Raw genomic sequence first — 54,172 nt, 5'->3', positions numbered from 1 at the left:
CCAGATACGAATGGAAGACGGTGGTGAGGATTGAGATTGTGCGTAGAAGATGGTGATGATAAGAGAGTAAAATGAAATTGGGGATGAAATGCATGTAAGTGAGAAAAGAGACACGAGTGAGGGCGAAATGAAATTGTGACACATAAGGGCAGTTAAAACTCTCATTTTATAAATTAAAAATATTACTTTTACGGCAGGTCAAGTCACCGTAATGTACATCTTTTTGTATTGGTAGATTGCAGCGTTTCCAACCGACATTATTGTATAGAAATTTGCCCTAATATTTTTATATTATGGAGGCTGGAAAGACCGCCCTGATGTACTGGTTTTAAAGAACAGTCGCAATAAAATCATCATGGGTAATCTACTATTTACTAAAATGTACATTTATTATCGTAAATACTTATTTAAGTTATATATTCAAATTGACCTCAAATATGTTATCGAATGATAGTTCAAGTGATAAGAACTATATGACATGTGAGGGAGGTCCAAGGATCAACATTTGGAAGGTGCAATTTATCTTTCTGATGTAAAAAAAAATTAACCTAAAAAATATATTTAATTAGTCATATTATTCTCGAGTAGTGTGTTTGGCCATTGGGTCTCGTGTAAATCAAAAAAAAAATTAATCACCATTAGAAAAAGAAAAGTAGGTCATGTGATTTTTTTAAAACATGCAATATGGTTCATGACATGTGTAGTGCGTTAAACCAGCCTCTTTGAGTATTTTAATAAAACTTGATGGACATAGTAATTTAATAAAAGGAAATTAGATTTTTGTTGGTTTCAACTTATCTTAAAACATTCTCAAAATATGAGTTTTAGGTTTGGTGTGTAAGTTTTTAAAATTTATTCTCGGCGATGGATTTTCACACATATAAATTGAAGTTTAATAGATATGCACTATCAGTGTAAAATAGTTTTACACTGACATCCAATCAATGTTAGTCACGTAGGAGAGATAGTTACATTCATTTTTAATTTTAATTAAAATAAAAATATATTTGCTTATTTGGTGGAATTCAATTAGATGTCTGTGTAAAACTATACTACACTAACAGTGTATATCCATTAAATTTTATGAATTAATCTCATATTCTTATTGAGAATGAAAGTTATTTCCCACTAACAATTCATTTTATCATATATTTTATAATTTTTTATATTTTAAAAATATTCCTGGAAATAATATATACAAACGAAACGTATTTTTATTTTACCCAGAAACAAAATGTCATTCCTAATAATGAGATTCTTGAAAATACTTTGTACAACTTGAAACAAATTCTCTTTATGGTAGTTAATTGCCGCTAAAATGTATATTGTATATCGCTGAAAAGTGTATGACTTTTAGCTGCATCATTTAATTTTTGGTTTTTAATTAAATGAACCCACTTTAAATTTTGTATCCTTGCAACTTTTGATCTAAACCAATGGAAGGAACAACTCAATGTTTGTGCTTTCTTTCTATTCCCTCATTTTTCATCCCATTACGAACCAACCAACCAAAAGATTGTCAAAAACAAAAGAAAGAAGATGGGATGCATGGGGATGGAAAGCTGTTGGAGGTGACCTAATTGCTTGTGCAGAAGGCATTATTGTCAAATAAATAATATTGGACGGTCAATATAATGTGGCAATCAAGCTATTGCATGTTGTCATTAAATGTGTCCTCTTTTCCCCAATAATAAAAAGCAGTCAAAAGAAAAACACAATCCATAAAAAAGCATGGATATGAAGACAAAAAAATCAAAGTTTTTTTCTATTGGGCAAACTATGGAGTGTAGACCAAGTATTGGAATTTCAACATCTTTGGCTCAGCCCCTCCTTTTTTAAATTCATTGAGCGCCCGTTTATGAGTTCTAAAGCACAAGAAGAACCTTCTCTGCTAGTACTTTGCATAGTTTGTACATGTTTAGAGAGACTTCTTTTCATAATTATTTTTTAATTAATGTAATTAATCAATTCAAAAATTATCCAAAGGAATTAATAATCAAGAACATGAACACCAAAACTCAAAGAAATTAATGTGCACTCTGAGCCAAAGAATTTGCCACTATATATATATAAACTGGAACTTGATCTCCCCATGTAACAAGATGAGACTACAGATGATATCTTAAGGACTCCACTAATGCTACCTCTGAGAAAAGCATATCAATAGCAGATGCCGAGTCACTCTTTAATCTTATAACAACCTTAGGGTAATTAGAAACCAACTCTACACCTATATGAATAGCCCTGAGTTCTGTCAAGAGGGTTGAAGGTTTGCAAGCGGTGATAAAACCTCATAACCCATTGCCCATCACTTCCACAAAAGATATACCACTTTTAGATGACCATACCCATCAGTCCAAGCTAAATTTAACCCAGCCAAACAACCGACAACCACACTAAGAAGTTCAATTGTATTTCATTATATTTCGACATAATAATTGAATTAAAAAATAACATGATCAAATCTGATGAAACATCTAATTCGTTAACACATTCAATGTATAATCATTAATTAATTTTTTTTTTTGGTCAAAGGAGGATAGTTTCCAGATTCATTGATAACGGCAAAATGCCCAGACAAATTACAAGTCGAACATAACCACGAGGCGCTCAAGTGAGCCCAGCCTGATGCCTTTACGGCTCTAAAGGGGAACTCAAGATAATTCACTTGCAACATCAAGGAGTGATACAACAATGCAAATCATATAATACAATAAAAATAGAGCATGCTCACTCAAGCCAGAACCAGAAGTTAATTAATTTCAAATAATAGGACTCATGAGTCATGAACTTCTCTTATTTTTGGTCCAATAAGTCATAATCTGTTTTTTTTTTGTCACTGAATACTAATAAGTCATAATCTTGAGTTGCATTTTCAAGTGTTCCTTTTTATTTTGGGGTGACAATACCTTTTCAAGTGGGTGAATGGATCAAAAGGCCTGTGTACATAGGACTTAACCAAACCCAAAAGAGCCCATAAATATAAACCAAAATATCAAATATTTCAAGGTTGGGTTTTGGATAAGGGATAAGGTTTTGGTATGCATTTCAGCCAATGAGATTTGAGGAGCTTCAACAGCCACAACCTTGAACTTTGATTGAACCATGATGAAAGTACTTAGCCACCACGGTCCCTCAATTGAGACACTGTGTGTAGTAGTAGCAACAACTCTTTGTGCTGTGTTGGAATTCACAAAATTAAGGCCATGGCTGCTGCTTCTCCAATGGCTAGTCAGCTCAAGTCCACCTTCACTAGGCCTTCTCTGGTCACACCCAAGGGCCTCTCAGGCTCTTCTCCACTCCACCTATTGCCTTCTAGAAGACAATTCACCTTCACTGTCAAGGCCATTCAATCTGAGAAGGTAGGCCACTTCATCCATATGTGATATCTTCGCGGATCAGCTTATTTTTCCTCATAATCAATTCTGACACTCAGAACCTACGCATATAAGTTTCTCTCCAAAATTTATTTTGGTTCTATAATAATTATATATATGCTATTAGTTATAACTAGGAAATCATTTCTGCCATATCCCATTTGCTCATAGTATGTTTAAATGAACTTATTTTTGCTCGGAATCAATTTTGTACACAGAAGATATTCGCATAAGCTTCTCCATAATTGAGTTTAGTTCTAGAATATATAATTGTAGAAGGATTTTCAGATGTGCTATTAGTTATTACTAGCAAAGTTTTCATTATCTTCTAAACAATGTACTATGTATGAACAAAGTATGAATGACTGTTTTTTTTTTGTTGCCTCATGTTTTCCAACATGCTATGAATCATGGACCATTTTAATTATATGAAGAATGTCAACATAAATTCAGATTTACAACTTCTGTTTGTTGTATTTTTTAATGATTTAAGCTCTCACATATATGACTCATATGAGTCTTAATTAACATTTTTAACATCTATAATCTAGAAATGGTTTGAAAACACACACCTTATACCATTATGTAGAAATCTATTGCTTGGTTTTATTACAATGTTCAATAAGAAGCCTTTTTTTTTTGTCTTAGCGTCATTAGATTAAAGCCACTAGGACAGCCGAACAGCACTTACGTCATGCAGGATAAAGAGAAACCTATATAAGAAACTTAGTTTATATGTCAAGTCTGATTGAAGGATTTTATAGGATTTCTGTGGCTGTTTCTGTCTTAATATTTTGTTAGGTTGTGATTTTGTGAGCAAACATGCTATGTTTTGTAGAGTTTTATTCTGTAGCATTATGATATTGCTTAGAATCCCTTACTGACTGGTGTTTTCTTGTTTTTGGCAGCCAACTTACCAAGTGATTCAGCCAATTAATGGTGACCCATTCATTGGAAGCCTTGAAACTCCAGTTACATCAAGCCCCTTGGTTGCATGGTACCTCTCTAACCTTCCAGCATACAGAACTGCTGTGAACCCACTCCTAAGAGGGGTTGAAGTGGGCTTGGCCCACGGGTTCCTGCTTGTGGGCCCATTCGTGAAGGCCGGGCCTCTGAGGAACACCGAATATGCAGGAAGTGCAGGCTCTCTTGCAGCTGCTGGACTTGTGGTGATCCTTAGCCTCTGCCTCACAATCTATGGAATTTCATCCTTCAATGAAGGGGATCCATCCACTGCACCTTCATTGACCTTGACCGGCCGCAAGAAGGTGCCTGATCAGCTCCAAACAGCAGATGGCTGGGCCAAATTCACTGGGGGGTTCTTCTTTGGAGGCATTTCTGGGGTTACTTGGGCTTACTTCCTCCTCTATGTCCTAGATCTTCCATACTACTTCAAGTGAACAGCTTAACTTTCTGTTTGTATTACTTATTCTCAATGAATGAACAAAGCATGGATTGTGCAATTGAGATGTATGTAAATGCTGTATTTTGTAACTCTCACTTTGTAACAATGTTCAGTCTCCTCTCTGGTTTTGGGCTATCTATCTTTGAATAGAACTTTGGTTTGTTTTGGTAAGCAACTTAAGTAAGTGCTCATAACAATAAGTGTTCGTCGTAGAAGCTGTTATTCGTAAGCTAATTTGATAAGCTTATTGAAATAAGTTCAAAATATGTTTTAGGTATGTATAAGCACTTATTCATAAACTATTTTGAGAACATTATGAAAATAAGTGATAAGATTAAACCTCCTTTGATCCAAGTTTATCGCCGGAAAAAAAAGAATTTCAGGTCTGGAACCACCATGGGGGGTGGCGCAGCCACTACTGTGGCCATGGAGACTGCTGAGCAGCCAAAACAGCAAGGAGAGAGGGGAAATACGAATTTGGCAGATGGATAGGGGCAGTTACCAGTCTGTAGTTATTAGGAGTTAGCAGTTATTATGTGTGTATGTCAGTTTGAATTCAAAATAGAAACTGCACTATGCAGTTGTATAAATAATAGATGTAGCCTATTAGATGATCATCCAGGAAATTATAAGTTTGGTAGTATGGAGAGAACAAGCTCTCGAACTCCTGCTGTATTGTACTATTCCCAGTAGAGATTCTTCATCTCTGCAGTATCAATAATAATTATCCATTATTCTATTCCCCTATCTTATCATTTTGGTATCAGAGCACCATCCAGGTGCTGTGGTACTTAAGTGGTTCACTTTATAAATGGGAAAAACTCGTTCTGAAGCCAGTCAAGATCCAATGGAGCGGATGCAAGAAATTATGGAAATGTTGCAGATTGATCGTCAACAAGCACAGGCTGATCGTCAACAAGCACAGATTGACCGTCAACAAACTGATCAACGAATTCAACGTTTGGAAAATATGATGAAGACGTTCATGCATCGGGACGACCTTGGCTCTCAAAGAGACAATCATGAACAGAGCATTAAGCGCCCAGGACAGGAAAAAGAGTCTAACTGTGATAACACTTCTGCACGTTGGCGGAAGTTGGAGGTTCCAGTTTTTGATGGTGTTGCTGATGCCTATGGTTGGGTTCATAAGTTGGAAAGGTTCTTCCAAATTCGTGGAGTTCCAGAGGAGGGGAGATTGCAGGCGGTTCTGGTGGCACTGGATGGAAAAGCTCTATCATGGTTTCAATGGTGGGAAGGTTGTCATCCTCACGCAGACTGGGACACTTTTAAGTTGGCAATTCTGAAGAGGTTCCAAGTTTCAAGTACTCTCAATCCCTTTGCTGCTTTACTAGCCCTTAAGCAAGAAGATTCGGTGGCGGAATTTGTGGAACAATTTGAGAAATTTGCCGGCATGTTGAAAGACATTGATGAAACACACTTAATGGATATCTTTGTGAATGGTTTGAAGGAGGACATAGGTGCAGAAATTAAACTTTATGAACCAACAACCTTATCCATCATGGTCCAAAAGGTTTTAATGATTGAGCAGAAAAATCTTGCAGTTAGTAAGGTTCATCCAAATTCCACTTCTGGTTCAAGGTTCAGTAATTCTTATAAGTCTCCATCCATTTCTCGAACTGTCACAGTTGATACTACACAGAAGAGTGGAGGCAAAAGTTACACACCATCTTCATCTTATTCTGGTAGTGTCTCAGTGGATAAACCATTTCAAAGAAATCGACCGGGTAATTACCGTAGACTTTCTGATGCTGATTACCAGGAGAAGATCCGGAAAGGAGAATGTTTTCGCTGTGATGAAAAATTTGGGCCTAACCATGTGTGCAAGAACAAACAATTTCGAGTTATGCTGATGGAAGAGACTGGCGATTCTGAACCAGAAGATGATCCAGATTGTCACCCCGAAACGGAACCTGTCCCACATTTATCCCTGAATAGTATTGTTGGATTCACTTCCAGAAGGTCTTTCAAGGTTTGGGGAACTATTGAAGATCACAAAGTTGTGGTGTTAGTTGATTGTGGAGCAACTCATAATTTCATTTCCAAGGCGTTAGTACAGGAATTGCACTTGAAGGTTGAGGATACTCCATCTTATGTAGTTGAAGTAGGGGATGGTCATAAGATACCATGCAAGGGTGTTTGTAAGGACGTGTCTTTGCTGTTACACAATGTGCCGGTCAATCAGCAATTTTATTTGTTTGGCCTTGGCGGAGTGGACATTGTATTGGGCCTAGAATGGTTAGCAAGTCTTGGTGACATTAGAGCTAACTTTGAACAGTTGACTTTGCGGTTTACTATGAATGGCCAGAAGTTATCACTCCAAGGGGATCCTGAATTATGCAAGAAGGATGCTTCTTTAAATTCCCTACTCAAGGCTTTGCAACATGGTGAGGGATTTCTCATTGATTTTCAACAAATTCGAGCGGAAACAGATTGGAGGGCTAATGTTCCAGCAGATTTAGTTTCCATTCTCCACCAATTTCCTTCCATCTTTGAACCACCGGAAGGATTACCACCTCACCGTCGGCAAGATCATGCGATTCATCTCAAGGAAGGGGCGCAAATTCCTAACTTAAGACCTTATAGATATCCTCATTACCAGAAAAACGAAATTGAGAAATTGGTTGCTGAAATGTTAGATGCCGGCATTATTCGTCCATCTACAAGTCCCTTCTCCAGCCCCATAATTCTGGTTCGAAAGAAAGATGGTAGTTGGCGGTTTTGTGTTGATTACCGGGCCTTAAACAAGATCATCGTGCCAGACAAATTTCCAATTCCAGTCATTGATGAATTGTTGGATGAAATAGGAGGGGCACAGATCTTTTCAAAGCTGGATTTGCGTTCCGGTTATCACCAAATCAGAATGAAGGAAGGTGACATTGAAAAAACTGCATTCAGAACTCATGAAGGTCATTACGAATTTCTGGTACTTCCTTTTGGTCTCACTAATGCACCCTCTTCTTTCCAATCTTTAATGAATGAAGTTTTGAGGCCCCTTCTCCGCAAGTTTGTATTAGTTTTCTTCGATGATATTTTGATATATAGCCTCTCCATGGAAGATCATATCCAACATTTGCACACTGTTTTATCTCTACTACAACAACATGATTTGAAAGTCAATGGGAAGAAATGCACTTTTGGCCAAGAGACTTTGGAGTATTTGGGTCACATCATTTCTGCAGGTGGAGTTTCTGCTGATCCAAAGAAATTAGAGGCTATGTGGTTGTGGCCTACTCCCAAGGACATCAAAAGTTTAAGGGGTTTTCTTGGGCTAACAGGTTATTACCACCGTTTTGTACAGAATTATGGGAAGATTGCGAAACCTTTGACTAATTTATTGAAGAAAGATGCCTTTCAATGGAGTTCTGATGCTCATGCTGCTTTTGAACAATTAAAGAATGCCATGACTACTCTTCCTATGCTGGCTGTTCCTGATTTTACCAAGCCTTTTGTTTTAGAGACTGACGCTTCAGGTACAGGTTTGGGTGCTGTTTTATTGCAGGAAGGTCGCCCTTTGGATTTTTGGAGTACAACTTTATCTGATCGGAATCAAAGGAAATCAGTCTATGATCGCGAACTGATGGCGGTTGTCAAAGCTGTCCAGAAATGGCGCCATTACTTGTTGGGTCATCATTTTATAATCCGAACTGATCAGAAAAGTTTGAAGTTTTTGGCAGATCAACGCATGTTGGGTGAAGAACAATTCAAGTGGGTTTCTAAGTTGGCTGGGTTTGACTTTGATATTCAGTACAAACCGGGTAAAGACAATTCTGCTGCTGATGCCTTATCCCGGCGGAGTTCTTATTGCGCCATTTCTATCTTACAAATTCATGATTTTGAAGAATGGGTGGAAGAAGTCAATAAAGATGACAAGTTGCAGAAAATTATACAAGACTTGATTCTGGACCCTACTTCTCATTCCGGATATGTCTTGCGTGATCAGAAACTATTCTTTAAAGGTAGATTGGTTTTATCAAAGACTTCCTCCCGTATACCAGTCATCTTGAAAGAGTTTCATTCTTCATTGATGGGAGGGCATTCCGGAATCTTCAGAACATACAAAAGGGTGGCCAACTTGGTTTATTGGGACGGCATGAAATCTGACATCAAGAACTATGTGGCTGCTTGCGATGTTTGCCAAAGGAACAAAAGTGATACTTTAACTCCGGCTGGCTTATTGCAACCTTTACCCGTTCCTACTCAAGTTTGGACAGATATTTCCATGGATTTTGTCACTGGTTTACCTAAATCCATGGGGAAAGACACCATTCTGGTAGTAGTTGATCGTCTTACAAAATATGCACATTTCTTGGCCTTGGGTCATCCCTATACAGCTACTGAGGTTGCTGCAGTATTCCTTCAAGAAATTGTCAGGCTCCATGGTTTTCCTTCCTCCATTGTATCTGATCGAGATCCCCTTTTCTTGAGCAATTTTTGGAAGGCACTTTTCCGAGCAGCAGGTACTCAATTGAAATTTAGTTCTGCTTATCATCCCCAAACTGATGGCCAAACCGAAGTTGTCAACCGGTGCTTGGAGGTGTACTTGCGCTGTCTTACAGGTTCCAAACCCAAAAAATGGGTTTCTTGTCTTCCATGGGCTGAATTCTGGTTTAATACTAATTATAATGCTTCCAGCAAAATGTCACCTTTTCAAGCCTTGTATGGGCAGGATCCTCCTCTTCTTTTCAAAGGTTCGACCATTCCTTCCAAGTTAGATGAGGTTAATAAACTTTCTAAGGACCGGGACGAATTGTTGGCAGATTTGCGAGACAACTTGCTTAAGTCTCAGGATATCATGCGTACATATGCCAACAAACACAGAAGACAAGTGGAATTTGAAGCTGGCGATTGGGTCTTCTTGAAGTTGCAGCCTTATAGAAGGCGATCTTTGGCTCAACGAGTTAATCAGAAACTCAGTCCACGATTCTATGGGCCATTCCAAGTGCTAGCCAAAGTTGGAGCTGTAGCTTATAAATTGGACCTTCCTTCCCATAGCAGAATTCATCCGGTGTTCCATGTCTCTCTTCTTAAGAAAGCCATTGGCGATTCGTTTCAATCTCAGCCCTTGCCTCCCATGCTATCTGAAGATCACGAGTTGCAAGTTTATCCCGAATCGGTTCTCAATGTTCGTGAAGATTCTCCTGGTAATGTTGAGGTTCTGATTTCCTGGCAGAATCTTCCTTCTTGTGAGAATAGTTGGGAATCGGTGGCCCGCATTCATGAAGCCTTTCCAGACTTTCACCTTGAGGACAAGGTGAATCTTCAAGGGGGGGGGGGGGTATTGATAAGATTAAACCTCCTTTGATCCAAGTTTATCGCCGGAAAAAAAAGAATTTCAGGTCTGGAACCACCATGGGGGGTGGCGCAGCCACTACTGTGGCCATGGAGACTGCTGAGCAGCCAAAACAGCAAGGAGAGAGGGGAAATACGAATTTGGCATATGGATAGGGGCAGTTACCAGTCTGTAGTTATTAGGAGTTAGCAGTTATTATGTGTGTATGTCAGTTTGAATTCAAAATAGAAACTGCACTATGCAGTTGTATAAATAATAGATGTAGCCTATTAGATGATCATCCAGGAAATTATAAGTTTGGTAGTATGGAGAGAACAGGCTCTCGAACTCCTGCTGTATTGTACTATTCCCTGTAGAGATTCTTCATCTCTACAGTATCAATAATAATTATCCATTATTCTATTCCCCTATCTTATCAATAAGCCCAAATAGCTTATAGGTAGGCCTTATTGAATTGCAAATTGATGAGTACATGCATATGGTATTAAAACTATGTCTTATATTCAAGTTGAGTTCGACTTCAAGTAGCAATCATGTTGAAATAGTACAAATAGCATATCACTTTGAGGGGTTGTTTAGGAGATTTTAGGGTAGGGGAGGAGGAAGGGCCCTCCCCCTAGTTTCAATTTTACAACCCCCCTACATTTAGGGAAACTCAACAAAATAATTGAAGGAGGATTTTTGGAGGTTTTCATGAATTCTTCAAACCCTTCTTCCTCTTTAAAAGGTCTCAAACAATGTGAGGACTTCTCATGAGCCTTCTATTTTCCTTCTCTCTTCCAAAATTCAACCTACAAACATGGCCTTATTCTCTCTGCAACGTGTGTATCAATAAAATAGTCCAATCTTAGCTTAAAAAGTACCTTAGAGAGATTAAAAGAGTAGCTAGATAAATTACAAATTGAGAGACGCTCATCATCATGGAGTAATTATACATTTACATAGAAACTTAATCATGAAGAGCATGATTACAAATGCAACTCACCATAATATATTTATATATGTATGTATATATATATCCTCAACAACCAAATCATGCTTGCATCAAATATTAAAATGAAAACTTCAATTAATTAGGATGCTTCTGGAGTGATGATGCTTCATCTTTTGAGTCCAAATTAGAGACCTCTTGCTGCCCTAAAGATTGAGATGATAGAGAGAGCAGCTCAGGAGGAAGGAAAGAGTTCCATCCCCTGTTGCTGATGGGGTCAGCAGTAGCTGTGATACCATCCCAACCAATGTGTGCCACATGTTGCACATCTGTTGGGCACCCTATTTCTATGTCCATTTCAAGTTCTTCCAACTCCTCTTCTTTCTCCACTGCAATCATATCATGTTAACAAACAAAAGTAAATCCATATACAAATTAAAAGAGCATAAAATCAAGGGTATATGTCCATTTTTATGTTGCACATGCATGACAATGAAGATTATAGAGTATATTTAGATCCCCATTCAATATTGTTAGAATCATTTATCCTCGTACAAAAGCTAGTAGCAACCCTTACTAGCTTCTCCTGAAATCACTTTTCTAAACGTGAAAAGCCAAATTTATCCTCCCACTTTTTTACATTTTTTTCAGTGTGTACCAAGGTTTCTTTAGCATATACAAGGCCAAAGTTTGAACCCTTCACAACATGCTTAAAAGATTTCAAGTATCTAACAATTGTGCTAGAATGTTGTGGTCAATTTTTTAGATTGGAACATGTTATTGTGTAGAAGAATAATTACTACATAAGTTTAATATTATAGGTATAGTTAATCAACTTTTGGTCTTTGTAGTTTAGTATGTAGTAATTTTAGTCCATTTACTTTATTTTTCACATTTGCAGTCACCATGTTTTACTGATTCAGCAATTTTGCTCCCTTCACTTTATTTTTAATGATTCTATCTCTCTAGTTTAGCGATTTCTTAATTTTGGTTCCTTTTCTTCTTTTTGTATTGGATGGAGAGTTAGTGATGAGACTACATCTACACACTTAATAAAATAGAGGGGCCACATCGAGGAATCGCCAAGCTTGAGGGACTAAAATTGCAAAAAGAAAAATAGGAGTTCAAAGTTACAAAATCATTAAAATTCATAAAATATGAGAAACATAAATGTGAAAAATGATGTATGAGGACTAAAATTGTGAACAAAAAAGTGTTTCGGGATGTATTTATTTTCCCATTTTCATACTTTCTAAGTAGTATCCAGACGGGCTCTAAGCGTAAACAATTTAATCATTGAGTTATAAAGCTTTATAAAATTTTAATGTTTCTTAAGCTTTTATCAAGTTGTATTTATACCTGTAGATACTATATTCATGTAAGAATGGCTCCATGTAAAATACCAGCAAAATACTCACCAAACAATTGAGAAAAGTTCTTGAAACCCTTGAACAGCCTATTGAAACCGGTGGAAAGGTTAGGCTTTGGAACAACGTCAAGGAACCTCAACGAGTTTTTCATGCTTTCACCGGACAAAGTCTCTGAATCCTCAACGCCTTTAGATCCTTCTATACTTATCATAACAAATAATTAGTAAGAGACCATATATTAAACAAAGCAATTTGAATATATCATAATGTAGCATGCATATAAAACAAAATATATTAGAAAGAAAATGATATCAAATGCAGAAAATGAAAAACAAAGGAAGAAATAAGGTATAATGCAAAGTGTCTGCACTGTTAATGTAAATTTATTTATACATGGGCAACCAATAATTTGTCATCATATTAGAATATAAACATTTAATTTAATTAAAACTTAAAAAAGAATAATTGCTCATGAAATATACACTCTTATGTGGCACAAAATGATTGAATATAAAGAAGTTTTACGCTATGAAAATTATACTCTTCTCTTATACTAGACATTAGTTTAAGAACTATACAATAGCATGTAATTGTTTGATAGCAAATAAAGAGAGGGAGAGACTTATTGAATCTTGTTGTGTGTTGGTGTCTGATTTTGATCTTCTTGGCTGGGGAACACCTACAGCAACACTGGCCTCAGAGATGCAACCAGCAGAGAAAGGAAGAATGACAAGCCTTTCCATTCTTTGTCTCATTCTTGCTAAGGGGTGAATATCAATTTGGAATTGGAACTTGAACTAGCAAAAATAATGGAACCTTGAGCTAAGTTTTCACAACTAGAATATATAGCTAGCGTTGTTCTTGTTGTTATAATATAATATAAGACACTCACATGGGTACTTCCTTTCCCTTAACTTCATTTTCTTTGAAGCATATATGTTATCATTACGTATACAAAGTCAAGCTACATATGATTAATAAACTCATTTGGTAAGTGAGAGGGACATACCCATACGCAACATTAGAGTATGATGCATGTTTGGATTTGTATGATAATAACACTATCAAATTGATCGATCAATTCACTTGATGTGTCTTAACGAACATCACCTTGAAAAAGTTGTTGGTTGAGTAGTGAGTGACTAAAGTGAAACTAAAACCTACGAACGTAAGATTAGATCAAATCATTATTTTCTCCTTCATAGTGCTATCCATTTCCTTCACTTACCTCTCTTCTACAATAAGCCTTCCCCTTTTGTTTATTGTTTTTTTATACCATGGTATCCATTGTCGATAGTAGTGACTAATCTTCTCGTCACGGGTGCTCGCACTAAGCGGTAAACCACTGACTATGAAATGTGCATTATTCCCAAGAGTAGGAGTAACGATCGAACTCCCGACATCATTGTTAAAAGACGAAGTAAGTAACCACCACACAACACATCGTGATTCGCTTTATTGTATTGGATTCAATATGTTTAGCATTCACTTTTCTTGTAAAATAAAAGTCCATATATCCATGTTTGTTCCTTTTTGTTTACTTGTTTTTTACTCGAACTAGAAGTAGTACATCCCAAGCAAACTTCCAAATGTTGCGATGGAGACCAAATCTGATATTTCTTGAATACGTACAAAGAAGCAAAGGCATCATTGATTGTAAGAATAGAAAATGGGTTTGTTGAGGCTGGTTGAGTTGTCCTTCTTCCAGTTCATTACTCACTAAATCTGATGTGTGTTGATTATCAGAAGCCTTATCAAGTTAATCAAGCTTAAACCAGTTCTAACTCTTTTTTATTTTTGTTAAAAGAATCATGTGTAACAAATCCACGTATATAATACTATCATATACTTGTAATTTTCAAATACTAATACACTCTTTTTGTTGTTGAGAAGTCGCGAATGACTACAAATATGACCATAATAGTCCTTGTAAAGAGAATGGAATCCCCACCTTCATCAAAGTCAATGATAGGGGTAGAGTTAGACCTAACCTGAATTCTAAGATGTTATTAGAGTCTAATCAGGATTTGTTTATTGAGCCACCCACATATGTCTAATCTTGCAAACTCCATGCTCTATATGTCTAACTCTAGGCGTGGTAGGTGTGATGTGAGGTCTCACATTAACTAAAGATATGACCAAAGTAGTCCTGTGAATAGAAGGGGATCCTCACCATTACCAGAGTCAATGATTGGGTAGAGTTATACCTAACCTGCAATCTAAGTTATTATCAAAGTCTATTCTAGATCCATTTATTGAGCCACAAACAAATGTCTAGTCCTACAAATTTCGCGTTCCATATGTCCAACCCTGGGTGTGGTTGTGTTGAAAGGTCTCACATTAATTAGAAAAATATGATTAAAATAGTCCTTATAAATGAGGTAGAGTTCGGCATAGCCCGAATTCTAACTTTAAGACTTCTGTTAATGTAAATTAAGCACTCAAAATAATGGAAATCTTGTCTCTATCTTAACCAACAAAGTTGTTTGAGTATCTAGTCCATGATTGTGTGAAGCTGTAAAAAGTACTAATGATGCATCCCTATAACTATCATATTTAACTCTGCCTATAGAAGGCTAGACGTATCAAGTAATTCTTAAGCTGTGTCTTACCTATAACGACCATAACAACTTATATAATACAAGATCAAGTTGTCCTTTTCGATATAATCTTCATGCTTTCAGATTAGCAGATAAGAATATTTCAATCAGTTATGTCTGATATTACACATTCTTTTGGACAAAGACTCTTGTAAGATTTTCTCTTGATAAAACTAGATGGTGTACATTATTAATACATCAGACATTGTTAACTGTTAAGACAAACAGCACTGGAGCAAATCCAGTCTAAATTACCATCATTTTTGGAAAAATAAAAAACTCATTGTGCTATGCCTGATTAATTACAGTGAATATGAGAGCAGTGCAAGGGAAGATTGAAGTGCTATATTGGCTTTCAACAGGCTAATAGAAGCTGCAAAGCCAGAACATAGATGATAGATGACAAAACTTGAGCCAGAGCTCCCTTGGTGTACAAACCCTTGAGCATCAAGATTCAATAAGGTTAGGTGGGTTCTGGGTCAAAGTTTACAAACATAAGACAGGATAGGCAAATCTAATGGTTTTAACTTTCAACAAAGTAGGGATAGGCAAACAACTTTTAGCTGAAGCCAAGAAACAACTATTAATTAAAAAACTTGCTTTATTTACCAAACAAAACTTTTAATAAATTCATTGGGTTGGCATATGCATTTGAAATATATATCAATAATACCTTTGGTAATTGATGTCACTCCAATGCTATCATTCTTGCTCCATTAAGTTTAGGCGATACTTGATGAAGTAACCTGGAACCACAGATTTAGAATAAACTTGGTGGATTTTTTTCTTATAATAAAAATTGAAAATATAAAAAATCAGAACCATAGATTTAAAGCAACCTGGAACCAACAATTTAGAAGATTACCGCTATCATTCTTGCTCCATTGCTAACATAAGGTTTAGATGGCTGATGTTGAGATTTACATGCCACACCATCAAGTTATGATGAGTGGTTTCAGAACATCAAGGCTATATTCTAGACTAGGTAATCATATGCTTTACCTTTTGTCACCAATAATCTCCACAAGAGCAACTACCATACTTAAAATGATGGAACCTATGAGAATCTCTCACAATTATATCACGTTCCAGAAGCTGAGAAGCGTACTTGATGAAGTTATGGCAATCGGTACAAATGCGGAGGTTTTTCATGATTCGGATTGGTGTCCTATTGGCAGTGTTAATGATACCAAAGACAAGCGCAAGTTTTTCACTGTGATGACTAATAAGTACTTCCCCTTGTTCATCTTCTACATCCTGCGTGACCGGATTCACATCACTGGAATATCCAATCTCCTTCAACCTTCCTACTAAAGTGTCCAGATATGAATATATCTCCTTGTCTTGTTGGTGAGACCTATCTCCCATGACAAACGTGTGGGTTTGATCCTTTAACTGAATCCAAGATTGGCCAGGCTGCTTCTTCACACCTCTTTGATGCATCAAACTCCTTACCATGGCAGCCTCGTCCCATCTATGATTAGAAGTGCACATATTTGATAGCAAAATATAGGCTTCTGGATCAGATGGTGCAACTTGAAGCAACATTTCAGAAACCCACTTTCCCATCTCAATGTTTTTATGCAGTCGACAAGATGATAAAAATGATTTCCATACAGAGGTCAAGTGAGAGATGCCATTCTCAAAGATAAAGTTTTTTGTCTCAATTAAGCAACCTGCTCGACCATAAAGATCAACCATAGAAGTGCAGTGTTCAACTCCGGGATTGATGCAATAAACATCTTTCATCATCCTAAAATATGTGGAGCCTTCTTCAAGCAGCCCTACATGGCTGCATGCATTTATAACCCCTAAAAAAGTAACCTCATTCGGTACAATACCCTGATTCAACATTCCTTCAAAAAGACTACTTGCCTGCTTTCCTTTACCATGTAGCGCGCAGCCAGATATCATTGAAGTCCACAAGAAAACATTTGGTTCATTGATTTGTCTGAAAATCACCCAGGCATCATCCAAGCTACCGGATTTAGAATACATATGAATTAAGGAGGAACCAACATAAGCATCTATTCTATGTCCAATTTTCTGAATGTAGGCATGCATCTGCCTGCCGAATTCCAAAAGTCCAGCATTAGCACAAGCAGATATAACGGTTGTAACAGTTCGAATATCCACTATAGCCAGTTCATGAACCATTGACCTGAAAGTTTTCAAACAGTCTTCATACTTTCCATTCCAAACATAACCAGAAACCATGGAATTCCATGGAACTATTCCTCCAGAATTCCCTGTTCTCAACAAATTCAGAGGTACATCTTTCAGAATTACAGATGCCTTATCCGTTCTCCCACACTTGCAATACATTTCTACAAGTGAGCTATTTATAAAGTTGTCACCATTCAAGGCCAATGTTATGACCCGCCCATGAAGTTGTTTCCCAAGCTCCACCAGTGATAAAGAAGAAGCCAAAATGAGAGCTATGGAGAACGTGACTTCAGAGAACTCAGTCCCATTTTCCACCATACAGAACAGTAGTTCTAGCGCACGTCTTTCATAACCGCATCGTATCAGCCCGTCGATGATTGTATTCCAACTCACAACATCCTTGCTAGGCAAGTTCCTGAACATGTCAAGAGACTTCTCCACATCTCCTGCACCGAGATATGCACGAATCATTATATTCCACGTCACGACATCTCCCTCACCGGTCAACTCAAACAACCTTTCTGCGTATTCAAAAGCCTTGCATTTCAAGTAAAGATCAAGGATAGAGTTCACCAGCACAACATCTGCATCAACCCCATTTCTGAGCATCCAGGCATGGACTCCCTTACCCAATTGAAGATTCTTTTCAGCTGAGCAGCACTTGAAGACACTAGACAATGTATACTGATTTGGACAAGCACCCTTTGCCTGCATTTCTCTGAAAAGACTAAAGACCATCTCTGAAGAGCCAGCTCTAGCAAAACCTGATATGAGGACGGTCCATGTCTGAGTGTCTCTGTGGGGAATTTCATCAAACAGCTTGTGGGCATGGTCTAAGTTGCTGGATTTAACGTAGAGATTCAAGATATAGTTAGCTGAGTTCAAAGTTTGAAGAGAACCATTCTTCAAATACTGGGCATGAAGAGCACCTAGTGGTGGTGGTGATGACACATAGGATAAGGTGGAATGATGTGAGGAACATGGATGGCGCAAACGGAAGTGAAATGAAGAGTTAGCAATGTGACAATTGGTCGCAGAAATAAGCTTGGCGTATTTCCGACAAGAAGATCCAAGACCACGATAATCCATAAAAATGAGTGTTATCACCCAACCTTAGCTTATATAAAGTTTCAGCATAATATTTGCGGAACCACCTTAAAGTGACAGCTAAATATTTTGTTTTAATGAAGTGAAACCTGTTTGATATTTTAAAACTTATACACCTGAAAATTTTGTTAGAAATTTCCTCATCATGGAGAATGTATATTCATCAAGTTTTTTTTTTCCCTCTTTTCACATATATGTCGCCTGAGGAATAGTTGCATGTTCCTCCCAAAAAAATGTGAATAATAACTTGCAACCATAATCTTGTTGCAATTCATTGACACTCAACACTCCTATTTCTTTCTTTCTTTCTTTTTTTTTCTCGTTGGTTTCATTTTGTTGGTAGATAGAGAGCTCTTCCTAGACGAACTTCACCTTGTTGTCATCCACAAGTTTAAGAAAAAAAATACAAAAAAATAATTATTTAACGTTTGAAATATGAGGTAATTTTCTTCCTTATTTTAGGTGAATAAGTGCTTCCTTTTTTTTAGTGAATAAGTGGTTATAGAGAATAACAAAGCATTTTTATCCTTTAAGACACATGTTAATAAAATAAGTTTTACTTATATCATTTTATTTTATTATGAGTGAAGTTACTACTTATTAGTTTCATACGTTATTCGAGATTGTAATATATTTATGAGATTGTGCTACACACTGGAAAAATGATAAGATATTAAAAGACTTATAAACTCCCAAAAAATAAGTCATTACAAATCTCCCTTCGATCACTATTTCAATAATGAAATGTATATAATTCACACTACTATTTAAAATAGACTATTTCAAGGTACATAGCATAATTACATATCTACTACTTCTTATTCTTCCACTACTGTAGCTAAAAGACCTCCAATCACGGCTCACCACGTGTCCACTGCTTTAACGCAATTTTTTTTTTCTCAGCTTCAGCCTTGCAAATGACGTCGTTCTGAACTCTTCACTGTTCCTCCCCTACCATGACGAACCCTAGATTGCTTTGGTATGTCCTCTCCCCCTTTCTACCAACTCTGAAGTACAAGTCACGCTCTTCTGATTTATTCATCTCTCTTCCAAAGTTTTCTTCATCTTCACTTCAATCTGAAACCCTAACTGTGATGTCGTGTTTTCGTTCAACTTTCCATCCCCTTTTCACCAACCCATCAATTGCGTCCTATCAGATTGATGTGATGATGGTTTGCTTTTGGCCGCTGGTTGATGTTTGCCTCACGATTTCTTTGCCGTCGTTTATGGTCTTACCATTCACATCTCTACATCTCAAACCATCCCATGTTCATGCGTCATCCCTTCTCCTGCAAAACCGAAATTGTAGGTTTGAATGCATCAGCAAAGGTTGACTCTCTAATCAAATGGTCAATGTTAATCCAAAGCTCCATTAATTATCTCCATTGTGTTGTATATATTTTGTACTACTCAATCCTCTTATCTGTATTGTAGATTTTGTTTTTTTGAAAAACAAATTTTTTTAAAATTTATGTACTATGATTACCTACATCTGCTAGATGTGTGGTTGTGTCACTGTAGTTTCAAATTTTGGCTATAAATACCCCATGTTGTGAACTCCTACTGATTTGTTTGATTTCTCTTTCAACCACACTTCACCTCCCCTTCCAATTAGCTGGTCACTGACTCATGAAATTAATTCCAAATAGTTCATACTTGATAGTTCCAGATGATAATCTTCTATCTATTTTTTGTTTTCTCCGTTTATGTTTTCTGAATTACATTCCCTGTGTTTTATGTAGGTGGTACTTAGAGGTGGTCAGGTTGCATCAGCCGTTAGCACTACTGATCATCATGCTGGAAATTTTGAAGCCAAATTTTATGATATGGTAAATTATCCCCCTCTAAATTTTGAGTTCTGTAATGACTTGATTGTGTGCATATCTAGCTACTTTAATTCATATTTGTTATTTTCATTTGTTTAGATTCTTCAAGAAGAATTTAGGGATGTGAAAGGGCATTCTGGACTGATTAATGCTATGGCCTTTATTCAGTTGTTGTTCAATTTTCTTCTTTATGAGTGTTTGATGGTGAGTTTAATTAGCACTGAGATACTAAAACTTGGCCTAAATATTGTGTTTATTCCTTTGTCACTGAATGTTGTAGTTGTACCTACTCATGGTTTGTTCCTATTACAGCAATAATAGCTCATGGATCTCTCACAAAACAAGGAGTAGAAGCAAGCATTGAGAAAAAGCATTGTAAGGGAACTTGCTGATGATTTGAGAGCTCAGGCTTCCTACATGAGAGTAAGAAGAAAACATATTTTCATTATTTTTCAATTTTCTTTTTGTTTATGGTTGTTATAAGATTGTGGAATAACTTTTCATGAGGAAACTAAATGTTAAGCTTTGTAATTTGAAGATATATGCTTAAATTGATTTGTGTTTTTTCACTAAGTGATTGTGTATCATCTCTACACTACATATCAAAAGGGGATTAAAGTGCAGCCAATTATCCATACAAATTGTTTAGTGCGTAATACTCAGGCATTTGGATATTGTATGGCATCCTTTCTTTCAAATTGGAGAACCTGCATTTGAAATTTAAAATGACTTGATATAAACAATAGAATGTTATACCTTATGATCTTTTAATTTTTCCTTTTTTATTGTTTTTTTGGATAAGCAAACTTTATATAAAAGGAAGTACAAGAGATAGAAAATAACAAACCAATATAGAAAACAGAATTGAGTTAAGGAAGAAAACCAGCTTGAGAGTAACGAAATCTACTCCTAGACCAAGCTAATCAGATACCCACAACCCATTTAAATCCAAATGCCCCTTTTCCCAGCCTTGGATCAGCAGTTACAGAAGCGCAAGAAACAGGGAAGCATGAATGTAACAGAATGCAAATTAAAAACTTGCTGGTTTTTCTGTGTCCTTTTTATTTTTCAAATTTCATAACCCCGTCATTTATATTAATTATAAACATAACTTTTCCAGATCATGAAAGAAAGACCTGCATTATTTGACCCTGTCAGTGATGGACATGTTTTAGTGCAGTTTTATGGAAATAATGGTATTCTCTATCTTTCTACATAGGAGTTTCTTGGAATTTCCTAACCCTGTACTGAATCACACTTTGTTGCTTTACACTTTACGGTTCTTGGATTGATCAAGTCACAGATATTTCAACCTTTGAGGATATGAGTTCAATCCTGGTCTTGCAGTCCGCTTTTGCAGCTATAAGTTCAGGGTGTCAAGAAGTCTGTAGTTTATATATACATTTTGATAACATTTAATATCTGAGTAAAGTCGTGCTAGAAGAGGGAGTAGATAGAATACCTCATCCTCAACCTAAAATGAAGAAAGAAGAGGGCAAAAAGATCTTATTTTGACTAATTTTAATTTTTCTAAGATGTTGCTCAGCAGTTTGTCTCCCAACTTCTTTATTGGACCATCAAAAAAGTGTTATCGCATGCAATTTAACCACAATTTTTAGATACATCATATATGCTGCATATCACCATATGCTGGAGTTGGAAAAGATGAGAAACATTACTTACAAGTGTTTCTTAATTAATGTTCAAGACCCTTTGTTTATTGTCTTAATAATTTTTGTATCCATGAGATTGTGTTAAGGGATTTTAAGATTTTTCCAGATTTTTCCTGAAGAATCTACAAATTAGAATAGGATAATCCAAGGTCCAATCACTCTCAAGGCATAAACAATCTGTATTAAAGCCATATTTTGAAAGGATCATCTATGGTCTGTTTGTTTTTTTTAGCATTTGCCTGACCTGCAATCTGTTTGTGGAGCCAAGTTGTTGGGAGCAACTAAGATAATTTGGATTGGCAATAATGAGATGAAGAGAGAACGTATAGTTCTTATTTAAATTTTTATGTTTCTTATTTTTTATATGACAGGGATTGTTTACCAGGAATGGACATTATATGTCTTTCACTCTAAGGAGTTGCAATGTCAAAATAAAATTTTGATTTGTTAAGGGAAGATATGGTGGCAAAGAATGAAGCAGATTGTAGAAAACTAAAGGCGTCGTCAAAGTCCTCCAAGTTTTGGGAACTGCATAGAAGGTGCTCTTTTCTTTAGGCATCTTTAATTATTAGAGCTTTTGAAATATGTGTATTTTTCTGTTGGACGTGGAGAATTTGTGGTCAGTTTTGTCCTGCTTGATTGATTCAAAAACAGGATAACTATCTCAATTTGGTCCCAATGCTTTTTCATTGTTCCATTATAATCTATCTAGGGGATCATTGGAAATCATGCTTTAGAGTGTGGTTGTTATATCAGTCTTGGTAGTGTTACTGAGTGCATATGAAAATATGTACTTTTGTTATATGTGGTGATGTTGTGTTGATCTTATATTCAGGGAACATTAATTTTATTTGTGTGGAGTACTATGACATTACCTATCCAATAAGAAGTTTGTTCTCACAAAAATAATTGAGAGTCTCTGGTTTAAGTGCTACTAGAATGGTGCTCAATTGCAAAAGTGTACCCATTCATCTTCTCTACTCTGGTCTTTTGTTTTATGCTATCATGAAATGTTTTGATTTATTTTTCCTTTTCTTTTGGTATGCTTTTAGAACTATGATAAAAGCAATGGAACAAGAGTTTTTTAATGGGTTAAATTTTCTGCTTTTAACATCTACAAAATAAATGATTAAGATGAATAAGTTTTCTGCTGTTAAGATGTCAATAAGTTGAGTGTCAGGCTTAAGTTTAATGGATTACTTTTTATGGATTTGTCTTACTCATTGTCCTTTTTGATGTGGATCATATCTAAGATGACCTTTACCTCTTAACTAATTTCAGCTTCGAAGAAGGATAGGCATTATCTTCGCTACCAAATAGAAGTTGAGTGAAAGTTAAAAGATTTAACATTTTCCAGTGAAAATGAGATGCTTAAAGACACTGCAATCTTCTCAAGATCATAATTGTCATCTCAAGTGTTGATCTTCAAGGTAATGGCCCTGTGCTTTTTGAATGCTTGAAGCAAATTGAAATCCTATTCCTATGGACCATGCAACCAACATGTTTTAATTATGGGTTCAAAATTATGGGTGATGTATTCTTTTCAATCAGTTTTAATTATATTTTTTGTTGAATTCATTATTTTATCGATCTATTTTGTAGTCAGTTTCTTCTGAAAACCGTGCTCAAATTTGGTGTTAGATTCCTTCTCTTGAAGGTAAGAACTTAAAAGAGTAGCCAGCTGAAAGTCATTGAAAGATGAAATCTTAGGCCTATCTGCTTGCTTTTTCTTTGCAGGCTGCATATAATGTTCCATTTCTGATGCGTAGAAATACTATACCCAAATTGGAGCTTTCATCTCCACCCAAATCAAATATCATTCATTCCAATCACCATACGACATGATTGCCTTCTTGCTGGCTCAGAAACAACTGCAGACTTTACTTCCTCAGTGCATTCTCTTCTTATGAATACAATGGACCTCACTAAGCCTAAAATTTAAGGTTGTTTAAGAGAGCAAAGATCTCATATGGTATTTTTTTATTTCACATATTGGTTACCTGCATTAGCATGTAGTCACAATCTTAATGGACAATGATATTGAAGTGGGTCAAGAAGTGAGAACTATTCATGCTAAATGGAGATAATTCTTGCTTAGTAAGGGGCTGTAAAACATTTATCTTAATGGTTCATAAATTGCATAGTTTGCTCAAATCTATTGTGATTTTTATTTGTCTTCATTTTTGGATTTCATGTTTAAGCTGAATGTGTATAGATAGTATACAGAATGGACTTGATTTTAAAAAGAAACTAGGGAAACTAAGGATCCATTGAAACTCTATACATTGATTTTAAAAGGACACAATAGACTTAGTATTTGAAACTATGCTAACACACGTGTTATTTGTTTTATTAATTTGTTTAGTAGACAAATCTAATTTTATATTCTGATAATTTTTATTATGCATCTCCATGTTTCTCATTTGTTAAACCTACTTGGTTGACTGATTACATAATACATATGACATTTTTTTAGATAAAACAGAACCTGAAACCAACTCTCATGTCATTATGAATGAGATTTAAGGGTTTAACTCTTAGTTTTATCCATATGAATTAGGGGTTGTGGTTAGTTTATTCAAGTCAAGGGAAGAAATTTATGATTTTTGTGCCCCATGAACATGCTTTAAATACTCTTTAAAACTAATTTATGTGCTTATTACAGAAATGTTGATGGTGACCTTTCCATTCATTTAACAGTAATTTGGTTCTAAACCATATAGGTACGCTACTGTTGGATAAAATGACAAGACAATCACAATCCAACTACAACAAAGAACTACATTTTTTTTGCACTTATCACAGGTACGGTTATAACAGCATGCATGCATATATATGGTTTGAATTTTTGATGAACTTTTTTAAACTCATTAAATGGATGATTAGAATTAATATAAAGGAATTAAACATAATGAAAAATACAATGATATATCTTTTCAAGTTTCATCTATTGTATATATACATTAAGAAATGAGAATGATGATTGATTAAATATTGATAAACTTGCTCAGAAGATTTGTGTGTGTATTTATTTAAATTTTTGAAGAACTTATTTAAACTCATTGAATGTATGATTTGAATTAATATAAAGGATTGAAACAGAATGAAAAGTATAATGATATATCCTTTCATCTGTTGTGTATATACATTAAGAAAAGAGAATGAAGATTACTTAAATATTGATAAACTTGCTCAGAAGATTTCACTATAGTCTTTCATCTTGAATGTAGAAAGTTATAAGGGCCCTGTATATTGCTGCAGCACTAGAATAGGACCTATCAAATCTTCCATCGAAGTTTTTTTTTTTTTGAGCTATTAAAGGTTATTAGTTTCAAGTCTTGGTTAGCAGAATCAGATAGACTGTCAAAATTTCCATTAAAAGATAAGGTTGGTACTTAGTACTTCTATTGATTGATTATGATAGCCATGCCAAAGATTGATTTAGCATGAGGGTAAGAAAAAGTGTAATTGCTAATATGAAGGTCACCATCTTTGTAGGAGTCATTGTCACGTCTCTTTTTCCATTTTCCAGGATTAGGTTTTTATACCCTTAGAATTAAAAGATACTAGGAGGTATGGTTTTGCTTTTATGCCTTAAAGACTTTCTATTGATCTCAATTGTGTGCCTAGGCCTATAGGGAGACTTTCGTTGTCTTAGTTGTGGATTGGTGTTTGCTTTTGAAGATTAATAAGTATATAAACTATCTGTGTTTGATTTAAAAGATAAGGTTGGTACTTAGTACCTCTATTGATTGATTATGATAGCCATGTCAAAGATTGATTTAGCATGAGGGTAAGAAAAAGTGTAATTGTTAATATGAAGGTCACCATCTTTGTAGGAGTCATTGTCACGTCTCTTTTCCCATTTTCCAGGAGTAGGTTTTTATACCCTTAGAATTAAAAGATACTAGGAGGTATGGTTTTGCTTTTATGCCTTAAAGACTTTCTATTGATCTCAATTGTGTTCCTAGGCCTATAGGGAGACTTTCGTTGTCTTAGTTGTGGATTGGTGTTTGCTTTTGAAGATTAATAAGTATAGAAACTATCTGTGTTTGATTTATGAGAATCTGATGTAAACCAATGCAACAGTAAACTAGAATTGATAAATGGATGAAGGAAAACAGATTGATTTGATTAATAGAATTGAGAAAAGAGACACAATAGTCACTACTACTCCAGAGCTAAGCTCCTATAGAGAAAGCATTTCTCTATTCTCTATTACAACAATATGATTCTCAGATGCCTCTCTCTAGCTAACATAAATTCCCCTTTATACACATGTTTCCCTGATTCCTGTAGCTAACTTCCTTAGCCCTCTTTCTCACACTGCCAGCTCATTACATTCTAGGTGCTTCTATTCTTTCCCCTCCTTGGATACACGCGCCAAACCTTGGGCCTTGGGTTAGCTATCTCAGCCCATTCCTGACTTGGGGGCCTATCAGAATCTGACATTCTTTATGATTTGTTGGAGCTGATATTGAATCATAGGTGATGCATATATTTTTTCAAGAAATAAAATTCTTACATTGGGATCCAATGTAAAAATATTAACAACTCTTATTTTAATGGCTCAGATATCAAATCATTTTAACAAATTGTAGAATGGTTGCTCTGTGCGTACGGGTTAACACTTTTTTGCTTAGAGAATTACTTGGAGATTAAGATATGAGAAATTGAAGGGTCTTGGCTAAATTAAGACTCAATACAAAAATGTGTTTCTGTATTTATGTTAGCAATCTCCTTGGTACAAGAATTCATCCAAAGTTATAGTCTGGCTGAGGAATTAGCCATAGTTGTTTATAAGCATGATATTCTGGAAAGTATTTTTTTATTTTTGAGTGTCAAGTCATGCTAAGATGAAAACCAAGCTTAGGTGTCCTCAGCTTGAAATGATATATATGCTTACAGATACATCAAAGGTCGCACATAGAAGAGTCATGCTCTTACAAGTATGTATTTATGTTTCAGAACAATTTATAAAATTCATTTTGTTCTATCCATGATTACTTATCCATCTTATAGCATTTAAGTCCAACCCTGCACATAGAAGAGTCATACTATTGCAAGTATGTATTCATGTTTCAGAACGATGTATAAAATCCATTTTCTTCTATCCATGATTACTTATACATCTTTTATCATTGTCAGCAACCTACTGCTCAAAGGAATTTCAACCCTGCAAGAGAATCGTATTCAATATTGTGGTATGGCTTTAGGACGATGGAACTAACACATGGAAAAAAATACAACCTAAAAGCGCTCCTCCTTTTACGGCTCTTTTTGTTTTCACAGTCTAGATCATTAGATGTGAAAGAAAATATTTGCATTATAAAATGTTGCCCTGAATCACTTATCAAGCTCTTAAAGTACTAAAAATTCAAATTTGACATCACTATTTTATTACTGTAGTCCTTTCCTAATGATACATTGATGAACGAGAAAGAGTATCTATGTCCTAAAAGTAAAATTGGTTATTGTTATTATGTCTTTTTAATTTGAAATTAAAAAGGCTCCTCAAGAACATTGTCTTCAAGGAAGTTTTCCAAAAAAAGTTACAAGGATTAGTTTGTATGATTTCCTAATTTTTATTTTCTCTAAAGTTGGGTGCTAATTCAATTAACCAACATTTGAGCAACATATATTATATACCTTATTCGTACCTCTTTGTATTTATTATTTGTTTATCTTTTACATGTAAGATTGCGTTGGAGATTATACCCACAAGTTCATATTAACCGTAAAGGGCGAACCAAACTTAATATTGTAGAGTTATCCAATTAATGTCCATAAGTAAGATGAAATATCGAGACAAAACGAAAGATAATAACAACATATAAGTGTTTTACTAATTAAAATTATTTGTTTTAGTAAATATATCATATTATTTCATATATATCAAACACTCAGTAATTAATTAATAGTCAAAAGAAAAAACACAGTGGTAATAATTAACAATTGATTTGATTAAAAATTATCCGTGCGAAGACAAACGGGTATAAAACTAGTACTTTGTTATTTGTGGTAAACACTTCCTCAGCCGCCTTATTGGAAATGAAACTTAGGTTGTCAAAGTTGTAACCATGTAATATTAACAAATAGTAATGAGCTTCCAGAAAAGGTGGTACTAATTGAAGACACTCACTTCTACACTCTCCTTTATTGGTTGAAATCCACATAGGGGTGACTAAATTATGTGGGTTCCAACTAATAAAATAGAAATTGTTTAGTGTGTCTGAGTGTTAGTAATTAGTAGCATTTTTCCAAAAATATGGAATCCTGGCACCAATGGTATTTAACCAATACTTTCATCCATGAGCTAAAAAATCTCACGCCTCAACACAAATGTACAGTTCATTCATGATTGGGACTAACACATAATCTGCAGTTCCAAGAGCAAATGCAGAAGGAAATACAGTAATAGTTAAATGGACTATGAACCGTGGAAAGGAGGAATATACTTTTACCCTTTGGTAACAATGAAAAATAACGGCTGTCTATGTGCAAGGTGAGAGATAAACACAAAATATTCTACAGAAAAGAATGGGATTCAAAACCTTACGTTCCCGTTAGTATTCCTAGGGTAGGGGGTAAGTACAACAAATTCTATTATAAGGACAATCAAGAAAGAAAAAAAAAGATCAACGTAGAACGATCACAATGACAAGTCGACGAAAACATTAAGAATAGGATTAATTGACGCGGTAATAATTATAGAGGAGGGTAGTAGTATGAAGACACTGAAAAGCCGAGGAAGAGCAAACCACCAACTGTGGCCACTGTGCGCTGGGAAATCTTAGATGCCAGCATGCTTCCCCCCACCACTGCCACAGAAGTACAGATGGTGTGTCCTATAGTAGCCCCGACCGCCACTCCCAGCGCATTTTTGTGGGTTGCCAGCTGTCAAAGGAAATCAAAGATCATGAAAAATCTTAGACAAAAATCAAAGATTGATGACAAAATCAACAATGAACGCAGAAAATGTACAAAGATCTAGGTGGGGGAGGAAATCAAGGTTCTTACTGCAATTGTCGCAATCTGGCTGCGATCACCCCACTCAGCAAGGAATGTTAAAATAAAAGACTGCATAAAAAAGAAGGAAGTATTATAGATGTGATTATTATCTTCCAGTCGAATAAATTATGCAGAAATATAACTTGCCTCCAAAAATATTGGTGTGCAAAATCTTGAAAAGAACCGTCGAAATGAAGTTTTTCCTTGTCCACCTTCAAGTTTCTCTTCAACCTAGTTAACAAGAACAAATTCTTAGCAGGTATCAAATATGAACCAGATTTTTTTCATTGAATAAGCTGAACCAACTAATACATCAAGTATATAACCCCTGCAGATTGCAGCATGTTTTACAAGAAATTAATTGAGGAGCCCTCCCCATGGCAAAGTGACCTGGTGGAGTAACAGCAAAACCAAAATAGAAAGAAGAAAAGTAGCAGCCTTAACAGTCACATCTATGTCAAGACTCTAGCTCTTAGTATATTTTAACATTTATAAAGGCTGTCATCAGTCCATTTACCAGAATACCTGTGTTGCACGGGTACGGTACCCGGTACGGGTACGGTAATGGGTACGCGGTACGCGATTTTTGAAAAAATAGGGGTACGGGTACGTTAGATATATATATATATATATTTTTTTATACATAATATTTAAATATAAATAAATTATGCAAAAAAAACAAATGGAATATTATTTGCAGATTGAATCAGAAGATTACAGCCAGCTTCTGAATGAATTAGAGCAGGTCAAGAAGGAACGCGAAACTGAAGCTGAAGAATTGATTAACTTGAGGAGGATCAATGCTTTCTTAAGGCAAGAGTTATTGGGAAACCATGAGCAACAACAGGATCAGGATAGAGACCACGGAGGAGAGGGACGGCGGAGGCGCACGCTGGAGAGGAAGGTGGTGGCCGGCGGAGGCGCACGGTGGAGGCGCACGCTGGTTTCCTTGTGGTTCGTGAACTGAACCCTTGAGAAGCCAGACTGTTCCCTTTTCACGCGATTTGTTCTGTTTTTTTTTTTTTAATGGCCAAAACAACGTCGTTTTGGCCCGGAACCCCCCCTTTTTTTTTGAAAAGGGTACGTACCCGGTACGGGTACGCCGCCCAAATGAACGTACCCATGCATCAGAGCAGAATACGGAACTTGAAGCAATACATTATACATCATCAGCATGCCTGTGTGTATATATATAAAGCTCTATATACACAGAATTGAAAAGTGTGACAAGTATTTACTATGAAGGGTCAATAAAAGCATACTTCTTCCATTTCTTTCTTCTGTGAAGTTTTTGAATCTGATGATCTCCACGCAATGTACAGCAATCGTAACCCAAAGAAAGCATAAAGAACTGTAAATGACAAAAAAAGGATAGGCTTAGCTTCATATTTTACACTAGCATTGAACTTAAAAATGAAAGTAAACCCCGTCCACAAACACAAGAAAATGGATGGAAATTTTTCGTTGCTGATTTCACAAGTTATAATATATCCAACTCTTTTACCTGTAGCAGCACTATTTGTATGCTTCTTCGAAATCAAATTTGGCACAATCCTTCCTAGTCCTGTAGAAAGTACCTAATTGACACACACAATAAGTTCAATCCCGATAACATTGATAATCAGAGTTAGAGCTGAAACCATTTCAACACAATTTTACCATGTTAAAAGCATCCCATGATGAGAACAAAAAAAAAGGAACATTAAAACTAAAACATGATTGCTGTTGACTTACTGTCATTATAATCAGGGCACTGAGTGCACCAGACAACACAATCGACTTAGGGTGACGCATAGCCATAAGAGCTGCTATTATAAATGTCTCATCCCCAATCTAGCATGTATAAAAAAATTAGTTGAAAGGCAAACACAGATATATAAGAGAGGTAAATACAACAGAAACAAAAAGCATTCTTAACAAATCAATTCTCCTACTGGCTACTTGTAACAGTTTAGATAGTTTTGTTAGCAATTGTTATAGATTAATTGGGTTTAGTTTGAAGAGTCAACGATTAGTTACTAGTTGGTTACTTTCTCCAGTCTACGTAATGTTAGAATATATTTGGATTTAGTCTTTTATTGATAGGTGTATTTAGTTCTATGAAATAGGTTGAATGGATAGCTATATTTTCTTTAGAAGCCCATATAGTTATGTGATCCATTTTAGGTTTGAGAATCACCATGTATATATGTTTGTTGGGTTTAAGCCCAATAGGGAAATGTGCTACATTTGGCACAGAGACAATTAACCTAGGGCTCTGATGGGTGAAAACAACTCTCACTAATATATTATATGGCCAGGATCACTTCTCCACAATTCCAACCACGACCTTACTTATAGAAAATGCAAAGCAGAGAAAGATCTTGTTCCTAAAGTGCGTACTTGTGTGCGGTATCTCATTGCTGGCTAATTCCTAAAGGTACAATTGATTTCATTCTGCCCATAGGAGGTGCACAAGTTACATTAATTTTATTGGTGGTCTAAACCCTCCAATTCAACATAGAACCCGCAAATCGGCTTTGGATCACATGCTTCAGCTCATTCAATCAACACCAGTTGCATCTCCCAACACTAACCCCTCAAATTTCTCTTGCTCTCTCACCTATAATTATCAACACCTCTAGCCCTCTACTACTACCGGCGATTAACAGTTTGCAACCTAACCTCTCTAGAAGAGCTCATGTAATGCAATAGAAACGAAGAAAACACATTGTTCTCAAAATCCAAGTTGAATCAAGAGAAAATGCATCAACACTGCTACAATAAAATCAGCTATAAATAGATTGTCAGAATTTAGCAACGAATGCGACATAGGGAGGTGTCGTTAGGCTAACCTCACTGACAAGGATCATTGATAGACTGGCAAAAAAAGCATCAAAGAGTCCAACACCAGTGGAATCCAAGCCAATAGAAATGACTGAAGCATTATGATGCAACATAACCTGTTCACACAAAAACCACACTCATTTCCAGTATCTAACAATTCAATTCAGTTTCCTCAGCATCTCAATCGAATAAAACAACAAGTAACGGAAGCTCACTTTGCCGCGGCGACCGAGATCCACAGATCCACCGATCTGAGCCAGAGAATCCTGCGCATGCAAAAACAAGCACGTTACGGCCACGATTCGCGCCTGGAAAACGCGGAGGAGGACGGAGGAGAAGAGAGAGGGTGGTTAGTTACCTGAGCGAGTGTCGGCGAGAGGTGGAAGAGGAAGCAGAGGAGAATTGCGAGAGCGGTGGTTCTGCGATCGTTGAAGCGCAGCGCCATTGTTGGCGGTGGAGAGAAAATTGAAGTGGAATGGGAAAAGGAAATTTTCTCGGGAAAGTTTATAGGGATTTTCTCGGGAAAGTTTTTGGAGAGAAGTGGTTAAGTTTTGATTCGGATCTGAATTATGGAGAGATCCTGTGGTGGAAGATCCCCGAACAGTAATTTCAGTCGTTTACTCATTTTATACGATTCATTATACGATTCATTCTTTGCCTTTGCGAGATTTTGCAACTACCCAGACAAGAGCTTCATAACGCGCTTTCTCTTCTCGCACCGGCTTCCAACCCAATCAAAGTAATGAAAAAAAAAATTACATTCTTAAATATATATTTTTTAACCTTTTATGGAAAAAAGATATATGCAAGAGCAAGATAGTACACATTATCTCTCCAATTAACCTTAATTCTAATTCTCTCTCACCCTAGCTGATTTGAGGGTTCGAGTGCATTATAGTAGAATCTGTGAAGAAGAGCATTCCAATACGCACGACATTCAACCCTTGCCGATGTCACCTTAGGGTGCATTTCGAAAAGCAATTAAATTAAGTGATTGTGACCGTACACGTTTATCACATAATGGTTTATTCATAAGAGATTTTATGAAATTTATTGAATTAAGTTAAAAATAAGTGATAAGCAAGTATAAACTCTTTTTTTCATAAGTTATTCTTAACGGCTTATGAAAATAAGCTCAAAACATCTTATAAGTAAGTTATAAGTTATTTACACTAGTTCTCTCAAACACTTGCATAAGTGTTACTTTATGCGATAAGATAAGTGCACTCTCCAAATGAGGTCTTAATCAATTACAAAAATCGTATACCTGAACATTGATGCCATATGTCGGGAATGTTAAATCGTATTCTCATTCAAATCTATATCTTGGTGACTATCATAATGCAACATGAAAACCTCACCCCTTCGCAAGAAGGAGAGACATGGTTGCGATCGATGAAGAAAAAATCAATTTGAATGATGGTCATGTGGAGATGGAGGTGAATTAGCCACCCTTGCAGCCACAACAATAACTCCCTGAGAATGAGTATGTGCTGACCGAGATAGAACTCCACAATGATCTCATTCATCTGAGTACTAGAGGAGCGTATGTGACTTGAACAAGAGCGGAACCAACAATTTGCGACCCAACTTCCATCCGACAACATCCTAGCGTAACCCTCTTTTGTCTTGTTGGGTAATGCAACTATCCAAAGATTTATTCACGAGTAGCACATTTGGCTCCTTCTCATAATGAATGATCACATGTAGAGGTCTCTAAAACTTGGGACGGAATGTAGCTCAATCCAAGGAGCTCAATCCAATCTCAAGGTGTTGAGATCTTTAGCTTCTTAGATGGTTGTGACCTTGGGTCTCCATTACTTAGACGAACATCTCAAAATCTTGTTGAATTGATTAACATTATCACATGTTCTCTCAAATATTCTCAAATTGTTGATGATGGTTTGTAATATCCCAAACATCTCATCAATGCTTTCATGGTCTTTCATTTTGAACATCTCATATTGAAAAACAAGCATGCATGTAAATCTTGGTTTGGTTGATGTTGGAGGTTCCTTCGGAAGCATTAGTCAAGGTATCCCACATCTCCTTAGATGTAGAGCAACCGTTCACTTTGTCATATATATTTTGAATGACTCAGTTCAAAGGTGAGAAAAATCTTGGCTTTAGTGTTGAGGTTCCTTGAGGAGCATTAGCCAAGTTAATGTTCCTGAATTTTCAAAAGATCAATATTTAGTGCACGTTTACTCATATATTCATAATTTTACTATTGTCATCATCAACACATATTTATGAGATTTTTAGGTACCCGTCGTTGAGACTCAACACCGTGCACATGATATTTTGGATCACCTTCCTTCAAGGTAATGGTTTCTGTTGGGGGAGACAGGGGAGTCCATGGGCCGAGGAGCAAGACACCAAGAGATATCGACGCCACATCTTAACCCAAAACCTTAAGGCACTAGGTTTATGGGTCACATCTCTTATAAAGTCTTCTCCTCACCCAAACTTAACCAATGTGAGACTCCAACTCCGCACTTGAATTCTCAACAATCTCCCCCTCAAGTGTGAGTTACTCCACATTATCATGGCCCCCCTCCGCGGAAGCTTATCCACTCTTGTACCGTCGTTCGCTTCACTGCGCCAACGGAACCCGCCGCCTAGTCACACCACTAGGAAGACTTTCGAGACAAGGAGCCGTAACCATGGCTACACCAACCATCGGCTCTGATACCACTTGTTGGGGGAGACAGGGGAGCCCATGAGCCGAGGAGTAAGATGCCAAGAGATATCGACGCCACATCTTAACCCAAAACCTTAAGGCATTAGGTTTATGGGTCACATCTCTTATAAAGTCTTCTCCTCACCCAAACTTAACTAATGTGGGACTCCAACTCCGCACTTGAATTCCCAACAATTTCCCCTATATGCTTACAAGGTGAACACGCTAGCTTGTGTTGTGTAGTAGACAACTAAATAGTTGATGGAGTCTTTGAGAGACTAGGGGAGGAGAAGATAATGATGTCTTTATCATTTACGATTTTTAATTTTAAGATAATTAGTAATTACTACTAGTTCAGTTTCTGAAAACATTAACAACAAGCAGCTACATAGGCAGGATTTGAGATTTCGTAGACCATGATCAATGAGGGGGTGAAGACATTTACATAGAGATTGGGGTTCATGGCAGTACCATGTCCCCCCTCCTCACCGATTGACGACATGCAATCAGTTCGATCAAGCACACAAAATTTAATCATTCATTTTTTTCATAGCCTTAATTATTTTTATTTCTTATTATTTTGCAACTTTGTGTGTTAATATTTGTTTAATGAGAAAGAAAACAAACAACTACAGAGCAAGAACTAAAACATCCCTACACTTGAATGGAACAACAACGTATGGGGAGAGTATTAAGATTAGTAAAGTCGCACTGCAAATGAGCAACCAAGCCGACAAGACAATCCGCATAACCATTGGCTTTATGTGGAATATGACTAAATAAATATCTCACAATTCCGAGTTAGAAGAAGAAGAATATTCATGAAGAAACTAACAAAAACAAAAAAAATCCTGAGAGATGCCATAATTTCTATACAATCAGTGTCACAAAAATCTTTTCTAATGCCCTTTCTCCTGAGCAACTGAAGATCACCTCCTGACCTCCATGTACTGCATAGAATCCAAATTGCCAACTGCAAGTTGATATGAATATTTATTTTTCTTGGATGTGAACTTTTTCTTTTTGACGATTAGTGGATGTCAACTTCACCCTAAACCAATGATTCCAAATTTGATTATCCACTCCTTTTGCCCTTTTTTTTTTTTTTCTTTTTTTGCGCACCAATGACCAGTGACCACAAGATTATCAATGTATGCTTTCCTCCCCTCTTACTTTGAACAGAAAAAAAAACACAATTTCAATTTTTTTTTGGACATCACCACAATTTCAACTTTACCATCGCCGATAAATAAAAACAAACACGAAAATAAAAAATAAAAAAGAAATCAAATAGCATTAGTTGTGGTAACCTTGTACCAAAAAAAAAGTTGTGTGGTAATAATAAATTAATAACCTAATGAACATAAACACACTAATAACGTTAATATAATTGTCGAGTTAAAAAAACGGTAATATAATTGTCAACAAATAGTACGTTACCTTAATACTTAATTAAAAAGTGTTGTCGAATGATAGGTCGAGTAATAAAAGCTAGAGAACATATAGATTGGAGTGGAAAAGTTCATGAATTAATTTTTAAAGGGAGTAATTTATCTTTCCGATATGAAAAAATACTTAATTAAAAAGTATTTATAATATATAATTTTAACTAAAATTTATTACAAAAATATTTTGGGCATTACTTCATACCCTTTTAAAATATGAGAAATTGATATTTTTAGTCTATCAGTTAAGATATTTAAATTAGATTGTAAATTATAATTAGTATGTCAAACGAATGTTGATCTTATTGAGGTTCAAGTATAGGGGTTAGATTGTTGGCCAATCCCTATACTAATTTTCTTTTTATTAATCTAAAATGATATGATGTTAAAATTCACTTTTCATTGAGCTGACAGAAAAAGCAAGCTTGTGGTAAACAATTTTTCTTAATAGGAAAAACGTGTGCGGGGTAAAGTATATTTTATTTTGAATTGGGTATATTGACGTAAAAAAGGTAGGAAAGTCAAAATCTGTGGATTATTAAACAATAAAAAAATGAAAAGCAATAAAGAAGAATGAAATAATAAGAGATGAGGTTTGTGGGGTGAGGAAAAATAAACGTAAAAAAAACAAAGCGATGAAAGCAAAGCATTAGTAACAGTAACACATGGTTGGTGCGGTATCTCGTTGGTTCGTTCCTTTTTTATTCCCTTCTTCTCATTTGTGGACTCAACAACACAACGCTACCTCTCTTCTCTTCTTCACAGTTTAGAGTTTACATAAACACGCGCGCACACTCTCTCTCTCTCTTTATTTTTTTTAATAATAAGAGTAATACTTATTAATATTATTTAATAATATTATTGTTATTTATTATTGTCTTCGTCGTCGTCGTTGTTGTTTTTGTGAAGTGGAGGTTGATCGTGTTAGAGTGAGTGGTCACTGTGAATGAGCAACGAAACAACGGGTGCTGTGACTGTGTGTTGTGTGACAGCTCGGTGATGATAAGCGTGTATGGAATTCCATGCTGCAATTTCCATGTCTCAAGGTTTCTTCTTCTTCTCTTCTTTTGTTTCATTCTACACACTTCAATCTGATTCTTCTTTTTCTCTCTTATTTCAATCGCTGATTGGATGATCGTCGTCACTGATTAATATTTATAGTCAATTCTCGATTTGTCATGTGATTTTCTGAGATCTGAGATGCTTGATTCGTTTGTCTCTGCTATCTGTGTTTTACGTGTATCAAACTATGGACCAGCTTGGATTTTTTTTGTTTTTTTTTCCAATGCTTCTGTTGATGTTCTTTGAGAATGCTCATGCTCATGCTGTTTTTTTTACTGAACTAAAAAAAAAAACCGAAGCTACTTTTTCTGTCGCTTTTGCTTTGCACAATCACACTAACAACTCTTTTTTTAGTGTATGTTTGGATACACGGGGAAAAAACCACAATGAAATCAAAATCACGGTAGATAACCGCTTAAGCTAAGGGAAGTTGGTTTTGTCTACTGTGATTTTGGCTTTCTGTGGTTCCCCACCATGTAACCAAACATTCACTTAGTACATACAATTGATTTTAAAACCAAAATCAACTCTGGGAGAGAAGAGTGTGTAATAGCTTGTAAGTGATATAATTGATAATTAATTTTGGAAAAATTAGCTTAGTTGATGGAAACATGTTATTAATACTTCTCTTAGATTGAAATTAACATTGCTTTCCTTGTTCAAACCAGTATTTCGTTTTAGTTTTGTAATTTTATATTTAGATGCTTTCTAGTAGCTTCATGATAAATTGTTGTTATTCAACACTTTAACAATCATTAATGGAGGTCGTCCAACTTATGGAAACTTTTTAGATTTTTCAAATCTATGAATATTTTAAGCTATTTATTAATCTATGAACTCTTGAAGCCTTTTTGCTTTATGTTTTTATTAAAGAAACTACGGTGTAGTTAGAGTATGGCAGCTTTTGAAAAAGCCTTGGTTTCTTCATAGCATTCCAACTGGGTTCTTAGAATGGTTCAAATTTTTTAATTTTGACTCTGTCTCAGTAACTTTTTCGTCACAGGGTGGGGCCATTAAGGACTTTTCCATGGGTATATGCATGAGTTGGAGCATTTTGTTCTTCCATTTGTCAGCTACATATTCATAAGCCAAAGTCAAGTTTATATAATACACTGAGATAATCAAAATGACAGATACATCAATCTCAGAGTTTCTTTATATCAAAATGACAAATACATTATAATCAACTCTAGCACCCAGAAACTACTCAGAAGCTTCTCCCTAGATTTGATTTTGGCTTCAGAATCATTTGTATAAAGATTTTCAAACATGCATGGTTAGTTGATGTGTCTTCTGAGAAATTGACTTGTTCATATCATGTTATTTCAGATGCAATGTGGCAAATGAGCTTGAGGTCAAGTGAAACAATGGATTCAGGTCCTTATCCTGAGCATCCAGGAGAACCAGATTGTTCATATTACATCAGAACTGGCCTTTGTAGATTTGGAGCAACATGTCGATTTAATCACCCTCCGAACAGGAGACTGGTATGAACTGCGCAATGCATTTCAACAAATTGTTTCCTATAATTAGAAAAAAAGTACATACTCACTTTGTGAGGATATAACTTTGCTTGAGTGTGTAGCATCCCCCCCTCCCCCCCCCGACTTACACATGCTCTTTTCACAAGTAATTTTTTTATCTGTTTTCACTCATTTTGATCACACATTATTACTTACACAATAATGATACCTAATATTTTTTATTTTTGAAAACTATCAGGCTATTGCCGCTGCACGGATGAAAGGCGAGTTCCCAGAAAGGATAGGGCAGCCAGAATGTCAGGCATGTACTTGTTTCTCAATGAGTGCATAAGGTGCATATTGCCTGTTCATGTGCATGCTCTGAACTTTTCTTTTTTGGGGCGGATTTTTATAATTTTTCAAAATTGTAAACTTGAAATCTTTGAGTTGCCCGAGAGATTTCTTATTAGCCTCTTGTATTTTATATTTAATTCTGATAAGTTCAAATCCCCATCAAGATCACTCCTTGATTGCGTGGATAAGAGACACAAATGTCATCTATAATAACTTACACATCGTCTGAAACTGATGCTTGCATGTATTAGGACTTATCTTGCCTCAACCCTTGAAGTTGCTGTTTTTAAAGACGTAAGTTCAGAACTTGCAAGAGCCATAATCGATACTTTACTTCTGCACTTGTTCTCACAGCTGTGCATTTTATTTTTTGCTTTTCCATGAGATGAGGATCCCCTCTTAGAATTCGGGTTAGGCCTATCTCTACCCCAAAGGCTAGCTCATAGTCGAGGACTGTTCTACCCTATATGAAGACTTATTTGATCATGTCTCTAGTCAATGTGGGACCTCTCAACAGCAATAAGGACACAATACCTAGAAGATGTTTCCTATCTCTAGGATAACTTGCCCGATTTGCTTCCACATACCTAACAATGTTTGCATGTCCTCTGCTCTTATAATCAATCCCTTATCGGGAGGGCTCTTGATATATATCAAGATCCAAATTGTTGCATTCCAATGGCTATCACATGGAGAGTTAAATAATTGACCTAACATTCACAACAAAGGTCATGGCGAGATAAGTTTCCCCTCTAATCTATGACATCTCCTTGGGTCTCAGAAAGGATCCTCCTAGTCTGTTAGAAGCTAACATTTGGATACATCGAATATGAACGCCTGTGCAATCTAGCAGGCCAGTTTCTTCCAAGAAGACTATATTTCCTTTGAACAATGATAATACATGTATTTGACTGCATAACTTCAATCCCAACAAAGTGGCAAGTTCACCCAAGTTTTTAGTTTGAAAGTTTTCAGATAAATGCTATTCTAGATTAATGCCTTTTTTATTGTTTACTGTGCTAATGATACCATCCACATAAACAATAGATACATATAGTTATTGAAGGATGAATGGTTTGTAGAACATGGAATGATTTGTATCAGAACAGAATTACTTAATCAGATTCATCTCACTTTAGATAGAAAGGTAGTCAAGTTTGAATTTTCTTTCTGTATGCATGACTTCACCTAAAATTTAAGGCAGCTGGGTTTTGGTAGCATTCATCTGACTAAAAACCAGCTAACTGATTAACGTGTTGAATTGCGTTAATATTTTCTCCCTAAACTTATCTGTGTCTCTCACTAATTTTTTTTTTTAAACTTATCTGTCTTAAGAACTACTTATTCTACTTAGGTATATGATATACATTTATATGCTATTAGCAACTCTTGATCATTGATATCTCCATGAGCTGAAAAATCTTGAAAATAACTTCTTATCAAACTATAAATTTTTATACCTGAATTTCTTTTTTCATTTTTTATAATTTATGTTCTTTATGAGTAATATGGATGCAATGCTGTTAATGGCGGATGATTGACTTTGGCGGAGAGCCAAAAACATGCAATTTTTTACAAGCAATCATGGTGGATTATGGCGGGATATCGGCCATGGCGGAGAGCCAAAAAACTGACATGAGATTCTGCCATGGCGGATATTTGATAACACTTTATGGATGTTAAGATTAACCTTATACTATTAAGAACTAGTGTTGGTCTTGACACTGCATATTTATGTGCTTGTGTATTTAAAGTGAGCATTCATGATATTACAAATGCTGATCCATTTTTTGTACTTTCCAGTACTATCTGAAAACAGGAACTTGCAAATTTGGAGCCACTTGCAGATTTCATCATCCTAAAGACAAGGCTGGGATTGCTGGAAGAGTTGCCTTGAATATTTTAGGCTATCCTCTCCGCCCAGTGAGTACTGAATATTTACCTCTGATAACTAAGCACAGCTAAGACCAGGGTTGTTAATGGCGGATAGCGTAGTATAGCGGCAAGCCCAAAAAACGCTATTTCGAGCGACATTGCGGCGCTATAGCAGCAAATAGCGGTGAATAGTGGAGTAGCGGTGAGCCCCCAGGGCGCTACGCTATAGGCTATTGCGCCGCTATAGCGCGCTATTAACAAGCCTGGCTAAGACAATAATTCAAATCATTTTGTGGCCTAGTCTTGTTTCATTGTTCATTTGGTTTAACACCATTAACCTTCCTGACACACTTTTAGACTGAAAAGCTTTGACCCAGATAATACTTCTCCTGTCTTATTTATGCTTTCTAAAGTTTTGTGGCCTTGCATACTTCTATTTAATATCTGACACCTGAATCTTTTGAGCTATTTTTTATATTAATTAGTCTAATTCTATATTTTCTTTATTTCTTGTTGACGCAGAATGAGCCTGAATGCGCATATTATTTTAGAACCGGACAATGCAAATTTGGGAACACTTGCAAATTTCACCATCCTCAACCAAGTAATATGGTGCTTTCAATGCAGAGTTCTGCTGTTTATCCTACCGTCCAATCTCCAACAACGCCAGGTCAGCAGTCGTATGCAGCAGGGATTACAAATTGGTCTAGTTCATCCTATATCCCTAGTCCACGCTGGCAAGGCCCTTCAAGTTATGCACCCTTAATTCTACCTCAAGGAGTGGTTTCAGTGCCTGGGTGGAGTGCGTACAATGTAAGCGCATCCATTCTTTCTTAGAGATTATAAGGAAGGAATAGAAAGACATGATATTCTATGCTTGTGGCTGACTACAGGGCAAGGATTTTGTCATCAGAGTGTGTTACACTGGTAATAGAAGTGAAACAAAGAGTGATTTTATTCATGAAAGAAGCAAGATTAATACCTGGACCCAATGTAGGTGCAGACATATGAAGATGAACTAACTTGAGTAATTCAAGAGGCTCTGATCTCTTCTAACTCTCAAACACTCAATGCCTAAACTCTCCTGTTACTTACCAATTAGGCTTTGTGTAACCTATAGGCCCCCTTTTGCAACCTATAAAATCCCCTAACTAAATTAACAGACCTCAAACTAACCATAATAACAGCCTGTAACAACTTCTAATTGCACTAACAAACTCTTTTGTTCAAATTCTCCTAACATAGATACTAGCATGCTCCCCCACAATGTAAAGGGTAATTATGGGCTGGTTAGGTGTTATATATTACTGTGATAATGGTAATGGTAAATCCTTGTATTTATAACTTTTAGTATGCGTATTATCCTCTGCTGTGTAATTCAGTCACACTGTTTTCCTCAATGCCTCCTCGTTTTCTCTTTCTCAACACTTGTCTCTCCCATTATTCTAAATTCTAAATAAAGTTAGATTTTTGCATTAGGTAGGTTTGGATGTGATTATTTATGCTTTATGTCTAAAAGGATCTTATGAGAGGGGACTTGTTAGATACAAAATATCATTCTCATGCTTTCAGCTAACAACTTATGCTTTTGGAATATTGGTTCATTACATGGTCTAGATTTCAATTGTGTGACAATGTGGTTTAGAATTCGATTCTTATAACTCCATCCTGCCAAATAAAAAAGAAATTACACAAGATTGAGCTGGCATGTTATCATCCATGCTTCAAGTGCAAGAGACTCTTGTTTGAGTGGAGGCATGTTAAATATTAAATTGTTATGTGTTTTCATATAACGCTTTTGCGATATCTGATTCATCTATATAATTTTATGGTAAACATTTCTTTAAACTTTCAATAAAATGCAACATGGTAGATATGCACTCACCTGATTTACCAGAACATGCCATTGCTGAGATGTGTCAAAATCCTAATGAAACATTGATGTTTCCAGGGTCAAATGGGACCAGACAGTCCACAGCAAACAATGGGAAATGATCAAGCCTATGGAACTTCTCGCCAAGGTGATCCAGAAAATACAGGATCACAAGGGGCATATTCTCAATTCCGTTCTGGCTCTGTACCTGTAGGATTCTACGCGTTGGAGGGGGAGAACATATTTCCTGAGAGACCTGGTCAGCCTGAATGCCAGTTCTACATGAAAACCGGAGATTGTAAGTTCGGTGCAGTCTGTCGTTTCCATCATCCACGTGAGAGGGCGATTCCTGCTCCTGACTGCATTTTGAGTCCACTTGGCCTTCCTCTACGTCCTGTGAGTTGAATTCTTGCTACTGTGATCCATATGCCAAAGCTTATTTTTCATTTCTCAAATTATTTTATTTGTGAATTTACATTTCATTATAGTTCTGGTAGCTTTTTGAGTTTGTTGAAGCCTTAAAAAGAATGAAACTTCTTAATTTTGCTTGTGGATTATTTGATTTGTTACTTTACTATTCACTTGTCCAGTAAATGAACTAGTCTTTTTTATCTTGGGTGAAGTGAGTTAATGCATAAAAGAAAATTGTTTTTGATCTGCACATACTTGTATCAGTATTCTCTTACAATTAATTTGATCTTTTGGTACAAGCTGATAGAGGCAGTGCTCCATTTCCTACAGGGAGAACCTTTGTGTGTCTTCTATTCACGTTACGGCATATGCAAATTTGGCCCAAGTTGCAAGTTTGATCACCCAATGGGAATCTTCGCCTACAACATATCTGCACCACCTTCGGCTGACGCCTCAGGACGGCGTCTTTTGGGTTCGTCATCATCGGGAACCGCTGCGTTAAATTTATCATCAGAAGAGCCAAGGAGGGTTTCAATATCCGAGACAAGACATGTTCCTTCTGGTGATGATGAGGGATAATGATGATGTCTCTTGGAAATGGGTCATCTGAATTTTACAAAATTTTTTCAGGGGGGAAAAGGGTAATCTGTAAATTGATTTTTCCATTGCTGGAGATGTACAGGGTACAAAGTACAGATTTCATGTCAACCTGATTCTATCAAAGCTTCTATCTGAAGCAGTTGACAAGTTCAGCTGTTCTGGATTTCTTGCTGCCATATTGTATAAAATTCACAAATATTTGTCACATTGGGGAAAAATCCAATGTGAACATTTCTTCAGTCCTTAAACCAGTATATCTATTTGAAGTTTTCCCTATATGTAAAAAAATAAAAATAAAAAATCTTTTTGGGAATGTAAGATGATAATATTCGGCTCCTGCTTGAATCTTTGTTTAATGCAGGTTTAAAATTCAAAGCAAAAAGACATTCTCTTTCTCAAAACATTTGGGTTTGTACTGTCTACAATGTATGTATATAGAAGTCTTTCCCAATGCAGTGTTGTCAAATATTGGCCATGGTGGAATCTCATGGAGGAATTCCAGCAAGCTGCGATGGCCGGTATTCCGACATAAACTGATGGCCGGTATTCCGACATAAACTGCCATAATCCGTGATCTGCCATTAACAACACTGTTTCAATGGCAAGCCAACAGTAGGGTCAATATCCTTTTATTTTTCAAATTTTTGTACATTCATATCAGAATTTAACAGCAGTCCAAGGAAATCTTGGTTATTGGATGTGTTACTTTCAAGTCAAAATAAAAACTACAGTTCTAGGATTTATCTGTAAATCTACTTTCCCATGAATTTTTTATAGTGATTGATTGTCCTGGATAGAATTCTGTTTTGAAGTTAAAGGGTAAGGTGTCTAATCTGTGAATTTTGGTGGCTGCAGAAGCAGTTTTTTATTATGAGCTGTTTTGCAGATATCAAGCCTCAATGCAAATGTGACATTTGTTCTTGGAGTTTGGTTATATTCCATTTTTAACTAAATCTTAGTCAAGAATATAAATATTTTGGTTTTTTTGAATAATATGAAAAGAAATTAGCAAAGAAGGGTGTAAAAAAATTATTTAGCAAACTGGGGTAGTTTTTCACATGCTGGATCTGATGTATGTGTATGAGAGGCTGTTTGAATTTGCAACTTTTTTTGTGATTTGAAGGGAATCCCCTGCACACTTTTTAGGTGCTAGAACATTCCTCACATTCCCAAGGCCTGCGCCCTTTTCAGTGGTAGCCTTGGTCGATTCTCGGTCAAAACTGTGAATTCCTGACAGGGGGACGCGAGATGGCTGACTGATGGGGAAGCAGCGTGGCAGGCCTGAATTCACACAATTTTTTGCAAATTGAGGTTGATGTATAATAGTTGGCAGGGGTGTCAGCGTTGAATGAATCACATGCTGAATTCACAACTTTTTTTGCAAATCGGAGCATTTTGTGGTGGTCTGAAGTCCCTACGAATAGACCGTCACGGCTCCCTTTTTTCACTCAACTCTCTCTCAATCTCCTTCAACTCTCACCCCTCTCTCAAGATAAAATGGCTGATTAGGAGTGATCAATCTTGGTCCAAGAAACCAGAGCCCGTTGTACCTGCAAATTTAGGGCAAACACGTGCCGAGTTGTGTTTGGAACCAACAAGATAGAATTATTAATGGGAGAAAATGTCAGGATTTTTGACATGGTGTTCTTGCGGCAATTGAAAACCACCTTCATCAAGCCCACTTTTACGAGGTCGCCTTAGCTGAAACTCTAAAATTGGACAAAGTTTTAATATCAGTCATAGTGGAGCGATGTTGACCGGAGGAGATGCACACGTTTCATATGCCGTTCGGAGTACACCATATATTACAGGATGTTGGTGTTCATCTTGGTCTACCCATTAATGGGCATCTTATCACCGGGGTTACTTGGTGTGATTGGTCCGAGCTCAAGATAAAAGCTACTGTTCTAGGATTTATCTGTAATTCTACTTTCCCATGATCTATTTTGCACTGATTGATTGTCTTGGACAGATTTCTGTTTTGCAGCTAAAGGGTGAAGTGTTTAATTTATGAATTTTGGTGGCTGCAGAAGCACATTTTAATTATGAGCTGTTTTGCAGATATCATGCCTCAATGCAAATGTGACATTTCTTCTTGGAGTTTGGTTAATATTCCACTTTTAACTAAATCTTAGTCAGGAATTTAAATATTTTCTGGAGGCTTTTTCAGAAATAACATTTCTGTTGAATATATGCGTATTTGGTGTGTTGCCCACTAATTCCAGTATTTTTTATCTATAAGCTTATGCAGATGGAGGTATTTAAGTCAATTTATTCTTTCTTTCTTCCTAAGTTTTTTATTCATAAGAGAGTATTTATTCATATCCACTAATGCATTCTTGTGTTGCCAGCTAAATCTTGACTAGTATGTTTTATTGTGCTAGTTTTCTGAGCATAGCTGAAAACAAAAATATATTGAATTTGGTTCTCTATTTTATCATATTAACTCATGTTAAGTGAATAAAGAAAGTAAGTCATACCATTATAAAGATCACCGTAATTTGTTATATACTCAGTTCAGTTGTAAATATTTACTTTACCCTAATTCCCTTGATTTAGAGAAGCCAACTCCCTTTGCTGCTTGCTTAAATTTTCATATTCCATGATGAGTGTAGTCAACTTGCATGTATTGCAACTTGACCTATGATGCCGAGTGAGTAAATAAAAGAGTGTTTTATCGAGTAATGGTCATAGCATCATTATTTTCTTTTTTTAATAAGCTTCACTTTCATCGGAATCAATTTTAAAGGAGTTTTTAAAAGTACAATGTGTCAAAATTACGAGAATCCGTTATAAAAGAGTTTTCAAATGTGTTGTCAAAACGTTTGTGAGATACATCATCATTATTAAAAAAAAACACCATAATTATCATTTTATTATTTATTATTAATTTTTTATATCGAAGATACACCATAAATTTAGTAGGAGAATGAGTCACATTTGAGCCACTTAGGATTATTTATAGTTTTTTTTTAAATGTGGATGTATTTATAGATGAAATTTTATTTTTGGCATACTAAAGATGCAAGCCAAGGGATAAACAAAAAATTCTTTTAGGCTAAGTATTCACCACCGATAACTATGATTAATTTTATTTGTGCAAATGTTTAAACTAAGTGGTAAATGTCGAGTGTCGCACGACTACAAATTGTGCTTCATTCCTATAAGTAATGATTGAACCTCCGGTTTGGTTTTATAGTTAAGAGACAAAATGAACAACCACCACACCTCATGGTTAGGGATAAGCAAATTTGGTGGGGTTTTCATGATTGGTATTTCAGTCATTCAGTGGTTGTCTAACTCATAGACACCCTTAAATTTAGGGCGTGACCGAATATAAATTTAAAGGTTGGATGCACTAAGGTGTATCTGGTTATCTTCTACTAGTACTTCAAGCAAAAAAACAAAAGGTGCAATTAGTGATGAATTTCTTAGTTGAACCACGAGTATGCAAAATTAGATAAAACAATAGATGAGCACGCAAAGAATAACTTTACACAACATCCAAAGGAGTTGTTGAGAATTTCTTATATATTGCTTAATGTCAAGACAAAGAAAAAATATCTCACCCGTTCGTTTAATATTTTGTCAGGATTATATGATATAGTTTTTATATACATATCTCACGTTTCCAATAAAATTTGGCAAAGCACACATAATTTGTGTATTAATTATAAAGGGACAAATTTCAAATTAAATAGTTAAAAGATTTACGTGAAAGCTATTTTCTTTAAATTCATGTGAAAGCATTAATGCGGAGAGCCAATTTTAGTAAGGATTGATTTTACAATCAACTAGATATAAAACCCGTGCGTTGCACGGGTGTTTTTACAATTTTATCATTATTATATAAAATTTATTATAGTTTAAATAAAAATATTAAATATATATTAAATATTTTTTACTTATAAATTATTATAAAATAAAAATAATTGTGTTAAAACATTTCATTATGAGTATTAGAGTTTTCTTTGTGTAAATAATTAATACTATTCAAATTTAATAATTACCATTGAAATAATTTTAACAATTTAAAAATGTATTTATTTAAACATACAATAAATTATAAAGTGCATTTCAAATATTTTAAATCAATTAATAGGTTTTAATATCACCAAATAAATTATATCAACATTTTCTTATAATTTTTATCAACAATTAATTAGCTTTAACTTTGATAATTACAATAAATTTTAATTTTAATATTCTAAAATATTATTTAGTAAATTAATTATTTTTTTAATTTTAGCCTTAATTATTTTTCCCTGTTGTACTTCTTTTAGTTGATCTTTTTTACTAATACATAATAGATCAAAATTTATGAAAAAAATACACACACGTCATACTTTTTTACATCCACGTCATACTTAATAATGTTAATTTTAAAAATATTTTTATAAATTATTTATTAATAAATTATTGCTGCGCTTTTTAATTTTAAAACTATTTGCTAATTTTTAATTAATAAAATTAATTAATTTTAATTATAAATAATGTTTCCATATAAAAATATTATTTAATAAAATTTTATTCTAAATATCATCTTGTGTATACTCTATACACTTTTTAATGTATATAAAAAGATTATTCTAAAAGACTTAAATAATTATAATATATTAATTTTTTATGTATGTAAAATTATTTTATAAAATAACACAAAAAAAATTATAATCTATATTAAACAACACATGTAACTATTAAAAAAAAATATAAATATATCTTTACGAAAAAGCATTTATTCATTGACTATTTCTGATATTTCATATATTTATTTTATATAAAATATATTACTGTGTATAAATTAATTTTTTTCTCAACTTGAGGTGAATAATTAATATTTTAAGTACATATGTTTAAATTTTTTTATCACATTATATTTAGCTTTTACTTAAATGTATAGGAAATTTTATAATTAATATATAAATAATTATAAAAATGAAGATAAATAAGTTTATAAATATATTATTTAATGTTGGTAGTTTAATAGTTTTTGACATTACAATATATTCAGTTTTAATTTTATTATCTAATATATTTATTGCAAATGAAATTCTTTATTTTTAATGTATTTTAATGTAGAGGTAGGAATTACTTGATGTATTTAATGCAAAATACTCAAGTCTCCTTTACATATGTATATAGATTGGTGTGATAAAATTAACCGATATGTTTGGTGGGAAGAGAAAATGGATTGAGAAAAATATGAAGAGAGAAGAGGGAAGAAGAGAAAGAATAAATAAATTTAGTAAATTTTTTGGTATGATATAGATAGAGGTGAAAGATGTGAAAGATAAGAGAAAAAATAAGGTACATATTAATAATGGAAAAGGTGGATATTATTATTTTGTTTCAAAAGACATTTTTGCCCAATGCAAACAATTATTGGTAGTGATTAATAAATGTAACTTACAAATTTATGACCGCTAGTAATAAGGACATATTAGTAAAAAAACAAGGATCGACGGATCCAGAAATTTTAGTATGTGGGAGCAAAGTACATATACAAAATATTAATCATTTTTTTTTTAAATTCTCAACATAATTAAATATTTGCTTTTTATTTTATTACAAGCCTTTTTGTTAAGAAGAAAAACGCATTCAAAGAAATAGGATGGTACAAGTTGATAGTGCTAACTGCTATATGGGAAAAACAAATGAGAAATATGGATGAAAACAAAGGTTAAAATAAGTAAAATTTTCAAACATGAGGGCATTCGTGGGGGCAATTATAATACCATATCAAAGAAAATTATTGAATAAACACTTGCTATTGTAATGCCATACATATACTACCATTGAACATGAAAATATGGTGGGGTCAAATGCCCCCATCTAGCTTAACGTGGATCCGTCAATGACTATATGACACGATATAACCAACACACGATTATGAGGAAAAAGTGTTTTATATTTTGAAATAACAAGACATAAAAAATACTCAAGGAAGTCATATAAATCTTCAAATTGGTAGTTCAAAAAAATATCTTCAAATTCGACGCAAAGTAAATGTTCAAGAATATTCGTCAAAACAATTATCATGCCATTAAGCATTTTCTTCCAAAAATACCCTCATGAGTTTTTTTACCAAATCTCATGATAATTTTTATGATTGGGCAAAAGTGTCATTGATCCAAAAGTAACTCTTTCACTCCCTCTCCCCATTTTTCCTTTCTTTCTATACTAAACCCAAACAAAAGAGGGGAAGATCCACCCCTTCTTTCTCTTATCTTTTTTCTCTATTTCTTTTATACCAAATCACTGATAATTTCTGTTTTTCTCACCTCTCTTTCTTTACTAATCTTCTCTCTTCTTTTTCTCTCATAAACCAAACAAAGTGTAAATTACTTCTTGCCATCACTTGATTTGCAATCAGGGTTATTACTTTTTAGGCTATGTTTGTATAAATGTGTGTCGGGGCACAGCCAAGGTCGGGCTGGGGCTCGGACGGGCGAGTCGGGCAGTGCCTAGCCAAAAAACTAAATTTCATAAGGTAAATTAAACAACCATGGTGAGAAAACTAATTTCTAAAAAAAGAGATGAAAAAAATAAGGTGCAACTTCCAACGTGTATGCACTCTTTGTTGATACACTTATCATTATTATTTATCTATTTCTCCATAACAAATAAGATGTTAGTTTAGTGATGGACAAACTAGATTCCGATAAAAGTGATGACACAAAATTTGGAAAAAAAAAAGTTTGAATGAACAGTAACTGTTTTCCGAACTTGTTGACACTTGTTAGAAAAATAAATAAAAAAAATCTATTTCTCCATATTTGTATAAACAACTAATCTTTCTTCAGACGTTTTTAACTCTTCCAATAATAAATATGGTATGATGGTGTCTTTTCAAATGTACGTCTCCATGTAAGTGCCAACTTGCATACTCTCTATATTTAGAATAGGTGTGAAGTTCATGTGCTTGGTGCAGTGTACTTCAGTTCACATTAACACATTAATGAGGTCCACACCAATTTCCTTTGTTTCATTTATTTGTGTTTTCATTAATGGACTTATTAGGTTTAAAGACACAGAAAAACGCGTTTTTCGCCTCTGTTTTTCTTTACTCTTCTTAAAATATTTCTGTCTTTAATCTTTATTAGTAGGTTTGAAGACATTCACACATTTGGGTTGAAAAAATGAATTTAGAAAAAAATCTTTAATTACTTATCACAAAAATCTATCATAATGAGGTATTAGTTTAGTGATAAGCAAACTTAACCTCATTAAATGAGAGCACAAGTTTGAATCTCATGAAAGACATTGGACTTGTTTGATTCAAATTTTAGTTTTCAGTTTTTAAAACAATTTTTAAAAACAATTTTTAGAAGAAGAAAACTGTTTGAATGACATGTTTTTCAACATTTAAAAAATTAATATCTGAAAACTAAAAACACAAACTGTTTTGAAAATTGCAAACAAATAGGAGAGACATGTAACAATTTCTCGACTGTTTGGTGACATCCGTAAAAAACCAAAGAAATAGATGACAAAAATAAAACTAATGTGATAAAATACAAATTATCTTGTACTTTTCGTCGTTCTGGTAATATGGTCGCTGACTATTTCGCGAGGAATGTCTCCTTATTTCCTGATTTTGTTTGGGTGGAGGAGGTTCCTTCTGCCGCGAACCATTTGGTGAACACTGATGTATTGATTTCATTGCACGTTTTGATTTAATTTTAGTTGGTGGCATGTTTAAAAAAAAATCTTTGAAAAAAAAAATTTGAGACGGTTAAAAATCTTTTTTTTTTAATTTGAAACAGACAAATTCTTAATATAACACATCAATTTATTTTAAGTTGGATAAAATTAAGTTTATTTAAATTAGTTTTATAGTTATATGATTAAATATAATAGGTAGAAGTAAGTTTTAAAAAATAAATGTTGTTATTTTCCAATGAAGAAAAAAAATTGAAATGTTGATATAGTAAAGGTAAAAGTAAAATCATGAGAGTTATGTTTGAAGATAATAGGTAGAAGTAGATTTTAAGAAATGGTGCCCACTAGGGTGGGCACTTTGCATTTTGGTCCACCCATGAACCAAGGGCCCCTTTAGTAATTTACTTATTAAAAAAATTAAACCCTAATTTTTTTTGTAATCTGCTTCTGCAATTTCATTTCTCTCGTTTCTGTTCAAACACATATCACACATGCATAGAAATTTCAATATTGCTTTTCAAAAAAAAAGAAATTTCAATATTGGTTGAGTTGGAAGTGAGAGTGGCATTGCTCAAGTGCAATTCAATTGCAGAGAACTTCAATTCTGTGTGATTTTGGTGCCAAATGTTGAAGTGGGTATGAATGGTGGTGGGTCATTGGGTATTCGTTCTTCTGGGAGTTACGGGTCTTTGGAGGAGCAGCAGCTACTACAGAATGGTGTGTCACCTATTCAAAGTTCAAACAACAGCGCCAGCACGCAAACCTTCCAAGGTGCTCAAGGAGAAAGAGATCCTTCACCAGATATGGATCTTATCCCCCTTATGCACCTTCTTCACCAGACCCACAACACCAGATCCAAATCCTCCATCCTCTCCGGCGATGTCGACTTCGGTGACGGGACCATACCCACTTTCAGTAATGGCAAGAAAAACACAACACTGCTTATGACTTCGATTTTGCCTTTCTCGTTGTTGGTAAGAAAGAGAGCGATTCGTGGTGTTGTCGTGTTCTTGTGCGACGATCCTGGAGAGATCGCGCTTGAAGGTGTCCCAGACGAGCTCGGTGAGGAAGAGATTTCGGGTCAGGTGGAGGGAGAGAGATGGGTTTTGGAACTTGGGGTTACCTTTCTATCTTGACAATTTCAACTTCAGTTGTTTTTCTTCATCAGTAGAAAAGAAAATTTCTTAAGTAGTGTAATCTGTTTCCCATAAACTCAGAATTGCAAGAACGAGAAGAAGTGCTCTTATGAAAGTGAACATGAAGGGAAGGAGATGTGATTCAGTTCAGGCAAGGAGGGGAAGGGGTGGGGAAGAAGGGTTACACTTACATTTTTACCCTTTTTTCATCTATTAAATCCTGACCATTCAACTAGAGAATATTCCAAGATGCTAAAATCTAATGGTTATAAATCATGGTCCATGGGTGGACCAAAATGCAAAGTGCCCACCCTAGTGGGCACCTTAAGAAATGTATATTAATTTCTTTTGTTACAACTTGGAAAACCATTTTAACTTAGAGTCTTAGACAAACAACAAAATTTAATTTTCTTGATATAATAATAAAGATGAGTACCCACTCCAATAGAGTGGAGAGCTGATATTCTTCATTTCATATCCTTTTTCTCTCTGTCTTCTTCTCTTGTCACCTCTAAAGACCAATAGGGGCAATCTCTGTTGCCTCTGTTTCCAAAGGAAACCCTTGTTTTTATTCTTGCTCTTCCTTTGCTAGTAGTGTTCACCTTGCAATTTCCAACTCATAATTCATTTTCCATTGTCTTTCTAGTTTGTAGTTCAGTCTAGTTTGGATCACTACAACTCCCCCACAATCAAACCAACCCAAAGTTCAAACATTTTATACAGAAATAGGCACCAAAATAGCCAAATACTCATTTATGATATGCAAAATTGAAGCTTCTTCTTCACACAAGACAAGATTAACACCTCCTTTCCCAAACACAAACCTAGGAGCAAGAAGGAGCACTTGTTAGTGACCAACCCAACCATGATTCCTTCTCATGGCCTCATCATTTCTCTCATTTTTGTGTCCATTTTAGCCAATGATGCAAGCTTGGTCCATGTGAGTATTCTCTTTCTACCCTCAAGTCCAATTTTTTTGAATTTGGTTAGTGGATTTAGCATTTTTTTGTTTACCCCACTTATGAATTTTCATGTGGGTAGTGCTGGAATTTGAAAAAGATTGCATTTTTATGATTAGGAGGCAAATGGGTCATTTCCAATGGTGCCTTTGATGGAAGCTGGGAAGATGGATATGATGATGCTGATGAATGAGAGCAGAAGGAAGCTTGGAAGCTTCCAGATATGTGCTCTGTGCACTTGCTGTGGTGGAGCTAAAGGGGTTTGCTTGGCCTCTCCCTGTTGCTATGCCATCAATTGCAACATTCCAAACAGACCCTTTGGCTTCTGTTCATTCACACCCAAGACCTGTAATTGCTTTGGATGCCATCTTTAATAACCCCTCTCTTCCTTATAATGATTATAATAATTGAAATTGAGGATTATCTTTAAATAATTATTATGTTGCAAGTGTGAATGAGAAGTGAGGAATATGAGAATATCTGTTCTTGAATTGCTTGTTTAGTAATTAATATTGTTATTGGTATTGGTATTTGGGGATTGCTATTTCCAGGGATTCTTTTTTTCTTTCTGCTGCTCTCACTGGGATTTTTTTGAAGGAGTGCCTGGACATAACACATTGTCTGATTGTCAGAAGAGCAATTTTTGATATATTTATTATATGAAGTACATGAGGTATCAAGAAACATTGTGATTTGTGATATTGGGGTTCATCATAATTTTCACTCTTTTAGATGATTATAGTAATGCAAGTGCTCAGTGAGGCTGTCGTTTGGCTAGGACCAAGATTCAACTTTACAACTTATTATCATTTTTTAAGAGGACTTGTGTGGGTTTTTTTTTCTGTAATTGTTTGTTTATTCTATCGATAAGGTGTTCATATGCAGATTGCACTGTAGAGGGATTATTTATTGAGTATTATTATATGGTGATTTCTCATATCTACTAATGCTTTATGGGTTTAATTTTTATGCACTGACAGTCTGAAGAGTTTTGCACATACGTCCAATCAAATCTTGTCAAGTTTCTTTTTTAGTATTTTTCTTAT

At 35.2% G+C, this 54,172-nt stretch overlaps 6 protein-coding genes and 1 long non-coding RNA gene across 17 annotated transcripts; 4 read left to right on the top strand and 3 right to left on the bottom strand.

Moving 5' to 3' along the window:
• Window positions 1–3,125: 3,125 nt before the first annotated feature.
• Window positions 3,126–4,953, top strand: LOC130728336 (photosystem I reaction center subunit XI, chloroplastic). Its single transcript, XM_057579780.1, has 2 exons — window positions 3,126–3,362; window positions 4,286–4,953. The coding sequence occupies exons 1-2, from the start codon at window positions 3,207–3,209 to the stop codon at window positions 4,775–4,777; spliced, it is 648 nt and encodes a 215-aa protein (XP_057435763.1). The 5' UTR covers window positions 3,126–3,206; the 3' UTR covers window positions 4,778–4,953.
• A 5,679-nt stretch (window positions 4,954–10,632) lies between these two features.
• Window positions 10,633–13,324, bottom strand: LOC130728333 (CRIB domain-containing protein RIC4). Its single transcript, XM_057579779.1, has 3 exons — window positions 13,017–13,324; window positions 12,443–12,592; window positions 10,633–11,413 (listed from the first exon to the last, which is right to left on the bottom strand). Exons 1-3 carry the CDS (start codon window positions 13,147–13,149, stop codon window positions 11,163–11,165), a joined length of 534 nt encoding a protein of 177 aa, XP_057435762.1. The 5' UTR covers window positions 13,150–13,324; the 3' UTR covers window positions 10,633–11,162.
• A 266-nt stretch (window positions 13,325–13,590) lies between these two features.
• LOC130728331 (putative pentatricopeptide repeat-containing protein At3g23330) lies at window positions 13,591–18,484 on the bottom strand. 6 transcript variants are annotated; one of them, XM_057579777.1, is made up of 3 exons: window positions 15,834–18,484; window positions 15,668–15,740; window positions 13,591–15,468 (listed from the first exon to the last, which is right to left on the bottom strand). In XM_057579777.1, the coding sequence occupies exon 1, from the start codon at window positions 18,247–18,249 to the stop codon at window positions 16,003–16,005; it is 2,247 nt and encodes a 748-aa protein (XP_057435760.1). In that variant the 5' UTR covers window positions 18,250–18,484; the 3' UTR covers window positions 13,591–15,468; window positions 15,668–15,740; window positions 15,834–16,002. The 6 variants fall into 6 exon arrangements, with proteins under 6 accessions (XP_057435760.1, XP_057435757.1, XP_057435759.1 ...); XM_057579776.1 differs by having other exon boundaries at window positions 13,592–15,433; XM_057579775.1 differs by having other exon boundaries at window positions 13,593–15,468; window positions 15,860–18,484.
• Window positions 18,485–19,120: 636 nt separating this feature from the next.
• Window positions 19,121–27,299, top strand: LOC130728334 (uncharacterized). Of its 5 annotated transcripts, XR_009015647.1 has the most exons (11): window positions 19,121–19,246; window positions 20,010–20,096; window positions 20,193–20,297; window positions 20,406–20,516; window positions 21,214–21,289; window positions 22,138–22,305; window positions 23,048–23,196; window positions 23,369–23,423; window positions 23,504–23,709; window positions 24,490–24,571; window positions 26,915–27,299. It is a non-coding gene; the product is annotated as an uncharacterized LOC130728334 (long non-coding RNA). The 5 variants fall into 5 exon arrangements; XR_009015649.1 differs by lacking the exon at window positions 21,214–21,289 and having other exon boundaries at window positions 19,130–19,246; window positions 23,373–23,423; XR_009015646.1 differs by lacking the exon at window positions 21,214–21,289 and having other exon boundaries at window positions 19,137–19,246.
• A 907-nt stretch (window positions 27,300–28,206) lies between these two features.
• LOC130728332 (GDT1-like protein 4) lies at window positions 28,207–32,328 on the bottom strand. Its single transcript, XM_057579778.1, has 9 exons — window positions 31,962–32,328; window positions 31,819–31,869; window positions 31,612–31,719; window positions 30,512–30,610; window positions 30,282–30,354; window positions 30,040–30,128; window positions 28,925–29,008; window positions 28,787–28,846; window positions 28,207–28,663 (listed from the first exon to the last, which is right to left on the bottom strand). Exons 1-9 carry the CDS (start codon window positions 32,046–32,048, stop codon window positions 28,475–28,477), a joined length of 840 nt encoding a protein of 279 aa, XP_057435761.1. The 5' UTR covers window positions 32,049–32,328; the 3' UTR covers window positions 28,207–28,474.
• Window positions 32,329–36,460: 4,132 nt separating this feature from the next.
• LOC130728330 (zinc finger CCCH domain-containing protein ZFN-like) lies at window positions 36,461–43,706 on the top strand. Of its 2 annotated transcripts, none has more exons than XM_057579770.1 (7): window positions 36,461–36,777; window positions 38,123–38,280; window positions 38,516–38,578; window positions 40,414–40,533; window positions 41,008–41,298; window positions 42,437–42,754; window positions 43,100–43,706. In XM_057579770.1, exons 1-7 carry the CDS (start codon window positions 36,744–36,746, stop codon window positions 43,346–43,348), a joined length of 1,233 nt encoding a protein of 410 aa, XP_057435753.1. In that variant the 5' UTR covers window positions 36,461–36,743; the 3' UTR covers window positions 43,349–43,706. The 2 variants fall into 2 exon arrangements, with proteins under 2 accessions (XP_057435753.1, XP_057435754.1); XM_057579771.1 differs by lacking the exon at window positions 36,461–36,777 and adding an exon at window positions 36,826–36,911.
• Window positions 43,707–52,606: 8,900 nt separating this feature from the next.
• On the top strand, window positions 52,607–53,656 carry LOC130728329 (uncharacterized). The gene is made up of 2 exons (XM_057579769.1): window positions 52,607–53,107; window positions 53,246–53,656. Exons 1-2 carry the CDS (start codon window positions 53,033–53,035, stop codon window positions 53,498–53,500), a joined length of 330 nt encoding a protein of 109 aa, XP_057435752.1. The 5' UTR covers window positions 52,607–53,032; the 3' UTR covers window positions 53,501–53,656.
• The last annotated feature ends 516 nt before the right edge of the window (window positions 53,657–54,172 follow it).

Source organism: Lotus japonicus, chromosome 1 (genome assembly GCF_012489685.1).
Source record: "Lotus japonicus ecotype B-129 chromosome 1, LjGifu_v1.2".
Taxonomy (NCBI): Eukaryota; Viridiplantae; Streptophyta; class Magnoliopsida; order Fabales; family Fabaceae; genus Lotus; species Lotus japonicus.
Note: the sequence above shows the minus strand (reverse complement) of the source record. Positions and strands in the feature narration are given on the sequence as shown.

Excerpts from the sequence above, each read along its gene's own strand:
- LOC130728332 (XM_057579778.1), bottom strand. The coding sequence starts at position 32,048 with ATGGCGCTGCGCTTCAACGATCGCAGAACCACCGCTCTCGCAATTCTC. Across the intron at positions 28,847-28,924 it reads GCACACCAATATTTTTGGAG|TCTTTTATTTTAACATTCCT; the intron begins GCAAGTTATATT and ends TTTTTTATGCAG. Across the intron at positions 28,664-28,786 it reads GCCAGATTGCGACAATTGCA|CTGGCAACCCACAAAAATGC; the intron begins GTAAGAACCTTG and ends TTCCTTTGACAG.
- LOC130728331 (XM_057579774.1), bottom strand. The coding sequence starts at position 18,249 with ATGGATTATCGTGGTCTTGGATCTTCTTGTCGGAAATACGCCAAGCTT.
- LOC130728329 (XM_057579769.1), top strand. The coding sequence starts at position 53,033 with ATGATTCCTTCTCATGGCCTCATCATTTCTCTCATTTTTGTGTCCATT. Across the intron at positions 53,108-53,245 it reads ATGATGCAAGCTTGGTCCAT|GAGGCAAATGGGTCATTTCC; the intron begins GTGAGTATTCTC and ends TTTTATGATTAG.
- LOC130728336 (XM_057579780.1), top strand. The coding sequence starts at position 3,207 with ATGGCTGCTGCTTCTCCAATGGCTAGTCAGCTCAAGTCCACCTTCACT. Across the intron at positions 3,363-4,285 it reads AGGCCATTCAATCTGAGAAG|CCAACTTACCAAGTGATTCA; the intron begins GTAGGCCACTTC and ends TGTTTTTGGCAG.
- LOC130728330 (XM_057579770.1), top strand. The coding sequence starts at position 36,744 with ATGGAATTCCATGCTGCAATTTCCATGTCTCAAG. Across the intron at positions 36,778-38,122 it reads TGCAATTTCCATGTCTCAAG|ATGCAATGTGGCAAATGAGC; the intron begins GTTTCTTCTTCT and ends ATGTTATTTCAG. Across the intron at positions 41,299-42,436 it reads CTGGGTGGAGTGCGTACAAT|GGTCAAATGGGACCAGACAG; the intron begins GTAAGCGCATCC and ends TGATGTTTCCAG.
- LOC130728333 (XM_057579779.1), bottom strand. The coding sequence starts at position 13,149 with ATGAGACAAAGAATGGAAAGGCTTGTCATTCTTCCTTTCTCTGCTGGT. Across the intron at positions 12,593-13,016 it reads CACACAACAAGATTCAATAA|AAGGATCTAAAGGCGTTGAG; the intron begins GTCTCTCCCTCT and ends TGATAAGTATAG. Across the intron at positions 11,414-12,442 it reads GAACTTTTCTCAATTGTTTG|TGGAGAAAGAAGAGGAGTTG; the intron begins GTGAGTATTTTG and ends ATATGATTGCAG.